Here is a 72,089-nt window from a genome sequence, read left to right as displayed (position 1 = left end):
CCCGGTACACTATAAATCACATATGGATAATAATCAAACAACACATAGCGGTCAAAACCAACACACATATCTTATTTATTTAATAATTTCCATAACTGCACAATTAAATAATTCAAAAAGAATACACGAGTCGTTATATCCTTCCCCCCTTAAAAAGATTCTGTCCTCAGAATCTGGTCTAGTTACACAAGTGAGGATATTTTGTCAAGCATATCTGAATCTAATTCCTATGTAGACCCTTCTACTCGAGGGTTCAAACGTACTCACAATAGGTATGCACTCATTTCCAAGGACTTGCCTTTGACGATCAAGAATTTGGATTGATCACTACATGCATAATAACTTGGACAAGAGCCCCATTGGCTCCTGACCAATCACTTAATTCAAACTCAATACTTATCACTTTAACATTGACAGGCAACACATTATATGTACACACGTTGGTGACGGTAATATCAACTCATGAACAACTTTTATTTATATCTATCAATACCTCGAATGGTTCACTAATTTTAGGACTTGATATGTCCCTTATATTTAGACTTATCCGGTCTCTTTCAAGATGACACTTTTACTAACACTACTGGTCCTATTTCTATACTTATATTTTCTTTCGATACAATTTCGCCTTCTTCCTGTGTCTACTCCGAGCTGTTTCAACTAATAGCACTACGCTCTTGGTGTGCCGATTTAACTTAGAATTTGATAAATTTCTTTCTCCCACTTTATTTTAATAAAAATGGGGACCTACACTTGCATTCACATGAAGCTTGGTAAAGTGGCATTCTAAAGATGACATCATTGATAAATGATCATTCCAGTGTTTCCTTAAGACTCATCCTCTCAACATATCTTATAGTTCCTAAACCACTTCCGTACTTTGACTCTTCGTTTAAGGATGATAGGCGGTGCTTGTTTTCAACTTGGTTTCCAAACATTTAAACATTTCTTACTCCTTTTCATTCTTGAAATTGAAAACTCAACGTATAGTTGCTTTCCTTCTGATCTTTGGAGAAAAACTCTTAGGTATCCCACGCAGGCTTTCTTATTCTTTGAGTAGCTGTGGACGTTATCAATAAATACAGTTTGCTCATCTAAATACTCCTTATACACCATGATCCTTAATTCCTGATTTTCACATAACATCATCAGAGCTTGCAGTTCTCATAACTCATTCTAACCATAATCTCTGATATATTCTCAGGTCGGATCTTAAGTTAATCCTCGTGATATAACACACTTCTTAGATTAAGCCTTATAGGTAATCAATCCTCATAGGGGTTACTTATTCTTATTCGTTGTTTTATTGAACTCCCGCTAATCAATACATAATCTCATAATTTCATTTATTTTCTTCAACAATATCACTGATACATTTTATGATTCGCTTGTTGTAAAACTACTTCTTGGTCTGCCTTGTTCATTAGGCTTCCGATACTTTGCCTTAATTCTTTGGCGTGTCTAACACTTCCCAATCTATTTTGAAATTCGCTTCTTATACCTGGTTATTACTATTTTTCTTTAGATTTCCATATATCTTGGCATCTCTTCAATAACTTAAATACTTAATGTTGTGAATTTTCCTGTGGGATCTCATTTCTTAATTCTTCTACTTGTAGCATCCAAGTGCTGGAAGAAAATCTGGAGATATCGTGATCATTTTCCTGGGTGCATAAATTTCCTCCTATTAACTGCTAACATCGTGATCCATTATCCTCTCTTGATATCTCGTCATACTATCCATCCTTGCTCCTTTTGGATTATAACCTTTAGTTTCCAATTCCAACTTCCAAAATTCCATAGTTAATTCTTCTGGTGCAGACTCTATGTTCGTTCTCTCCTTTTTGCCTATCGCTTGTCACTATTTTTGCTTTTCCTCGTGAATACATACTTCAACTCTTATGATCCGTATAGATCTTACACTCTTCTCCATATATATCATATTTCCCAATCTTTCAAAAGAAATATTATTACTGTTAGTCCTAATTATGAATAGGATACTTCTACTCATAAGGTTTCGGTTGTCTGGGTGAATATACAATAACTTTATTGTGTTGCATCAACACACATCCTACTTCCTTATAAGAAGCATCACTATAACTACCAAATCTCCTTGATATTTTCAAAATGATAAAGCAGGTGCTGTAACCATTCTTTCATTTAACTCCATAAAACTTTGTTCACCCTTCTCTACTTCATATAAACTTCTTGTTTTTCCTGGTTAGCTTCGTCCAAGATATGGCAACTTCCAAGAAATCTTGCACAAATTTTTGATAGTAACCGGCTTATAATAACACTTCTTACTTTTGTTGGTGTTTCTGGTTTCTTTTCATTCATAGTAACTTTAATTTCTACTGAATCCCTTTTGATCTTTTCCACATTGACTGTTTGTGCTAAAAACTATACTTCATACAACTTCTTTCTTCTCTAACTTTCCAATCATCATTGAATGCTTTGCCTAGTTCTCCATTGACTTTAAGTATCACAACTACAGCTTCTCCTGATATTCCTTAAAGATTCTGTCCATCAAGTTCAAATATCACTAATATATTGGCTAATCCAAATGACAATACGAGAACAATACTTGGTTCTGAAAATTATCTTTGGTATATCCATAGGTTAAATTTTCAATTGGTGAAATACCGAGTCTTAAATCAATCTTATAATAGTACTTTGCTTCTTGCAATTGATCGAACAAATCATTGGGTCGAGGTAATAGATACTTGCTCTTGATAGTAAACTTGTTAAGCTTTCGCTAGTCGACGCATAATCTCATACTTCCATTTTCTTATTAACAGTAAGTACTGGTGCACCTTATAGGATATGCTGGGTCTAATCACTTCTTCTTCAAATATCTCTTGCGTCTACTTTGCTAACTTCCTCATTTTAACTGGTGCCATTTTGGGTAAGGCCGTAGTCACTGGCTTCGTCTCAGGCGTTAAGTCAATCGCGGGCTTCCTTTCTCTATTGGGAAGAAATGTTGATGACACATCTAAAACATATCTTAAAATTCTTTAATTGCTATTAAATCTTCAAATTTTGTTTGCTTCTAACTTTATGTATCCCGTAATCACCATAATGCTCATATCTTGATCATCATAATCATTATTAAAAAATTCTTTACCTTCTTTCATCTTCTGAACCTCCTCATCTTCTCATTTGGCATCCTCAGAATTATCTTTTCCTCACGACGGTCTGTCTGGTCATCACGCTTTAGTAGTCAATCCATTTCTTAGAATAATATCAAATCCTCTTATCTTCCATGATATCAATTCTGCATCACTTATTGCCAGAAATCTCAATTTTCACCATTGGTACTCCCTTATTTAACAATTACATGTTCTTGACTTGCTAGTCCTTTAATCACAATCTTATCAATTCAACAGGGTAATTTATCTTATCAACAAAACTTTGAGAGATAAAAATTAAGTTTCTCTCACATCTTTTAATACTTTAACACATAAGGTATTCACCCTAATCATCTATGTCATCAAAGTTTCTCGTTCTTGGAGACGTATTTCTCATTGGAGTAGATTCCCTTGACTCTTAGTGGATCCTTTACTGGGGCTAGTGATTTGCAATCCTCGTCATGTGCCCGTGTTTCCTTTTCATGCATAAGAGGTAGATGGAACTTCGTCCGCTTGATTAAGGATACGTTGATTTCTGCTTGAAAACCTCTTGCGAAGAACGACAGTACAACGAAATGACTAGAAGGATTCAAAATTCAACAAAAATAGAGTTGGAAAGAAAGAAGAAACAAGGATTTGAATATGAATGAGACAACCACATTGGTACTTAAGATGGCCAGTCTTTCATACCATATGGCATACAGCACATGATTAGGTGGCGTCCCACCCGACTCTTCGTCATTTTGACAAAGTGTCTCACCATAACACTGTTTGTCCCAATCAGAAAGCAAAACTTGAGGGAAGCAAATAAATTTGAAAGGAATGGAATATCCTCCTTTTCGATATCATAGAAAAGAGTTTATTTGAGAAAAGAAGTTCATACATTTTTAGGAATTGAGAAGGAATATACGCTGTAATATTGAAAACTAGAACGATACCATTGGTCACCATCCACATTTCACTTATATTCATCTTCCGAGCTTGTTCGATCATATCCCAATTGCAACATATAACAACTCTAGAAGGTACACTGAAATGCCTTCGCAAATTAAACATCGCATCTACACGTATAATATTTTAACAATTCGATCCTAATAGCATTCTTATCAAATAGCTTCGGGTTTCCTCTTTTTAATTTAGAATAACCACGACCCATTCAACATAACGATCATTTTGTTAATAATGTTCTTCTTTTAGGAAAGTTTAGAAATCTTCCCAATCTTCTTCGATCACGCTCAGGCTCTTTTTAAATCAATGAATTCTTTAAACTCTAATGGTCTCTGCAACTGAATAAATAATTACTCCGTATAAGGATTCTGTTATTAACTTTGTCAAACAATATTTACACCTTACCATTAGGAATAATCAACTTCTTCATAATCGCGGATCACTTTATTCTCTGAATTAACAGTACTGGGTCTAAAATAAGTATCCTTCCAGGTAATCCGGGTCTTTTAACAAACAAGAAACTCAAGTAGTAGCTTGACAACCAAGGTTTAAAAATCATTTTATTCGAAAAGGGCTTTTAGAAATTTGTAAAGGAAAATCTTTTTCAAAAATTTGTTTAAAAGTTTGGAAAATCACAAACCTGGTTGTTCTTACTATATGAGTTAGTTGTTGTCCTTCCGACCTATAACAAGGTGCCATATTAAAGAAACAATCACATAAAAGTTCGTTCACTCCAATCTACCTTTTCTCCTTTATTGTGTCCATTTGCCTTCCTTAATCGACGAAAACTTCAATTGTCGTTGCATGTTATCTTATTCGTAGCTTCACATCAAAGCTCCCATACTGGTAATACTCCCAACATTACCATTGCAGTAGTAAAACAGGCTATCCAATAGTCAATAAGTCTATTTCACAGAACAAAGTTTGCTCGTATCAAATCACATTACTACTTTACATCTCGCATTTATCATATCATCATCATTTAATTTCACAAAAATTCCAGGTTTATACTTTTCTCTCTTACTCTTTCAAAATTCATCTAGTTCATCCCATAATTATTCACGGGTGGCTTAGTCACTAAGGCTTCTTTTAACCCGATAACAGCTATCCTCTGAAACACTTAAATCTCCTCTCTAAACTTCGACTCACCTTTATTTATAACTCAAGCGCTCACCATTTACTGTAGCTCTCGAATCCATCCTCGTAGGTACAATCGCTTCATAAGACAAGTTCTAAACTGGGGGTATAGAACAAGATGTAGGGTAAACTAAAGAGATACACTCACAGCCGAATGTCCAATGAAACAAGAATAAACAGATAGAAGTTCTTGAATAGGTAATCTCGCATCAAGAGGCAGAAAAATTAGCGTAGAATAGCTTGAAGAAGTACAACCGTTATAACAGAAGGTAGTACCATTAATGCTGGTGGAGGAACAAGGTACAAATCAAATTTGATAGAAGATGACGATCCTTGAACGGAAAACTCCAAACGATCTGATGATACAGAGAAGTCAGGATCTACCATTGCCGTTGTCCGGAAATCACGTCGCAAGCTAAAAATTCCGAGTCATAATACGAACCTTGCCGGAGACGTACTATACAATCGCACTCAACCTCACAACGTCTTATTTTTCTATTTCCTATTCCTAATCCTAACCCTCTACCCAATCCCGACAATCTAGGCTTGGTTCAGTGACTTATAACCTGTAGCTCTGATACCAACCTGTGGCGCCCTCCAAACCCGGGTCAGAAGTTTGGGGTCCATAACACAAACACAATATCTCATCCTGTATATGAAATATTAATTGAAATGACCCTGCTCTATATAACCATGGATCGCAACAGGTTTAAGTATGAAAACAAGCCACAACCTTAATTTTTATTACAACGTACCAAATCCCAACTAATTTAACTTACAACTGATAATAAAACTTTTCTTACAATCTTACTATCCCACTACCTCCATAAGCTTCTGCTAGCTCGATCCAACTCAATCTGGAATCCTAGCTCGCACATTGAACTGGGAAACCTTGCTATCAACCGTATCCCTTTTAACTGTAGAATACATAAAAAGATTCGCAAGAGTGAGCTAACTAGCTCAGCAAGTCATAATAACGATAACTGAGGTTAAACAATGATCAAGTGAGATGATTCAGATGAATCAAGTTTCTTTTTAACTAATCATTAGAATTGGATATTCATTTTAAGCTTTATAAACCAAGGTTAGGCTGCTGATCAGTCACGCACTAACCCTGAGCAAAGCACACAGCACTGCTCTAATTACTGGATCCAAGGCACACATTGGCCTAATTCGACCACGAATCTGGTCTGACCACGAATCTGGTCCACATAAGAAAACTATCCAATTCTAAAACAATTCAGTGTAATAAACGATGTAATTCAATAAGCAAGATCATAATCCACATTGATAAAGCATTTGTACAAAAGCGTAATGTGTTTCATGAGTGTCATAAGTGTATATCAAGGTATGTACGAGAAACGGTTTTCAACCTGTAAAAAGATTAGGTATTAGACAAATAATGGTTTTTCAAGGTATAGTTCTTTGAGGTTTTAAAGAATGGTTAAAGTATAAAAGTTTCTGTGTTTTCAAACAATTTTCTTCCAGTGTCTGGTGTTTGGTAGTTAAACATTTGGGGAGTAGTATCATATCGGTGTGATTTGGTATCTGAGGATCAACAATGGATGATTTTCAAAGAATAAGGCTTACGGCTCAAGATCAAGAAAATTCAAGGTTCAAGGTAAATAATTTAAAGCACATGCAATATAAAACAAGAGTTATTTTGAATACTAACCACATGTTATGAAACAGTTCGAAAATATTTGCGATGTATTTTGAAGAAAAGTTCAGAAATACTTGCCTTACAAGGCTTTACAACTATTACTGATCAACTCTGAGCTGACTTTGTTGCTCAGGCTCTAACGTCCAACCACTAGATCCCATTGGATTTGACTTCGACACTCAGGTCTTTCTGTTGAAACTCTACTGAGCTCGTCGACTGACCACTATGTTATCTTTAGTCCATCGTCCACTTTCAGGTTCCCGACTATAACCTACAGGGTTGAAATACCCTATGTTAGACGTCTAGGTATGCTTGACATATCCTCGATACTAATTCTTACCCAACGATATTTAAATCCGACTCGTAACATATACAGTATTGCAATACAGGCAACAGTTAGGGTTCACGTTCTCGAAAATCGATTCGGTGTTTGTTTTCAGAAAATACGTATACTTGTTATCGTATGAAATTAGGGTTATTGGTTTTGGCAAACGTTCCACTACAATGTACAATTCAGGTTTTGTATAAAACTTACGTTTATGTATATACTTATACTCGCTCGACGTCCCGATAATCCTCGGGTATATTCCCGTATTTTCGTAGTTCGATTTCCCGAAAATCGGGCAACGTTCCCTTTGTTTATTGGACTACCCGTCGAACACCAATCGACGTCAAATCTCAAACACAACAACATCAACGACAATTCCAATCACCATCCCAATCACCGATATTATTCAATTACTACTAAGATTTGCATTTTATATTTTTATTCGTATTAGGACTCAGAATTGGATCATCACCGTCCACCATCGACTCGCCGAGGCTCATCGTCGACGGCGGTAAAATTTACGGGTTCCCGTAATACCGGGCATCCTACATAAATTTCACCGATTATATAAGAATCATTTTCCACGCACATTAAATTTTATTATCACGAAATATCAACCAACATTTTCTGCATAAAAAAAGAAAACCAAGAATTAAAATTATAACATTCCAAAATAACAACTGCACACACAAACAGGCCGACCAGGCCCAACAGGAAGCCCAACCCAATAACCACAGCGACAGCGACACGCGCCTACGCGCAGCACAGAACCAAACGGAGCAGAGACACAAAACAGGCGGCATCGCCGCCTCCACCACCACGCACAACGCACACACTTAACACACATATACATAATATTTACACACACACAATATTTACACACCCATTTAACAATCACCACCGCACCAATGACACCTCGCCGGAAAAACAGGCGGCATCAAGGCGGCCGGAGGAAAAGAACAAGGCGGCACAGGAGAAATAGACACACAAACTTGCAACTACACAACAGGCGTGCACATATACATACATATATGTATACACGTATATCGGAACCACCAAGGACAATATCCGGTAATTACCGCAAACAGGGACTGCAACGAACCACGAGCAGCTCGAAACAGGGGAACCAGCAAGACACAGAATCAAAGAAATAAAAGGAAAAAGATGAGAGCACAGGAGAATTTAATTCCCCCATGACCCGATTCCAATGAAGCCGAGAAATTGATAAAAGAAAGAGGAGAGGTTTCGAGAGTTTGCTCGAGTGAAACTAGGGATAAGAATGATAGGACTTATCTGTTTGTCTGGCTTTTACTTATCGTAATTTAACACCGCATTCTGATTTTAGCGAACCATGTTGTACAAAAATAAACTCGGAATATTGTCAAAATAGTTTAAAAATTATATAAATATCCCCAAATTAATAAAACATGAGTTTCACAATTTTTAGCTAAATTTTGGAACGCGACTCATATCTGCATTTTATAATTAACAAACTAAGCTGTTCTTAAAACAAATTCTAAAAATCGTGAAAATAGTCTTAAAATATTCGAAATATCCTGAAGTAAATGAAAATGCAATCTTCGTAATTTTAAAATAATTTTTAAAGCGCACTTTATACCTGCTTTTAACAAATAATCGAAACAACGTGCGGGTGAAATTAATCCCGAAAATTTCCAAAATAATTTTAAAATTCTCAGAATATTCCAAACTTCAATAAATATGAGTTTCATAATTTTTGAAGAATTTAAGAATTAAATATGGATTTTACCATTAAACATACTCAGAAAATCATTTAAAGATTAATAACTAATGAAATATTGATTTCTCAATTTTACAAAATCCTAAAAATAATTATTGTAATTATAAAATCATAAAAACAATTTTAGAAACATTCCCAATATTTATGCAAATAAATTTGCACTAAATCCACTTTTGAAAGTGAAAACAATTCAATACGATCCCATAATTAATCGCGCGGACAACCCGGTACACTATAAATCACATATGGATAATAATCAAACAACACATAGCGGTCAAAACCAACACACATATCTTATTTATTTAATAATTTCCATAACTGCACAATTAAATAATTCAAAAAGAATACACGAGTCGTTATAGCCAGGGATATAATAGATCTAATCAGAGGACGGCTGGTAGTAACCCAAGATGGACACAAGAAGTATGTTGATTTGACACGAAAGGACAAAGAATAGGAAGTAGGGGACCTAGTGTTGTTAAAGGTATCCCCTTGGAAACCCTTGGAAAGGATTGATGAGAATCGGAAAGAAAGGAAAGCTAAGTTCACAATTTGTCGGACCCTTGGATATATTAAGAAGTATTGGGAAGTTAGCGTATGAGCTAGCCTTACCCCAGAACATGTAGCAAGTCATAACGTGTTTCACGTATCAATGTTAAGGAAGTGTAATTCGGATGCCAGATAAATAGGGGCATATGAGCGCATAGACATGCAACCAGACGTAACCTATATGGAGCAACCAGGAAGGGTTATAGAGTGAAAAGGAACAAGTGCTTAGGAGAAGGGTTATCAAACTAGTAAGAGTTTGATGGTAGAACCACAATGTGGGAAAATTGACTTGAGAGTTAGAAAGTGCAATACTAAGAAGGTATCCCTATTCATTTCTATCTGATTCCGGGACGGAATCCTTTTAAGGAGGGGAGACTGTAATAACCCCAATTTTTGGGAAATTTTGAAACCCTTATGAATAGTGTTTTTGCTGAATGAGAAAACTTTTCATGCCACACTATGTAGGGGTTCTGATATGGATATTCTGAGATTTTATTAGTACTTTATATGGGATATAAGTGTATGTAAAGATCGTCAGAATCCAAATTCGAACACTTTGATTTTCCCGGAAATACACTAGATGCGGAGAGAATTGAGTATAAGGTAACAGGATAAAAAGGATTTAAATTAAAGTATTATAATAGAGGATCATAAAAAGGAATTTAATGTATTGAGAAAGGTTAAGGGAACCTAAGTAATAAGATCCCGGGTATGATCCTTCAAACGATAAACGAGAACGAAAGTTAAGCGAACCGTATAACAGATCAGCGGTCATTAGGCAAACAATTAGGAAGTTAATCAAAGGGATTAGAGAGAGTGATGTCACCCAACCAATGAGAGGAGGACAAAGAGGGAAGGATGACATCACAACATGACATAGGCATGACATGGGAAAGAAGGAGATGTGGTGGCTTTTTAACCACACAAAATCAAGGGCAACTAGGTAATTAACTAAAACAAACACAAAAACCAAACCAACCAAGCCAAGCAAATCATTTTTCATCAAAATCAAAAAGAAACCAAGGCATTGTTCTTCATGCTCTCGGCTTTTTACTATTCCAAAGGCAAGGAATTTCAAAACTCAAGATCCAAGCCTCCTAAATTGGTAAGATAATTCCCTAATCATCCTTATGCTTAGTTAGGGCTATATCATGAGTTTAAGCCATCAATTCCTTCTCAATCTTCTTCATTTAATCAAAGAAGAAGACAATGAATAGTGTTTTCAAGTTTTTAACTTGAAATTTTTCTTGATTTCCTTGAAGATCCAAGCATTCCTAAGACTTCTCAAAGCTTCTTAAGGCTTCCTAGCTCCTCCCACCACTTCAAGGAAGGTATATCATCTCCAAACCCTAGATTCCTATGTATTATAAGATGATTTTGATTAGTATGGTGATATTGTAGCTTAATGTTTGTGGTTTAGAGTTTGGGTTGAAATGGTATGGAAATGGAATGGTAAATGTTGTTGTTTTGGTTAAAAGAATGTAGTATAGTTAAATTCAAGCTTAGGCATAAGTATGAATGTTAAAATTGAATTGGTTGGGGGCTGATATGATGTGATAAGGATGGATGTTGGTTGTATGTTGGATTTGAGGTTGAATTGGGTTGGTTTTGAATGGTTTAAAATTGGGAAATCGCGTAAACATAGCCGTCGTAACGTCCGATTTTCTATAGACTGTTTTTGTGCATAATATTAGGACCCGAGAACCTCCTGCTAGATTTTGACCATTTCCATGTTTAGATAGCTCATGTTACGAGCTTCGTTTTGATATGTAGTTCGTTTGATTCCGATGCACGGTTTAGGAGAAACGACCGTTTCAAGTAACGGCGTTTCGCGAACGAAACTTTTCCCCTCGCCTTACTTTGAAACATAGGTTAAAGACCAAAAAGGGTTAATTAATGTATGAAACATTTATGGTAAGTGTGTTAGGCAGTGGGTAAGACACTCGCGAAGGAATCTCCTTAAAACTCGTAAAGGTTAAATTATTAAAAATGGTGGAGCCGAGGGTACTCGAGTGACTTAAGAGAACCAGCGAGCGCAAAATGAGCGTTAGAGTCTGAGTTGGTTAGAGTATAGATTTACAAGTGACTTTGGTTTAATTCCAACTTACTTGTTGCTTATAGGTTACCAGACTCGTCCCGAGCCATTCGTAACCCCCAGTCGCTCAGGCAAGTTTTCTACCCGTTATAACTGTTGTTGTGATGTATATATGTATATGCATTATCTTGCGATAGATGCATGTTGGTTAATTAGCAAATGTTGTTATATATTGAAGCATGCTGCTATGGTATATATATATATATGCATGCCTGTTTCATATTCTTTCCATATATAATTGTTGATTCGGTTGATAATACCTATGCTAGAGAATAGCGGTAATTTCCATATACCCTTAGTATAGGGACCCAAAGGTGAAAACATATTTCTAAATCGGGAGTCGATGTTCCCGAGGATAATATATATATTCTTATATATATATGGTTATATAGTAATCGAATAAGGTTTATTCGATAACTTTAACTTTATTTTATTATTGAATATTATTTGAATATTCATTCGAGGGCTTATGACTCAGTTTATATTATTAATGATTATTAATTGGATATTCATTTGAGGGTGTATGACTCCTTTATTTCATGAATATTAATTATAATATTCATTCGAGGACTTATGACTCTGTTAATTCTATTTAATGAATATTACTTTGAATATTCATTCGAGGACTTATGACTCTGTTAATTCTATTTAATGAATATTACTTTGAATATTCATTCGAGGACTTATGACTCTGTTTATTCTATTTAATGAATATTATTTTGAATATTCATTCGAGGACTTATGACTCCGATTATATACTAAATAATATTCTTTATTTTATTAAAGAATAATTTTTCGATAATCAAACTTATTTTCGATTATTCAAATAAAGATAGTACTTTCGTAAAAGTATATCTTTGGTTATTTGCTATTCATTCAAGTATAAGTTTTCCAACTTCTACCTCAATTATTCTTATGGGAATATTATTTAAATAATAATATTCAGATATTCCTTTCATATCGGGACTGATTTATTTTAATAAATCAATATTACTCCAAACACTCTTTAAAGTGTTTTCGAGTCTTCAAAATGATTTTTAAAAGTTAGAGCGGATCCCAAAACTTATTTTTATATTTAAGATCTTCCTTTTTAAGGGGATTTAAATACTCGCTCAAAACCTGAGGGATCCGGCTCTGTGTTGTATTTTATATTCGCAACAAGGTTGCAGTTTTGGTAAATGAATTGATTACTTACCCAACGTTCGGGAAGTAAGTCCATCTATTGAGTCGGCATAAGCAACATGGGCTCAGTGGACGTCCATGATAGTGTAAGTGGCTCAGTGGGAGTCCATCAAATGCATAAGTGGCTGAGTGGCAGTCCAGCATAAGGTCCTATTACGACCAGGGTGATGACCAGTGGGGAATTCGTCCATCTACTAGTAGAAAAGGTTACTTATGGGTATCTTTGCCTGATCAGTAAGATATCTGGTTTATGCCAAAATTCTTTTCCTTTCCTAATTTATTGGATATTGCAATTCTGTTCATACTTTACATGGCAGAGGTTTTCAGGAAAGGTATAAAGGAAGATGTATATGAGGATAATATATATATATATATCAGAACTTAATGAAGTATGTCATAACTTCATTTCCTTTAATAATATTTTAAAGATTTAATCTATTCAAATATTGTCTTGTAGTCTCATCTATGTGATGAACTGTTGAAAGCTCATTATACTTTGAACAATGGTAGTTCAAGTAGCTTTATAAATGATATAAGTGTAGTGAAGTATTTGGTAACTTCATCTTTTAAACTTATATCTAGTTAATAATTGTCTTATGAATGACAAAGATTTTCAGAAAAACGTTGAGACAAGGTTAGATATATGAGATCACCTTGCAACGATATTTTTTATACAGTTATACACTGGAACTCTATGTGTATTATGCATGGAAGAGGACTTCCAATATTTTGAAAAGTATATATGTATATATACTGAATATTTTGCGACTTCATCGCATTAAGATATCAAACTTGGTTCATTTCTTTTGACCAAGACTTTCATGAGTACTATGAGAAGGCTCATATTGTTAATCATTATACATATTATTTTGGTGGGCTTGATGCTCACCCTTGCCTTCTTCTTTCATCACACAACAACAGATATAAAAGATGAACAGGACCAAGCTCCCGATTTGCAAGCGATTAGGAGACGTTCCGCAGTTTTCTAGAAGCATTGATGCCGCCGTAGTTGAGGTAGGAACTACCAATAGGCTAGGCTTTCAACTTTTGATGTACCAGATTTATGTATATTTATGAATTGTAATAATGGCAAAGAAATGTAAATTTATTCAGAAAACCTTTTAAGGTGTATGGGCAGATAATTGTGGAATAAAATGACTTGTGGTTATTTTTGGATGTTCATCCCTGAGACTATAACGTGTGGTGTGTGTGTTTATTGTGGGGTCACAGTACAGAGTAGTTGAGTAATTATTAAGATTGGGTGTTATTAAGGGAAATGGAACTCGTGACAACCCGGATCCCCGACCCCGGATTTGGGGGTGTTACAGAAGTGGTATCAGAGCCAAGCGTTATAAACCTCAGAGATGATGTGACGTTAAGATAATAAGTTCACTAAGATAATAAGAACTCTTGCCAAGTTCATAGTCAGGCTACCTAACATAGCACTGACAGTTAAAACCCTTACGGGAACTCTTATAAGTATCGTGATAGTAACATAGTTTGTTCTCGTATAGGGCAGCGGGGCACCAAACCTTGAGGTTCAGGAGCATCAGCATGAGGATGTTTTATTACAAGTTGGAGATCAAATTGTGAATCCGATGGAGTACCCTAATGAGGGACCGGATGAGGTTCAGATAGAGAATATTGCGGTTGAGGATGTTATTCCGGAAAGGATTGTGGCTGAGGAGGATCTCATGGAGGATCCTGATGAGAATGAAGAGAGGACCGCTGAGGAACAGATGACCGTAGTCAGGGCGACTACCAGAGCAAGAATGGCCGCGAGGGTGGCACTGGAGGATGAAGAGTTACCAAGGGCACAAAGGTTAATGAGGGCAGAAGGACTGGGGCCTTCCACGACCCCAATTATACCAGTATCAGACCCTCTTCCAGAGGCTCCTGTAGACATCCATGAGGTTCCACCAATTCATATTCCCTCCTCTGTACAGAGCCCAGCACATACTGAGGAAATGCCACCTTTATCCCCTGCACCATTGTTACCTGATACCGTGCTTGGTTATCCATTTGGATCTCCTGGGTCTGCACCACCTGCACCCCATGGACTGCTAGATGCTACCACTCAGGCTTCTCTTATCGCTGATTATCATATGACTTTGGGTGGCCTGTCAGAGGCCCGGAATGTTAGGAGTGATCTGTTGGATCGACTTACTGCACCAAGGATTGAGGGTGGGATACTTCCGACAGGATTAGCATATAGCATGGAAAGGATTGAGGCTACCACCCGTGTTACAGCTAGAGGCCATCTTGAGGGTCAGGTTGATCCAGCTCTACTTGTGACTATCTTAGACCTCATCACCTCTGTGATGGAGCAGGTTAGGGATGTCGTACGTGCTCGCATCTCTTAATCCATGGTAGTGTGCAGAGCTAGAGCAATCAAACAAGAGTTTCATGTAGCACCGCTTTTGGAGGATTAGCCTAAGTTATGAATGATTAGTTTTAATGACGAGATGATTATCTATGGTAGTACTTTTGGGATAGGAGCGATAAGTTCATATGATGTAATCCTCTTTAATATGTTCAGTTGTTGTACCCTCGAACAAATGGTCATGTATATATTCGTTAATTTCAGTTCAGATCAGTTTGTTTGTGATAAAATCACATTGTTAATTGCTCTATTAACACTTAAGAGAGTGTCATGAAGTTTATCGAACTTGAGAATTCATAATTTGCAATCGTGCAAGGACTAAACGAGGGGAAGACTTAAGCAAAGTAAGTAAGACAAATATCCGGAGATTCTCAAAATTTTCCAAGTAATATGCCCCCACAAGGAATAAGATTAGGGGCAAACCTTGAATGTGATAATCAAGGAGGTCGCAATTAAGATATAAAGAACCCGGAATATAATAAAGTGGAAAATGAAGATTTTAAATTAAAAGATGACCCCAATTATGGGGAGTAGGAAGAAATATTTAGACTAAAACAGCAGAAGTCGAGCGAGATAAGGAGACCCGAGACGGTACTCCTATACGGCAATTCATGGACCTGTCTAAAAAGAACTTAGACTATTATCCCCAACCACCACCTTGAGGAAACAATGCGGTAGGAAATTTTTTCATGACCTTTAATTCGCTAAGCTCTTAGAGTTCTAAGGAACAAGCTGACCCAGTCGAGGCAAGAGCCTGGCTAAAGGAAATATAGGAATCATTTTAGATTCTAAATGATTGACGAACCACAAAAGACTGTTTTTGTCACTTACCCTCCTAAGAGAGAGACCACCCGCTGGTGAAAGGCCAAGGAAGGCACGGAGCCAGAGGTTAGAATAAACTGATTAAAGTTCAATCAATTGTTTTCGAGAAAGTAATTCCCAAGGTTATGGAAATAGTGTAAAAGCTTTAGAGCCAGAACAAAGGCAGACGAGTAGGATGAATTATGAATCTAAGTTATAAAAGTGATCAAGATTCGTTCTAAGGACACGAATCCAGAATGACGGGATGTTTGAAATCAATGCTTATGTTGTGATTGGTTCGTGAAATAATGATAAGAGAAAGGAAAATAAAAAGAAACTGAAGTGGAAATGAATATAAAGGCAATAGAGTTTGAGAAATGATAAGGGAGTTGGGTATGAGGAAACCCTAAAGACTCATAGCAATAGAAATAGAAAAGCATGTAATCGTCAGGATGAGGGTGATTCACCATGAGTTAAAGTTGATGGTTGAAGGCATAAGAGATACATATAGTTTACCCCCTGTAAGTTGGGAGGATTTGAGGAAACCTTGAGATAGTTGGAAGGATAAATAATGAGACGCGGATAGACTGAGGACACAAGAAAGTAAGAAATTAAGAAAATTGGATGAAGGAAGTGACCTTCAAGAAGGTGAAGTGTAAGACCGGTGGCATGATACCCAGAAAGGGAGACGCCAGGTATGAAAGATATCCCAACATTGAGGTGACTGTTGAGATAAACAACAAAAGTAAATAAGGAATTATTAAGAAGAAGTTCACGTTGAACACGACCAATATCTTCCAGAACATCCTTGTTATCGTTACCAAATTAGGCAAGACAAGCGGATAACCGTTGTTATCTTTTGGAGGCCATATTGATTGACCCCATTTTGAATACAGATGTCATTGTGAAATTAGACATGTACTATCGAGGTGGGAATGATTGAATAAGACACCCTTATCAGGGATATATGACTTGATTTATCCATGGAAGGATGCAGGTGCCTTTTAAAGGTGGAATTAAGGATAGAACATCGGTAACTTAAAATGAATCCTAGGGGAATGCATAAAGGTTGGCATGTCACCCTTAATAGGGACAGTATGAGTTTTGACAGTATGATTTGGAAAAGATTAAGGTAACAACAACCTTTAAGAATCAGTGGAGAAATTTTTCTAGAAGAATATAGACAATGGTTCTAGTATTAGTAAATGGTATTGTGATATGCCCTGTATCTAGGGAATACAGGAGGAACGATTGAAGGATAACCTTAGAGGTTTTACAAGGAAAAAAGGTCATATTCAAAATTCTCAAGAATAGAAATGTGGATAAAGGAAATATGACGTAATTATAATGATGCCAAGTGGGGCACGTGTTAAACCACGAGAAAGTATGGATCGAACCAGTAAAGGTCGAAATTGTTCAGGGCAATTAGGACTTAAGATAAAAGATGTTCTAATTATGATTGAGAGTCAGTCATGACAGTGATTAACCTCTAAAGACTGAGGGGATAACTTATGGAAAAATGGTAATTTTTTTTTTACTCATCAGATTTTAAGAAAAGCATTTTCACATAAGCTGTGATTGAAATAAGGTAGGAAATTTATTTGGAGGTGGTTAAAATGACATTGACTGTAAGGAAATTTTACTATCAGGAAAGGCCAAAGAGGTGGCCGACACTTTAAAGGTAAGAGGATAATTATAGGCGCGTGTGCCAAAGGAATACAGTGATGATGGTTGAAGCCGGGAAGGTTGAATTACGGTTCGGAAGATTGACATTCCTTCTGATGACTGTGCAATACTCAACCGTAATAGTAGTTGGGTAAAGGTTTAATTCGTGTAATCGCCATTAGCGGGCTATCTATCTTAGAAGGTACTATCTTGAGAATGAGCCTGGACCATGTTTCAAAAGGACTAAACGAACCTTTGAGTTAAGTCTTCTATCGAAGGCATATGATTAAGAATGGTATTAACCTGTTATCGTTACTTTGATTGAAACTCTTCTGTAATTTTATCTACTTCATGTTATGAAAGTACGTCAGAGTTTGGAGTGTTCTTCATGAATTGTGATTGGTGGTTATACTAACTCCTTAGGAGAATTAGATACGAGATGTATGGACTCCGTATGGTTAGCTATTAAGACTTCATGGAAAATGAATGACTACAGTAGGTCAGTGGTGGACCATAGTAAGGCAGCAATGATTCTGCGAGTAATGAGCTGATTACAACCGTGAGAGTTGTATTGGAATGGGTGTTGAGATTGAGTACCACTAATCGGGTCGTGGTAGTGTATAAGTTATCATTGATAGACTAATTAAGTAGAGTATCTACCTATTGAATATTATTCTTTCTTATCAATAGAGAGTCGTATTACTATACGAGGAAGGTTGCGGTGCAAGCATAGAATTCTATTAACGATGATGTATAAAATGAGATTCCAGATTCGATTTTCGATGTCGAGGGAGTTTTATAGGTGATTGAGTATAAGCTCGAGGAAGAGCATGGGTCCATAGAATGATGGACGGAATAACAAAAATATTTAAGCATGTGAAATGCGATGCGATAATACTTGATGTTGATATATATACATATATGTTTTGTTCTCCTATGACAAACCTCTATAATTCAGAGGTAGGTTCCAAGCCAGATATTTTATGGCAATATTTTTTTTCATATATACAATTCTCTTCAGTTCGTTCTTTTCTCTCTTTTCATTTCATGTAAACTGAGAAGAACAACCCTTCTAGAAGGGGAGGTATTGCCGAATGACTATCTATCTGTGTGATAGAAGCCGAGTAGGATACCAGCTATTGTTTAATTGCTTGTCAAGTACTAAAGGCTGGCCACCTTCTGTACTAACTATGCGATATAACAAGTGTTCATGATCATAGTGATCTCTCAACAAATTCCTTTACTCAATTTGATTGATCAAATTTTGGAAAATAGAAACAACTGAAAAAGGAGTAATAAAGTGGTGGTAGTATGCGGAATGGAAACACATTCGTGATACTAAGGTTGACGTGGTTATTAAAAGGTTATAGAACGCTAGCGAGTAAAAATATAACCCGTATAATATTAGGAACGGAAGGTAGTAGCGATTACGAACTGGAAAAGAATGGGTATTGAGAAGCAAAAGTTCTAATGCTAAAAGCTATAATGAGAGTCTGTGCAATAGACTTGAAAGAATTTGGAATGATCACCTAACACGGATTGAGTTTTCTTACGACAATAGATCATATGTCAGTATTGTGATATCGCCTTATGAGATCCTTGAGGGAAGACAATGTCGATTTCCCTTATGTTAGGATGAAGTTGTAGAGCGCAAGATGCTCGGACCCGCAGTAGTCCAAAGGGACAGGGATATAATAGATCTAATCAGAGGACGGCTGGTAGTAACCCAAGATGGACATAAGAAGTATGTTGATTTGACACGAAAGGACAAAGAATAGGAAGTAGGGGACCTAGTGTTGTTAAAGGTATCCCCTTGGAAACCCTTGGAAAGGATTGATGAGAATCGGAAAGAAAGGAAAGCTAAGTCCACAATTTGTCGGACCCTTGGATATATTAAGAAGTATTGGGAAGTTAGCGTATGAGCTAGCCTTACCCCAAAACATGTAGCAAGTCATAACGTGTTTCACGTATCAATGTTAAGGAAGTGTAATTCGGATGCCAGATAAATAGGGGCATATGAGCGCATAGACATGCAACCAGACGTAACCTATATGGAGCAACCAGGAAGGGTTATAGAGTGAAAAGGAACAAGTGCTTAGGAGAAGGGTCATAAACTAGTAAGAGTTTAATGGTAGAACCACAATGTGGGAAAATTGACTTGAGAGTTAGAAAGTGCAATACTAAGAAGGTATCCCTATTCATTTCTATCTGATTCCGGGACGGAATCCTTTTAAGGAGGGGAGACTGTAATAACCCCAATTTTTGGGAAATTTTGAAACCCTTATGAATAGTGTTTTTGCTGAATGAGAAAACTTTTCATGCCACACTATGTAGGGGTTCTGATATGGATATTCTGAGATTTTATTAGTACTTTATATGGGATATAAGTGTATGTAAAGATCGTCAGAATCCAAATCCGAACACTTTGATTTTCCCGGAAATACACTAGATACGGAGAGAATTAAGTATAAGGTAACAGGATAAAAAGGATTTAAATTAAAGTATTATAATAGAGGATCATAAAAAGGAATATAATGTATTGAGAAAGGTTAAGGGAACCTAAGTAATAAGATCCCGGGTATGATCCTTCAAACGATAAACGAGAACGAAAGTTAAGCGAACCGTATAACAGATCAGCGGTCATTAGGCAAACAATTAGGAAGTTAATCAAAGGGATTAGAGAGAGTGATGTCACCCAACCAATGAGAGGAGGACAAAGAGGGAAGGATGACATCACAACATGACATAGGCATGACATGGGAAAGAAGGAGATGTGGTGGCTTTTTAACCACACAAAATCAAGGGCAACTAGGTAATTAACTAAAACAAACACAAAAATCAAACCAACCAAGCCAAGCAAATCATTTTTCATCAAAATCAAAAATAAACCAAGGCATTGTTCTTCATGCTCTCGGCTTTTTACTATTCCAAAGGCAAGGAATTTCAAAACTCAAGATCCAAGCCTCCTAAATTGGTAAGATAATTCCCTAATCATTCTTATGCTTAGTTAGGGCTATATCATGAGTTTAAGCCATCAATTCCTTCTCAATCTTCTTCATTTAATCAAAGAAGAAGACAATGAATAGTGTTTTCAAGTTTTTAACTTGAAATTTTTCTTGATTTCCTTGAAGATCCAAGCATTCCTAAGACTTCTCAAAGCTTCTTAAGGCTTCCTAGCTCCTCCCACCACTTCAAGGAAGGTATATCATCTCCAAACCCTAGATTCCTATGTATTATAAGATGATTTTGATTATTATGGTGATATTGTAGCTTAATGTTTGTGGTTTAGAGTTTGGGTTGAAATGGTATGGAAATGGAATGGTAAATGTTGTTATTTTGGTTAAAAGAATGTAGTATAGTTAAATTCAAGCTTAGGCATAAGTATGAATGTTAAAATTGAATTGGTTGGGGGCTGATATGATGTGATAAGGATGGATGTTGGTTGTATGTTGGATTTGAGGTTGAATTGGGTTGGTTTTGAATGGTTTAAAATTGGGAAATCGCGTAAACATAGCCGTCGTAACGTCCGATTTTCTGTAGACTGTTTTTGTGCATAACATTAGGACCCGAGAACCCCCTGCTAGATTTTGACCATTGCCATGTTTAGATAGCTCATGTTACGAGCTTCGTTTTGATATGTAGTGCGTTCGATTCCGATGCACGATTTAGGAGAAACGACCGTTTCAAGTAACGGCGTTTCGCGAACGAAACTTTTCCCCTCGCCTTACTTTGAAACATAGGTTAAAGACCAAAAAGGGTTAATTAATGTATGAAACATTTATGGTAAGTGTGTTAGGCAGTGGGTAAGACACTCGCGAAGGAATCGCCTTAAAACTCGTAAAGGTTAAATCAATAAAAATGGTGGAGCCGAGGGTACTCGAGTGACTTAAGAGAACCAGCGAGCGCAAAATGAGCGTTAGAGTCTGAGTTGGTTAGAGTATAGATTTACAAGTGACTTTGGTTTAATTCCAACTTACTTGTTGCTTATAGGTTACCAGACTCGTCCCGAGCCATTCGTAACCTCCAGTCGCTCAGGCAAGTTTTCTACCCGTTATAACTGTTGTTGTGATGTATATATGTATATGCATTATCTTGCGATAGATGCATGTTGGTTAATTAGCAAATGTTGTTATATATTGAAGCATGCTGCTATGGTATATATATATGCATGCCTGTTTCGTATTCTTTCCATATATAATTGTTGATTCAGTTGATAATACCTATGCTAGAGAATAGCGGTAATTTGCATATACCCTTAGTATAGGGACCCAAAGGTGAAAACATATTTCTAAACCGGGAGTCGATGTTCCCGAGGATAATATATATATTCTTATGTATATATGGTTATATAGTAATCGAATAAGGTTTATTCGATAACTTTAACTTTATTTTATTATTGAATATTATTTGAATATTCATTCGAGGGCTTATGACTCAGTTTATATTATTAATGATTATTAATTGGATATTCATTTGAGGGTGTATGACTCCTTTATTTCATGAATATTAATTATAGTATTCATTCGGAGACTTATGACTCTGTTAATTCTATTAAATGAATATTACTTTGAATATTCATTCGAGGACTTATGACTCTGTTAATTCTATTTAATGAATATTACTTTGAATATTCATTCGAGGACTTATGACTCTGTTTATTCTATTTAATGAATATTATTTTGAATATTCATTCGAGGACTTATGACTCCGATTATTTACTAAATAATATTCTTTATTTTATTAAAGAATAATTTTTCGATAATCAAACTTATTTTTGATTATTCAAATAAAGATAGTACTTTCGTATAAGTATATCTTTGGTTATTTGCTATTCATTCAAGTATAAGTTTTCCAACTTCTACCTCAATTATTCTTATGGGAATATTATTTAAATAATAATATTCAGATATTCCTTTCATATCGGGACTGATTTATTTTAATAAATCAGTATTACTCCAAACACTCTTTAAAGTGTTTTCGAGTCTTCAAAATGATTTTTAAAAGTTAGAGCGGATCCCAAAACTTATTTTTATATTTAAGATCTTCCTTTTTAAGGGGATTTAAATACTCGCTCAAAACCTGAGGGATCCGGCTCTGTGGTGTATTTTATATTCGCAACAAGGTTGCAGTTTTGGTAAATGAATTGATTATTTACCCAACGTTCGGGAAGTAAGTCCATCTATTGAGTCGGCATAAGCAACATGGGCTCAGTGGGCGTCCATGATAGTGTAAGTGGCTCAGTGGGAGTCCATCAAATGCATAAGTGGCTGAGTGGTAGTCCAGCATAAGGTCCTATTACGACCAGGGTGATGACCAGTGGGGAATTCGTCCATCTACTAGTAGAAAAGGTTACTTATGGGTATCTTTGCCTGATCAGCAAGATATCCGGTTTATGCCAAAATTCTTTTCCTTTCCAAATTTATTGGATATTGCAATTCTGTTCATACTTTACATGGCAGAGGTTTTCAGGAAAGGTATAAAGGAAGATGTATATGAGGATAATATATATATATATATCAGAACTTAATGAAGTATGTCATAACTTCATTTCCTTTAATAATATTTTAAAGATTTAATCTATTCAAATCTTGTCTTGTAGTCTCATCTATGTGATGAACTGTTGAAAGCTCATTATACTTTGAACAATGGTAGTTCAAGTAGCTTTATAAATGATATAAGTGTAGTGAAGTATTTGGTAACTTCATCTTTTAAACTTATATCTAGTTAATAATTGTCTTATGAATGACAAAGATTTTCAGAAAAACGTTGAGACAAGGTTAGATATATGAGATCACCTTGCAACGATATTTTTTATACAGTTATACACTGGAACTCTGTGTGTATTATGCATGGAAGAGGACTTCCAATATTTTGAAAAGTATATATGTATATATACTGAATATTTTGCGACTTCATCGCATTAAGATATCAAACTTGGTTCATTTCTTTTGACCAAGACTTTCATGAGTACTATGAGAAGGCTCATATTGTTAATCATTATACATATTATTTTGGTGGGCTTGCTGCTCACCCTTGCCTTCTTCTTTCATCACACAACAACAGATAGAAAAGATGAACAGGACCAAGCTCCCGATTCGCAAGCGATTAGGAGACGTTCCGCAGTTTTCTAGAAGTATTGATGTCGCCGTAGCTGATGTAGGAACTACCAATAGGCTAGGCTTTCAACTTTTGATGTACCAGATTTATGTATATTTATGAATTGTAATAATGGCAAAGAAATGTAAATTTATTCAGAAAACCTTTTAAGGTGTATGGGCAGATAATTGTGGAATAAAATGACTTGTGGTTATTTTTGGATGTTCATCCCTGAGACTATAACGTGTGGTGTGTGTTTTTATGGGGTCACAGTACAGAGTAGTTGAGTAATTATTAAGATTGGGTGTTATTAAGGGAAATGGAACTCGTGACAACCCGGATCCCCGACCCCGGATTTGGGGGTGTTACAACACTCATTTATGTTTTTTCAAACATCCTATAATGAGAACAAAATAAATAAGGAGAATATTTTAGAATAAAAGAAAAATTATATCTGATCAAACATATAATCTAACTAAAGAAAATCTTTAGTTAGACACAAAAAGCCAACAAATTGACACACGATTGCCTCTAAAAGGCCACCCATAAAAAGTACAATAACAACCCATTAATGGCACAAAAACAAAGTAACAAAACCATCATTTATGTTCCGGAAAGATACACAAATAATCGAGAATATAAGTTATAAAAAATGTATACATAATTTAAAAATTGAACTAAAGATATGAAAAGATTCAGTCACATAAAATAAAATCGTTTAAAATTTAAAATTTAAAAATATACAAACAAGATTAGCAATTATGACAATAAGGAAAAAGACAATTAAAGTCCTTGAAAACCTAAGTTAACATATTTAATGCACATAAATTAGAATCCTTTATTAGAAAACTAATTTCTAAAGAAATCATTTAAATCATAAAATTTTTAAAGACATGTCAATTAAGAAACAAAATTAGCAAATACAATTTCCTTATTAGAATTTACACAATATTTAAAACATTCAAATTAGAAACATAAATTATCAGATATTATTCATGAAAATTAATTGTAATAAATGACATTCAAATCAGTAACAAATTTCTAAAAAAAATGCTCTAACCAAATTGACTTAGAAAGGTTAATTAACATAAATACACATCATTCACTACACATATTATTATAGAATAAAAAGTAAAAACCACAAACTCATGGATTAATGCAATAGCCACCCGTTGGATAAGAAGAATTTCGAAATTAGTCTTTAACATAAACCCAAGCAACATTAAATTATGAAAATGAGACTGCAAACTACATAAAAAAGAAAAAAAAAACAAAAACACATAAATGCAATTATATATCAAATCTCATATATTGTAAAACCTAGGGAAATAAGAAAACAATGATTTAAAATCAAACTTTAACAATAAACAATAGAACAGATTCATGTAGGATAAAGCACATTTAGATATCCCAAAATTGGACAGCAGACATAGAGCTGTTCACGAACCGAGCCGAGTCGAGTTTTGATCGAACCGAGCCGAGCTTTAATTTTTTTTCTGACGAGCCGAGCCGAGCCGAGCTTTCTTAACGAACAAAAACATGTGTTCGAGCTCGAGCTCGTTAACGAACGAGCCAAACACGAGCTTTTATCGAACAAAATCGAGTCGAGTCGAACCGAGCCGAACACGAGCTTTCTCCATCAAAACGAGCCGAGTCGAGCCGAGTCGAGCCGAGCCGAGCCGAGCCGAGCCGAGCCGAGCCGAGCTTAATTAAAAAATTATGGTTAAAACACCGGTTGACTGTTAAAATAACAAACCAAATACTTTTATTTTTTTCTAAAAATTTTGTCATATCACTAAAAAATATTGATCTTAACATCCGTACGGTTGGATCATTCATAAATATTTTTTAAAAAATCGAAACATTAATACGATACTAAACCTTAATTACAAGTACAAGTCAAAACACCGGTTGACTGTTAAAATAACAAATCAAATATATTTATTTTTTTCTAAAACTTTTGTCATGTCACTAAAATATATAGATCTTAACATCCGTACGGTTGAATCATCTATAAATATTTTTAAAAAAATCAAAACATGAATACGAGACTAAACACTAGTTACAAGTATTGTTCAAACAAGTGGTTGATTGTCAAAATAACAAACAAAATAAATTTATTTTTTTCTAAAATTTTTATCATGTCACTAAAATATATATATTAACATCCGTACGGTTGGATCATCTATAAATATTATTTAAAAAATTAAAACATTAATAAGAAACTAAACACTAGTTACAAGTAAATGTCAAAACACCGGTTGACTGTTAAAATAACAAACCAAATACATTTATTTTTTTCTAAAATTTTTGTCATGTCACTAAAATATATAGATCTTAACATCCGTACGGTTGGATCATCTATAAATATTTTTAAAAAAATCAAAATATGAATACGAGACTAAACACTAGTTACAAGTATTGTTCAAACAAGTGGTTGATTGTCAAAATAACAAACAAAATAAATTTATTTTTTTCTAAAATTTTTATCATGTCACTAAAATATATAGATATTAACATCCATACGGTTGGATCATCTATAAATATTTTTAAAAAAATCAAAACATTAATACGAGACTAAACACTAGTTACAAGTAAAGGTCAAAACACCGGTTGACTGTTAAAATAACAAACCAAATGCATTTATTTTTTTCTAAAACTTTTGTCATGTCACTAAAATATATATATCTTAACATCCGTACGGTTGGATCATTCATAAATATTTTTAAAAAAATTGAAATATTAATATGAGACTAAACACTAGTTCTAACAACTATTCAAACAATTGGTCGATTGTCAAAATAATAAACAAAATAAATTTATTTTTTTCTAAATTTTTTATCATGTCACTAAAATATATAGATATTAACATCCGTACGGTTGGATCATTCATAAATATTTTTTAAAAATTGAAACATTAATATGAGACTAAACACTAGTTACAAGTAAAGGTCAAAACACCTGTTGACTGTGAAAATAACAAATCAAATACATTTATTTTTTCTAAAAATTTTGTCATATTACTAAATAATATAGATATTAACATCCGTACGGCTGGATCATTCATAAATATTTTTTAAAAAATCGAAACATTAATATGGGAGAAGTACTAGTCAAACTACTAATTTACCGCTAAAATAGCAAACCAAATATATTTATTTTTTCTAAATTTTTTATTATATCACTTAAATATATAAATATATAGATCTTGACATCCGTACGGTTGGATCATTTATAAATAATTTCAAAAAATCGAAACACCGATCAGGAAATAAATACTAGTTATAAGTAATAGTCAAATCACTTGTTAATTATTAAAATATCAAATTAAAAAATTAATTTTTAATATCTGAATTTTTTCAAATTACTAAAATATATATTTTGACATTCGTTTAGTTCAATAATTTAAAAATATTTATAAAAAATCTGAATAAAATTCATAATAATTAAATATATAAAAAATAATTTTTTTTTTAATTTTTTTCGAGTCGAACCGAGCCGAGCTCGAGCCGAACATGCCAAAAGCTTGGCTCGAGCTCGTTTTCTTAACGAACACATTTTTGTATTCGAACTCGAGCTCGAGCCCTTAACGAACCGAGCCGAACCGAGCCCTTAATGAGCCGAGCTCGAGCTTGTTCGCGAACGGCTCGGTTCGCGAACAGCTCTAAGCAGACAAATACTATTGGACAATATAACAAAGTAACTCGGACCAAATTTGAAAACAAGAAAATAAGAGCATCTGCTTGATCGATAGATAGATACATACCTGATATTGGTTTAATAAAAGATTTGATTGATCGGTAGATAAATGGAAATGGAAGCATAAGCATACCTCTAGATCTGAAATGATAAACTTACTCTCAGCTGAATCACTGTTCTAACTGAACCGCCGCCAATGCTGTTTGTTGAAATAACTAAAAGTCAAAAACCTTTACCTCAAGTTCTAAATGGTGGCTATCACATTCTGTTCTCTAGTGCAGTAAATAGCTGACTATCTAGATGTAATGCTCAATTGTTGAGTACCTGATATAGTAATATACTCCTGGTACTTGGCATCTCCCGATTCTTCTTCTTCTTCTTCTTCTCCGAGACGTCATGTTGATAACATACAGTAACTACGGTTTGTCTTCTACAATATGCCTACAATATTTCTAAGCAGTTAAGTTAAGCTTCTTCTGCAACTTTTAGTATTGTAACATTCACATATGCATAATTTCACTTTCTGTTTACATGTGTATGCAGGTGGTAAACAAATGACTAGGCGTCATCAATCAAAGCACTTTCTAGAACAATCACTAGTCATCACTTTCAAAAAATTTCAAGCGTTTAGATGGGTAGCTTCCTTCATCTTCGACAATGACGGCAGTGCTGTTGTATCCGTCTGTCATTGTAGTTTCTGTTTGGTACAGTAGATGAATCCCATAAATTTCTGCTTCTGCTGCTATTTCGATTTTATCATTTCCATCACTGACGAGTAAGATTGATCTTGGCACTATAATCATGCATGATTCATGGTAATCGGGAGTACAATGTGCGTCACCACTCCATATGAAATTACTTGTAGAAGTCTTAACAGAAAAATTTCTTCTATATGACTTTTTATTCCCCCAATGCTTGAAGCAAAGTATCATTGCTAAGTAATTTTGTGACACATTTGGTGGCAAATCCAAAGACAAAGGTGATCCTAAATTGCTTGATTGACTAATCCAATCAGGAAACTTGGCGTTCCCAATGTAAATTTCAATTTGATGGCCAAATTCAGAATATATCTGTTGAAAATATAACAAAAAGCAAAAACAAAAGTTAACCCACAAATGATCAATTAGTAAAGGGACAACCCTTTATAAACGTAGTTCCCTTGATTCTAGTTTAGGAACTCGTAATCGATGGGGTCATTTGCTTAAAGGATTTGAAGCTGACTGACTTGAAAAAATTTGCAAAACTAAAGAAACAGCCATGACTTGTCGTGTGAGATATCTTTCTTTGTAAAAAGATTTTAAAACATAGAATGATTAGTTTTAAGACTCTAATTATTAAACATAAACATATAGAACAATCCTCAATATATAGAAATAAGGTATGATGCACTAGTTTATAATCATAAAAGTTTGAGATCCAGACCTGGAAGAAACGTTCTGTTAAAGAGAGTGCTAGAAGAGATGAGTTGCAACCCCCCAAACAAAGTATTCGAATAGAAGTGAGCTCCTTCAAGCCTTGAATCGTTGTCAAACCACTACAATCTATAAGTTCTAATATCTCCAACTGTTTAAGATTGGATAAATTTGGTAATTGTTCCGTGCATCCAACTGCCTTTATCCATTTCAGACTAGAAGGAAGTTCTGCAATGAATAGACCACGACAATCTTTATGATCTCGATTTCCCGGGTTTAAGAACTGGATTGGAAGATTTTTAAATATAGCAGCACCACTTGCAGTTAGCTCCCTTAACCTTTTAACTTTCCCCACATTTTTACATCTAAAAATAGCTAGATGTTTCAGAGATATCAGGTTGCCTATGGTATTTGAGAGATACTCAAGGTCCTCCTTGAAACTTAATTTCAGCTCAACAAGTTTACTTAGACGTCCAATCGAGTCCGGTAATTTTGAAACAGTTAATCCCTTCACATCGAGATCTTTTAGGGATTCAATGCCTCCCAAGTCTTTAGGCAATGCTTCAAGACTATTGCAATCAGCAACACATAGAACTTCCATTGTCTTCAAATTGCAAATGGTGTCTGGAAGATTTTTTAGCTTCACACAACCACACAAATTTAAGGAAACAAGCCTCACCAAACTTCCGATTGATACGTGGACTTCCTCCAAGCTTTTACAGCCCTCGAGATTTAGAGTTACGAGAGATCTTAAGTTCGTGAAATCTGGAGTTGTAGTTAAATCTAGAGAATATGACATGTCTAGAGTTTTTAACTCGTTAAAAACATGTGAAACCTGTCAAAATAAGTGCAATTTGGAGATATTAAATCATACATTTCTACAAAAATTGACATGTATGCAATAAACATAGTAATAGCACCTACCATATTTAGCTCCCACATCGTTTTAATTTTACTATGAGGCAACTCAAGAATAACAAGTTCTTCAGGGTAAAATTCAGAAGGTAACCACTTCAATGGACAATACTTCCAACGGAGCAACCTTAAAACTTTAAATTTATGTTCAAAGCTTCCAGTGAGATCTACATTTTCAAGGTAAAGAAACCTCAATTTGCTCATCATTTTGAACGTTTCTGTAGTAATTGATACTCCCTCAAGTACATTCGGGCAGTCAAGGTTGTGAGGGATGATTCCTTCAATTGCTTCTGTTCCCTTGTATATATATATATATATATTAAGAACAAAAGTTGAAGAATGAATTCTTAGTAAACTATCAGATGAATCTGAAACCACTGATGGACAGAATATATATGTAAAAATATAGTAGTTACCTTGTTCTTTGTTAACACGTCACATATTTCTTCAGATACCCACAATCTACTATATTTTCCAGGGTTATTAGGAGATCTGTTACGCACAATTTTCCTTCCCATTTCCCGGAGCAGATGATGCATTCCCAACTCATCTCCATTATTGATGCTTAGTAAACTTCTTTTCTTTAGAATGTTAATATTGTAATTGACCAATGTATAACAAGTTTCCATTATGTTAACGATCTCTTCTTCCTCACGTCCGGCGAAAAAACAAGCAATATCCAGGAAGATATCCTTCAGATAATCCAATTCCAACGCTTCAAAGCTAATCAGTAGTATTTTCTCCACCTCATTGATAGGAACTCGTCTCGATTTATCAATGTACCACTCCCATCCTTCCTTAGATTGGTTAATCAAGTTCGAGCCAAAAACCTTAAGAGCCAATGGAAGCCCTCCAGAACGTTCTAAAATTTCATGGGACAATGCCATAAATGTCTCAGATATATTATTATCTCCGAATGCATGGTGGGTAAAAAGTTGGCGTGACTCAGCTTTACTCAGTTCATTTACTTTGTATCTGGCTTCTACTTTGATTGCATCCAGTAGATCTTCATTTCTTGTTGTAATTATGATCCTGCTCCCCGAAGCAAATGGTCCTTCTATATGTTCCAGTACTTTTTGGTCGTACAAGTCATCAATAACAATCAGAACTTTTGCCGAACAAATTCTAGCTCTTATTAACTCAATTCCTTGGTCAACATTGTCAATTCTAATGTTCTTACGTTTAAGAACGTCATAAATAAGTTGACGTTGTAAACGTAATATGCCTTTTTCTTTGCTTGAAGCATCCCTAACATTTGCTAGGAAGCAACTGCCCTCAAAAAGGTGATAATTTTGGTTATACACAGCTTTGGCAAGAGTCGTTTTGCCAACTCCACCCATACCGTATATACCTATTCTAATGAGACCACCGGTGTCTGAGCTCAATAATGATGTTATCTCTTTAACTCGAGAATCCAACCCAACTGGATATATCGCAACAGGTAAAGTTTTTGGATTGATTTTATATAGAATCCTTTCAACAATTTCCTTGATGATATTGGCTTCATACCTGCAGCAAAATCCTTTATAATTGTCAAACAAAATCTCATATCAAGATTATTAGAAACATATTCGGAGAAAATACTTCTGATTTGCGTAAACAATTTAATCTTTACGTTTTGTCTATGTCAATCTGCTTTTTTTCTACATTATACCAGTGTCTATGTCGATCTGCTTTTTTTTTCTACATTATACCAGTTTCGTATGCCGTGCTAGTGCATAATAATTGATATAGTCTTAACGATTAAACAACACTTATAATAAAATGGATTCCCATATGAACGAGGCCTACCAATGAGATCTAAATCAATGGGTACATACCTTGTCTTGTTTTTCACAAGGTCCAGGGTTCGATTTTCCACCCACACGTATACTTCCTCTGTTTTTTTTTATTTGTCGTTTTGACTTTTGCACGTATTTCAATGTGATTTAACCGTCTAGTTAGAAATATGATTTTAAAAAATTTCTTTTTGTGAATTAAAATATAAGTTGTCTACTTTTATTTACAAAAAGAAAATTCTATAAATGATAATTTTAACTAGCCGATCAAAAGACATTGAAATGTGTGCAAAAGTCAAAGCGACAAATAAAAAAAACAGAGGAAGTATTATTTGTTAGAATATTAATTTAAGATCATGGTATGGTCTTACTTTAAAACCTTAAGGTTGAGGTTGGCCGGGAGGACTCATTAGGGAGAGTATTAGAATATTAAAATAATACTCCCTTTATATCATATTATGTGTCACATTTCCTTTTATAGAAGTCAAATTTATCAACTTTTGACTAACGATTAAACATTACTCGTATATTATTTCAAAAAACTAAAAATTATAGTTTAAAGTAAATTAAATCTACTTTCCGGTGATATAATTTTTTTATTTTGTTCAATTAAAAATTATTAATAAATTTCGGTCAAATTTAAGTCAATTTGACCGGCACAAATACAAAGAAGACACATAACATGAGATGGAGGGATAATCCTTTTTAAAAAAAAAAATCTAGTAAGGAGAACTTTTGGGGTTTTAGATCGGCTTGACATCATTGGGAGTGAGATTTAGCATCAGTGGTTTTCTTGTTAGTTGTGAAGACATTGCTGATGTTCATGCCTAATATGTTATTTCACTCATTTACTAGGGTGTTGGTCGTGCTCAAGAGGATTAAGACACTTAGGGTACTGAATACTCAGTTGCATAACGTGCTGGTTCACTCGAGGGTTTTTTTTCACCAAAGAATTGCTCCATCAAGCCCTCAAAATTATTACAATTCCGAGAGATGCATATAAAGTATAATTATATACCATCTTTTTTTACATTTTTTTTAAAACATTCAATTTTTATTCAAAAAATAAAATTGTTAAAAAGAGTTATATATATAGAGTGATATTCCACTAGAAATATCCTTATAATGAAAATTAGAAATTAAAATAAAAAAATTTTAAATCATGTTGAAATATAGCATATATGGTATGCAAATCGATTATTAGAAGATGGAGAAGATGGAGAAAAATACAGTAAAGTCGGATTTTAAAAAACATTATCATTTGAAGGGAAAAATTAAAACGGAGGGGAAAAACTGAAATTCTAGATGGAAGGGTGTAGTTTAATTCTATATGCTGCCTATAAGGAAGACCATTAGATTAGATTGATCTGAGGGTATAGATTAATTTCTAGTTTTTATTTTAAACCTTCTTTTTCATTTGAAAAATTGTCTATATATATGTGTTTTATATTCACGTTGACAATCTGTCATAAACATAAACGGGGGACGGCGGTAGTAGTTTAATAACCAATATGTAAGAATGGTTTTCTGCTACAATTGTACTTATAGATACATATATATATATATAGATGCAGTATGTAAACAAAACTTGGATTGCTACTGTCTTGTATATGTTATGTTTGAATTACCTGTTTTTAGATGTATCGTATCCTGAGAAGTCAGCCACTTCCGTCAGCGTGAGCTTCCATTCGTTTATTTTCCGAGCCTCAAAATGAATGAGATGTTTCTGGAATGCTTCATTATAACTACCAATTTGGTGCCGCACAACTGATGGATCAATGTTGTAAAACACGGGAATAACTAATCTTCCCATTGTTTTTTGACAATTGAGGATCTCTACCAGTTCGTCAAGACACCAAGTTGAAGATGCGTAATTTTCCGAGAAGACAATAATGTAAGTCTTGGATTCATGAATAGCTCGTGGTAATGCGCGTGAAAGTACTTCTCCACTGCGTAGCTCCGGTGTATCCCTGAATGTTCGAATACTAGCGCAGTCCAACGCAGTGTATAGATGATCAGCAAATGTGTACCTTGTGTCTTTACCTCTGAAGCTTAAGAATGCGTCATATTGAGTTCTTGAGGTTGAAGCAGAATATTGAGTTGGATTTTGACTTGCAAAAGCCATTAATTCACACAACAAGTTCAATAGATTCAAACATGTAATTTTGAAAAAAGCTGAAAGATTAAGAAGGGAAGATATTTACATCTTTAATATAAAATCCTCTCAACGCTATATAAAAAATTGAGAAGGGTGTTGGCAGAAAACGAGTGAAATGCTTGGCCCCTTAGAATTCTGCATGAGACAAATTATTAGCATGTGTATTAGGAGTACTCTTTAAATAATACTCTCTCCGTCCCGTTAGATTCTATGCGTTTATTATTTACACATTTTTTGAGCCTCCTATAAAGTATAGTTTCACAATGTTTTTTAATTTTTTTTAATAAAAGTTTAAATATAAAACTTTTATTAAGAAAAAAAATTTAAAAATATTATGAGGTTATATTTAAAAGGAGCATTGAAAAGTATGCTAAAAAATACTGTATAGAATTTAATGAGACAGACAGAGGGAATAGTGCTGCATTATTATTATTAAACAGATAAGATGATCAAAATTTTAATGTGAGATGCGTATTATTTGGAATATGTTAGCAAAGACTTGGCAGTTGGCACGGAGTCAATGAGAAATGGAAAGTGCATGGAAGATACTTGCATCTGTTCTATAGTCAACGGTATTAGAATAAGAGCGGTATGGCAGACGAAATGCGTACGAAATAACTAGTAAAAAAGAAAGAGAATTGCTTACAAAAAGGATCCTACTCACATTTAGTTGTGATAATGAAAATGAAGGGAATTAATTCAAATTTGAACTACAATATAATATATATGATTGTTCACTATTACCTATAGGGTCATCCCAAGTCAAAGATCGAAGGCCCAACAAATAAAGTCCCATCTGGACGAGGCTTATTAACCATGAGCCCAAGGTAGATAAGCCGACCGTTGAAGAATCTGGCCAAAAAGGAAACGCCCCCCGCTCTTATAATGTTCGCCTGTATCATCAGCATAAGGGACAGACATTAAATGTCAAGGTTTGAGTATAAATATCCCAGGAATATAAGAAATTAACAATTCTCTCTAAACACTCAAACTCTCTCCCACTTTCTTATATTCTCAATCCTATTTTACACTCAGATTAATCATTCTCACATCGGAGATGAAGCGGGAGGACAATCACTCGCATTCTCTTCCTTTTCAGGTCCAAACCAAAGAGTGTTCTAAGACGATCGAATGGTGTTCTTGCATCCGCAGAAATCTGGGAGTAACATTTGGCGTCGTCTGTGGGAATACGAGAATTGTTACGAGTTACTAAGAGTATGATGAACACAAGCAATGATGAGACGCTGCATGGCTTCACTCCACACGACGGAGGGCAGACATCCAAACAACTGTGGGTCGACGCTGATTGGGTGCACAAGTTAACCCCCCGACGAGGAGACTTTGTTGTTTAAAATCAGGGCTGAAAAATTGGCCGCGGAGAAAGGCAAAGAAAAGTAGAGTGAACAAGCAGAGAAAGAGGCCAAGGCCAAGGTGAAACGAAGGGAAGCCGATACACTCCGGCTAAAAGCTCTACAACTCCAAAGGGAAGAGATTGAGCTACAGGAGAAGGCACTTCGTGAGGCACCGGAGGCTGATGACACGGTGGTGATCACCAAGCCCAGGAAAGACCGAAGGGGGTATAACGAAGAAGATGAGTTTGACTCTGATTCGAACCTCAAGAGGAAACACTCAGAGACTTAATATTCTTCGACCTCAGACGAAGAACCCGGTGGGTCCCGAATCAGGTTGAATAGGCTGGAAAAAGCTATGTTTGGCGATTGGAGAGTCGATCGGGAGCCGATTGTGATGGAGGAAATTGAGCGGTATCGGCCTCTACCAGGCGAAGAGAGGTAGTTTCTGAAGATAAGTGATTTCAATGGGAAGGGTGACCCTGAAGATCACTGTGATAAGTGCGAGTTGCTGATGATGGGGATGGGCCACAATGACATTATGCAGTGTAAGATGTTCGAAACATACCTGAAGGGATCAGCCTCAATGAGGTAAAAATCCCTCAAGCCAAGGTCCATCGGCTTGTACAAGCAGCTGAAGTTTTTAAAATACTACTCCCACATGTGCCGAAAGGCTAAAGTCACTGAAGCTCTGGTTCATTGCAGACAGAGGGCGAACGAAGAACTTGGGGACTATCTAGCTCGATTCAAGGAGGAATCTGGGATGGTTACCCACTTGGACAAGGTGAAAGCTATGGGCTTCCTCACGGCGGGGCTAGACCCCTACAAAGGTAAAAAGTTGTGCTTCTCTCTTTATAATTCCCCCCCAAGTCCCTTAATTAGATCTATGCGAGGGGAGAAAACATCTGAAGGAAGATGAAAAGTATAGGGGGTTATAAAGATTCCCGAAGGGATGATCGGGCGAAGCGACCAGGAAAGTATGACTACCCATCTAGGTTCGTCTGTGACTGAAGGGATAACAGAAAAGATAGTAAGAAGGAATCTGACCGAAGGGACGAGCGACATCGAGATAGAGATTCGGTCACGTTGACTCCTTTGAACGCGTCGATCTCCAAAATTCTCCATGAGATTAAAGGGATGTCAGGATTCATTCGGACGACTAAAATGAAAGTCCCAAATCATAAGAAAAACCCTTACAAGTACTGTGATTACCACAGAGATAAGGGACACAAAACTGATGATTGCTACCACCTCAAAAAACTGATAGAGTGAATGATCAAAGAGGGGGAGTTAAACCAGTTCATTCAAGACTTAAGGGATAGGCTGGGCCCAAAGGGCAATCGAGAGGAAGAGTGTAACGCCTGAGAAATTACGCTTGTATTATATCGTATTAATGATAAATTATGTGTTTTAATAAGTCATTTATGTGTAATTAGCTATAAAACCCAAACTGCTACGTGCCATATGAATTCCGTATTGTCCGGGTATTTTCAAGGTATTTTTCGGATGTTTTATTTCGTATTTACAGCCTTCGTACCAAAAGTTATACGACCCGAACTATGATTTTATAGCTGATATTTCAAATAAAATAATTGGCCTTATTTTTCATAAAACGGCTTGTACCATTGCGTTATTCTGAACATCTGCATATTTTAAAAAATTTCTTGTTTTGCGAAAATGACTTTTCCGGGCTACATTGGGTATCAAAAACCCCAAAAAAATCACATTTTTATTTTTATAAAATTATAGGACTTTCATCTATACCATTTCTTCTCATTTTTGAATTATTCACAATTTTTGGGAATTTTTGGCATATATATTGTATATATACTCGTTTTAATTTGGATGTTTTTTATTTATTGATATTTGGATTATGAAACTTATATGGTTAGTTTTGTCTTGTTAAGTAGTGAATTTTAAGTACTTTTACATGATTTTTACAGTTCAGGATAGTTAGTACGAGTTCGATAGGTTTGACCCGTTTTTTATTCGTGTTGAATGATTTTACGAACTATATGATGATTTTTGGTTCTGTCAGATGTTATGGATAGATTCCTCGTGTCCTAAGCTTCGTTTTGATGTATAGAACACCGAGTTTTAAGTTCAGGTTAGTTAAAACGTATTTTGGCTGGAGTTGTTGCCTTGTTGGTTGCTGATCACCGGAGATGAAGTTCTGGTGATGTTATGGTCACGTTTTGATCGGAGTTGAACCTAGGATGATACAGGGAAGGATTTGGAATCAAAAACGAAGTGGAATGGTACGTTTTTGGCCGTGAACGGACGTTGCCGGAGTCCGGCCAAAGGCTGCCGGAATCTGGAAAATTTCCAGAAACCGGTGGACCTTCGAGGTCGACCCGGTTGTGTTCTTCATGGCCCATTTGATCCGATTGGATTACCTGGTTTTGATCCAATTCTGTCAGAAATTGGTTTCTAAAAAATGATTATGGAATTTTATTTTTATTTTTATTTTTTATTAATTATAAAATCAGTTTTATTTATTTTATAAATTAATTAATTAATTATTTAATAAATTGATTTATATTATAAATAATTCTGATTTTTTTTCTAAAAATAAGATTTATTTATTTCCTTAATTATTAATTATTTATTTATATTTATTAATTATTTAAAAATGATTAATTATTTTGATAATTAATCAAATAATTTTCAATAAATCATAACAAATTTATTTTAATTCCAAAAAATTATGAAAAAATCATTTTTAATTCTGATTTTCCCAGATAATTATTTAAAAATATTTTTTTCGTTCAATAATTAGTAATAATTATCTATATTGAATAATAAATTGATTTATCTGTAATTATTGAATAATAATTGAACCGTTTATCCGATTCGAGCGAAACGAAAGCCCTTCAACTCAGAAAAATGACATGTTTTCATTAAAAATAGTTTTAAATTTTAATTTCTTTGAGAAACTAGTTGAATTTTGATATTTCATTACTTATAAGCCGTATCGCGTATGAAGATGAGTTCGATAAGTCCCAAAAAATAGGAAACGAGTCAGATAATGATCAATGAAGCAAATAGCGAGTCGATTTCGATTCTAAAAATTATTTTAAAACCTAAAATGACAATGTGGCTTATGTGCTTATGTGAATTATGTGGTTAATCGAGTCTTGTTTGTTAATAATTAATATACGGGTCAGTAATACGCGTATGGGTAGACGATAATAACTATATGAAGTCGGTTTGAGACGCGATTGAGATACGGGATGACTAAATAAGTCTATTTCTTTGATGAAGCCGAACCAACAAGGCGAGTTGAGCCGGAGATAGACGACAGTGAAATACTTAGAGTAGATTGCGTGAAAGGCAAGTTTTTTCCCTATTCTAATTTCAGAATAGTGAAATTACTTCAGATTCTTATCGCACTTGTACACTTTTGATTCCTGTTCACAAACACTGATGCACAATTGTTATTCCTTAGTTCACATTTCATTTCGATTCCTGATTTCTCCTTTTTTGTTGAATCCTCTATTCATATTCCAATAGTTATACTCTTATACACATATATTGATATATTCTGGTGTTGGAATATATCAAAGCATACTGATTGTTCCGGTTGCTTCTCTATGGACTGGATAGTGATGATTGGGATTAAGTATGCACTTGATCCTAAGGACCGGGACTTAACCGGATCCTTGAGTTGGGCCGTGGGGCCTGGGTACCCGAATGGATCTATATAGTGAGATATAGATCTGCACTGTATCCTAGCTGATCAGCTGGATATAGGTGCGAACTTGTGTTCAGTTTAGTTCATTTGTATTCGCCGATAATGGCCTTCGTTATTTTCTCGCGAGGTTATGTCTTTGCAGATGTAACCAGATTACCGGTACATTTAACTTACTATATCACTGTTGATATATTACGGACTTGTTGAGCAACTTATGGCTCACCCCTTTTCTTGTTGTTATTCACCTTATTATTTTCAGTTAAGAAGGAAAATAAAACCTATCAGGACTCGAGTGGTAAAGAAGTGAGTCAAGCCACGTGACCCTTGTTAGTGTATACTGAAAATATTTATTTGAAGTATGTACATTTATTTCTGGCCAGTTTATTTGAGAATCATTTGAATGTTTACATGTTGTCTAATATTATATATTGTGAACAATCTAGTATCAAATGGGATACAGAATATTAGATTGTTAAATACGGTTATATAATATAATAAGGTTCACAGCATAGGTGGTGTTGGACAATCCACTGGTATGACTGTAGTATTATTTAGATTAGTTTATATTGACTAATAAATAATACTAGTATACTTTGTGTATATTGAACAGGATCAAATTTAGAATTGTTCCCTTAATACTGATTAGGAAGGAGAACTAAGATTCCATGTTATTATTAATGCTTAGGTTCTTAATCCGGAAATAGTAATTGACACGTGTATATTATTTACATGCTTTGATTTATATATGAAATAATTCTTTTGAATTATATCATTATATTTTGGGTGATGGAATTATATACATGGTAGATATTATTTATTGAAGGAATCCATGTCCTGATAATATTCGGGTTAATGATGTCCCCTTGAAAGCTCAAAAAGATTTAATTATGTGAAACCCTGCAAGTGGAATTTATTCTGGCATAATTAAATAAAGGTTGAGTGGATGATCAAGGATAAAAGATATTAATTAAATAAATTATCAGTAATTTATTTAATTAATGGACATATGATATTTTAAACATGGGGAATTTAATAAGCAAATAATATTGGAACCGAATTAATTAAATTACGGTATTAGGAAAGGTAGTGCAAATATTAATTCTTTAGTGGATTGAATTAATATTTAATTACATTGGGCTAGGCTCAAGATGTAATTAGAAGGCCCAACCTAATTATCCATGGTCCTTATTGTAGCCTATATATATTCTTATTCTCTTCTTGTTTGGCAATTGTGTGAAAACATATTGTAGCCACCAAGGAGCAAGAAGAGAGGATAACTTGAGAAGACGGAGGCCACACTTCGCTCAAGGGAATTTGGGAATACAATAGAAGAGCGTGAAATCAACCATTAACAAGGTAATCCTCTTTTCGTAATCTTTATCATAAAACGTAGTAACACCCTAAGTCCGTGGTTCCCAACAATTGGTATCAAGAGCCTGGTAATGGGTTCTACGTTTTATGATATAATGTCCATGTCGTAATTATATATGCGTGTATATAGTGTTTTGCTTGTATTGGTTTTGATGCAGGTTGTTAATCCACTATTATGGCCATGTACATTTTAATTATGTGTTTGGATCCCACGTGGTTTAATCGTGATTAATTTTTGTTTTGGTTTCCACGTGGTTTAATCGTGATTGTAATTTACACGAGGGTTGATCGTGTTAGAATAGATTTTACAAAATTAGTTTTGTATTAGATCTATTTTTTTTGTAATTGTTCCGGGTATTTTGTAATAGTTATGTGCGATTGTAAATCAATTCCGGTAGTTTTTTGTTCCGCTGTGCGATTACAAGGGGCTGCTGTTGATGTTTGGATCGAACAAAATCAAAACAAAACTCACAGAAAAGCAACAGGCGCGCGCTGCGGCCGCTGCGGCAGCTGGGGCTGCTGGGGCCGCTGCGGCAGCTGGGACTGCTGGGGCTGCTGGGGGCGTCGGGGCCCGCTTGGGGCATATTTTTTTTTTGAGAGCTGGAATTTTTTTTCAAGGGCCATAATAGTGGAAAATTTATTTTAATTTTTTCCATTAAATTTTAATTATTGCTTTAATTTATTGATTATGTGTGTCGTTAATTATGTGTGTAATTCTTTTAAAATAGCATGTTTAACTTAATTAGGACGACATGGACATAAAATTTATTTATTGCTTTAATTAAATGTTATATGTTGCTAAAATTATGTGTGTATTTTGAATGCATGATTAGACATAATTATAACAACATAGGGCCCCATTTAATTTTAAAATTCCTCAATTTTAATAAAAAAATTCTAAGTGGGAGAGGGAATTAATATGAAATTAAATCCCATGGTCTCCATTATTGGTTGTAGGTAATTTAACATAAAGACGAATATAAATTATATATACGTCACCCATCGTGGCATGTAATTTGTGGTGTCTAGAATGTTATAGAAATTACTAGAACAAACTTCTTAAATTTCTTAAATTAATAAATTTTGAAAGGAATAAATACGGATTTTCTTTATTTCTGATTTGGGGCGATTTTGTCAAAAACGGGTTCATCGAACTTGTAAGGCTGTGGGTTTTAAGCGAGACCGATGTGACTCCTCCACTACCTGGAAATCAAACCATTGATGAATATTGAATTGAAGTATTCTATTCAAGGCAAAATTACGAATATTGGAAGGTATACACGCCACCCATCGTGGCGTACCAAGTTCCATAGATTTTGAATAATTTAAGATTTGATGATGGTATACACTTAGCTATGAAAAATAATATAGTCCACCCCAACGTGGCATATTGTTTAGTAATAGGACCGAAGTAACATTTAAACAAAATTAGGTGGTATACATGTCACACATCGTGGCGTACCAGAAGCTTATGGTGTTTAGATGTTAGTGCATTAAATTTTAATAATTTAGATCTTAATAATTAATGCACCCTTATTTATGTGATGTTTTTATGCATGATTCTCAGGATAAAATGGGCTTTAATCCACTATTCACCATACTTAAGGATAACAAACTTACCGGACCTAACTATATTGAATGGAAACGAAATTTGGACATTGTGTTGACTGCTGAGGAGTACAAGTTTTGCACTTATGAACCCAAGCCTGAACAGCCTGCTGCTGATGCTCCTGAAGATGAGAAAGAGTATTATAAACGGTGGATTAAGGCTGATGAGATGTCGCGATGTTACATTCTGGCAGCAATGTCGGGTGTTTTGCAGCATCAGCATCAGTCTATGGCCACTGCTTCTGATATGCTCTTTAATCTCAAGGAACTTTTTAGAGATCAGAATAGGGCTGCTAGGCAAGTAGCCATGAAGGCTTTAATGAACACTCAGATGGCTGAAGGCACACCTGTAAGGGATCATGTTCTCAAGATGATGTCGCATCTGAATGAGATAGAGATCCTTGGTGCTGAACTTGACGGGGAAACCCAGATTGACATTATCCTTATGAGCTTGTCCAAGAGTTTTGAGCAGTTCCGCTTGAATTACAACATGAACAAGAGGCAGTATAGTCTTGCGGAACTGCTGACAGAACTTCAGGTAGCTGAAGGATTATTTCGGCAGAGTGTTCAAGTGAATGTGGCTGAGAAAGGTTCTTCCTCTAAGCCGAAAGGTATTAAGAAGAAGAAAAAGGCTCAGACACAGAAAGCTGTGAAGGCAGTGGGAGTTCAGGGTGGTGTGAAAAAGCCTAAGGGAAAGTGCTTCAGATGCAAATAGTCAGGTCACTGGAAACAGGATTGTCCTCTTCCTAAAAAGACAAACAATACTGGTATGTTTCTTTCTCTAGTTACAGAAACATTTATAGCGGCTATATCTACGAGCACTTGGTGTGTAGATACAGGAGCCACTGATCATGTTTGTAATTCTATGCAGGGGTTCCAACTATCCAGAATGCTTAGAGATGGTGAGATATACGTGTTCATGGGAGATGCTACGAAAGTAGCAGTAGTTGCAGTAGGAGTTATTCATTTATCTTTTGGTTCTGATAGGATTTTAGTTTTGAACAATTGACTTTATGTACCTTCTTTTAGAAGGAATTTAATTTCGGTTTCTAAACTTGCTTTGGATGGTTATAATGTTTGTTTGGATCGTAATGTTTCTATTATGATGAATAAACGAATTATATGTTCTGGTACATTGCAAGACAATTTGTATATAATTAATCCTAGTCAACCTGCACTGCAACTGCAATTTAGGGAATTGAACAACACATCTTCTAACTCTACTAAAAGAAAGGAACCTTCTAGTTTGAACCAAACATATCTTTGGCACTTGAGATTAGGTCATATTAACTTGAGGAGGATTCAAAGACTGGTAGTAGACGGGCCTTTAATCTCATTGGCAGTGGAGCCATTTCCCGTTTGTGAATCATGCTTGGAAGGTAAAATGACTAATAGGCCTTTCAAGGCAAAAGGGAATAGAGCCAAACAACTGTTAGAATTGGTTCACTCTGATTTATGTGGACCCATGAATATCCAAGCAAGAGGTGGTTATGAATATTTCGTCACTTTCATTGATGATTATTCTAGATATGAGTACGTTTATTTGTTGCACCGTAAGTCTGAGTGCTTTGATAAGTTCAAAGAGTACAAAGCTAAAACGGAGAAGCGACTTAATAAAAGTATCAAGTCACTACGATCAGATCGTGGTGGCGAATACTTGCTTGGAGAATTTAGGGAATATTTATCAGAAAATGGGATAGAATCCCAGTTAACTGCACCAGGCACACCCCAGCAGGACGGTGTAGTAGAGAGAAGGAACCAGACTCTTTTAGAGAGTGTTAGATCGATGATGAGTTATTCGGATTTACCCAAGTCGTTTTGGGGACATGCCTTAAAGACAACAGCTTATCTTCTGAACTTAGTACCTTCTAAGTCGGTTCCTAAAACCCCCTTAGAATTGTGGACCGGGGATAAACCGAGTCTAAGACATATTCGAATATGGGGTTGTCCAGCACATGTGCTGAACAAGAACACGACTAAGTTAGAATGTCGTACAGAAGTAAGGTTGTTTGTAGGCTACCCCATGGGAACGAAAGGATATTTATTTTATAGTCCGAAGAATCAGGATGTCATTTTTAGCACCAATGCAAGATTCTTAGAGGAGGAATATATAATGAATCACAAACCCATGAGTAGTGTCGTTTTAGAGGAACTAGTGGGAGGGACAAATAATACCCATGAAGCTGTAGTACAAGTAGAACAACCACAACATAATGTACAACCTGTCACTAATACCGCACCAGTGCCTCGTCGTAGTGGGAGGGTTGTTCAACAGCCTGATAGATTCATGTTTTTGGGTGAGTCTTCAGACTTGGTCTCTGATGAACATGATGATGATCCCCGTACATACGAAGAGGCAGCACAAGACAAAGATGCAGATCTTTGGCAAAAGGCGATGGAATATGAGATAGAATCAATGTATTCTAATCAGGTCTGGGAGCTCGTGGAACCACCCAAAGGTATAAAACCTATTGGATGTAAGTGGATCTACAAGAAAAAGAGGGGATTAGATAAAAAGGTGAAAGCCTGGAAAGCAAGACTTGTTGCGAAAGGGTATACTCAGAAAGAAGGTATCGATTATGAGAAAATCTTTTCACCGGTAGTCATGCTTAAGTCAATCCGTATTCTTTTATCTATAGCAGCTCATCTCGATTATGAGATTTGGCAAATGGATGTCAAGACAGCTTTTCTTAATAGAAGTCTTGAAGAAACCATCTATATGCAGCAACCAAAAGGATTCATTAAGGAAGGCCAAGAGCATCTGGGATGTAAGCTTAAGAGGTCTATTTATGGACTTAAACAAGCTTCTAGAAACTGGAATATTCATTTTGATCAGGCAGTCCAGTCATATGAATTTGATCAAAGTCCAAGCGAATCGTGCGTGTATAAGAGAAGTGAAGGTAATGCAGTGGTTTTTCTAGTACTATATGTAGATGATATTTTACTCATTGAAAATAATGCTAAGATGTTGTCATCAGTAAAGGCATGGTTGTTCAAACAATTTGACATGAAGGACTTAGGTGAAGCGGCATACATCCTTGGGATCAAAGTTATAAGGGATCGCAAGAAAAGGATGTTGGCTTTATCTCAAGAGCCCTACATTGATGAAGTATTAGCTCATTTTAACATGCAGAACTCCAAGAAAGGTTTTCTACCTTTTAAGCATGGAGTTGCTCTATCTAAGAAGCAGTGTCCTTCGACACCTAAGGATATAGAGAGCATGAAAGCAGTTCCTTATGCTTCAGCATGTGGAAGCTTAATGTATGCTATGTTATGTACGAGGCCTGACATCTGCTTTGCTGTAGGCATGGTTAGTAAATATCAGTCGAACCCAGGTCAGGAACATTGGAGTGCAATAAAAACTATACTCAAGTACCTGAGAAGGACTAAGGAGTATATGTTAATTTACAAGGCCTCAGATCTATTTCCTTTGGGATATACTGATTCAGATTTCCAATCAGATAGGGATAAGAGGAAATCAACCTCGGGATATGTTTTTACTTTGGGAGGTGGAGCCGTTATATGGAGGAGTGTAAAGCAGAAATGCATTGCAGACTCCACCATGGAGGCCGAGTACGTGGCGGCCTCTGAGGCTGCCAAGGAGGCTATATGGTTCAGGAACTTCCTTTTGGACTTAGATGTGGTACCTAATTTGCCTAGGAGCTTGACGGTGTATTGTGATAACACTGGTGCTGTGGCAAATTCAAAGGAACCGCGAGACCACAAAGCAGCTAAACATATTGAACATAAGTATCATCTCATACGAGGAATCGTAAAGCGAGGGGATATAGTTGTGGCTCACATATTATCAGAAGACAACCGAGCAGATCCTTTCACAAAGAGCTTGCCAACCAAGGTTTTTGACAAGCATGTGGAAGCGATAGGAGTCAGATGGATGGACACATAGATTTTTATGTAATAGTGGATTAAATAAACACTGATGTACACATAGAATATTTTGAGTATAAGTGGGAGATTGTTAGTGTATACTGAAAATATTTATTTGAAGTATGTACATTTATTTCTGGCCAGTTTATTTGAGAATCATTTGAATGTTTACATGTTGTCTAATATTATATATTGTGAACAATCTAGTATCAAATGGGATACAGAATATTAGATTGTTAAATACAGTTATATAATATAATAAGGTTCACAGCACAGGTGGTGTTGGACAATCCACTGGTATGACTGTAGTATTATTTAGATTAGTTTATATTGACTAATAAATAATACTAGTATACTTTGTGTATATTGAACATGATCAAATTTAGAATTGTTCCCTTAATACTGATTAAGAAGGAGAACTAAGATTCTATGTTATTATTAATGCTTAGGTTCTTAATCCGGAAATAGTAATTGACACGTGTATATTATTTACATGCTTTGATTTATATATGAAATAATTCTTTTGAATTATATCATTATATTTTGGGTGATGGAATTATATATATGGTGGATATTATTTATTGAAGGAATCCATGTCCTGATAATATTCGGGTTAATGATGTCCCCTTGAAAGCTCAAAAAGATTTAATTATGTGAAACCCTGCAGGTGGAATTTATTCTGGCATAATTAAATAAAGGTTGAGTGGATGATCAAGGATAAAAGATATTAATTAAATAAATTATCAGTAATTTATTTAATTAATGGACATATGATATTTTAAATATGGGGAATTTAATAAGCAAATAATATTGGAACCGAATTAATTAAATTACGGTATTAGGAAAGGTAGTGCAAATATTAATTCTTTAGTGGATTGAATTAATATTTAATTACATTGGGCTAGGCTCAAGATGTAATTAGAAGGCCCAACCTAATTATCCATGGTCCCTATTGTAGCCTATATATATTCTTATTCTCTTCTTGCTTGGCAATTGTGTGAAAACATATTGTAGCCACCAAGGAGCAAGAAGAGAGAATAACTTGAGAAGACGGAGGCCACACTTCGCTCAAGAGAATTTGGGAATACAATAGAAGAGCGTGGAATCAACCATTAACAAGGTAATCCTCTTTTCGTAATCTTTATCGTAAAACGTAGTAACACCCTAAGTCCGTGGTTGCTAACAACCCTCTCATACCAAAGGTGTTGATCCCAATTCAGGAAGAAAGTTTTGAGTTACCTGAGCAGGTGTAGTGTAGATAGTTAATGATTGTGTTTGAATAAATGAGAAAAGTAGTTTAAAATTTGTTAGACAATGGCTTGTAATAAAGAGAGTTTATGAGACTTTAAATTTGGTTTGTAATAAAGTTAGATAGTGGTTCTTGTTTTCATACTTCAACCTAAAAAGATCCTGGTTAGTGTTAAAGGGGTTATATATATCTGCTTAATTATCATACAGGTTGTACATGTATGGAGATTAGCTAGTAGCCCCCAGACTTATACCCCGGATCTGAAGGGCGTTACAAGGAGCCTGGAGGTGAAGAGCCCGAAAGAAGGGAAAAAATCAGGGGCGAAGTGACGATAATTTCTGGGGGCAGCGTGTTAGACCGAGACAGAAAGACTGTGAAGAAAAGGTTGTACAATCTTTATCAATTCAGTCCAATAAAACAACACATGCCAATGATATTCAGTGTCGAAGACTACAAGGATGTAATATGTCCTCAAGAAGACCCCCTGATCATCAACTCTCTCATCTGACAGAATAAAATTTGGAAAAAGTGTTAGTCGACACTGATAGTTCAGCCAACATCTCTTCCATAAGATATACAACAAGATGAATTTAGCGGGCGAATAACTAGAGCCCTGCGATGAAGCACCTCTCTACGCCTTCAGAGGGAACCCTATTTAATTCGAAGGTACGATCACTTTGCCAGTCCGCCTTGGTAAAATGCCCTATACTGTTGAAAAGCAGGTGAAGTTCTATGTGATTTAGATTGAAAGTCCGTTCAACACAATCATAGGGAGACCATTTCTATCTAATTTTCAAGCGGTGGAATTTATTCCCCACCTCAAGCTGAAGTTCCCAACCGAGAAGGGAGTGGGAGAAATGAGGGGCGATCAAAAAATGGCCCGAATAATAATGCTAGAGGACCTTGAGAAAGACCAACTGTATGAAGAGTCGGGTGAATCCGGAAAGAGAAAATGCACCAAAGCCAAACCAAGTGGCAGCTGACAGACCCTCGACATTGAATTGGAAAATTTTGGGGCAGATCAATCATGTCATATAACCAAACCAGCTGCTGAGGTCGAAGAGGTCGAACTATACCCTGGTCACTCGGGTTAAATGGTTCACATTGGGAAAAATATGGAAGCGGATCTAAAAGAAAAGGTCATAGCAGTCCTTCAGAAATACCATAATGTATTTTCCTAGGGGCACGAAGAGATGCCCGGTCTAGATCCCAAGACGGGTAATCATTGCCTCAATGTTTAGCTCGAGGCCAAATCGGTCAAAGAAAAAAAGGACGTTTGCAGCCGAACTACAGAAAGTAATTGTGGCTGAAGTGGAAAAGTTGCTAGAAGCAAAGTTATTAGAAGAAATTGAGTATCCAAACTGGCTTGCTAACGTGGTTGTGGTCAAAAAGTCCAACAGGAAGTAGAGAATGTGCGTGGACTACACAGATCTCAACAAGGCTTGTCGGAAGGACCACTACCCTCTTCCCAGCATCGACTAGCTGATAGATGCCATGGCTGGATACCAGGTACTTAGTTTTCTTGACATATTTTCTGATTATCATCAAATTGCCATGAATAGTAAGAATGTGCCAAAGACAGTGTTATGACACCGAAGGGAACCTATGCATACATCAAAATATCATTCAGACTTAAGAATGCTAGAGGCACATTTCAGAGGACGGTGAACAAGGTATTCAAGGAGGTGGACAATATGATAGTGAAGTCATTATTCAGAGATCATACGGATGACCTAAGAAAGTGTTTTGAGACACTCCAAAGGAACAACATGAGGATTACTCTGAACAAATGTACATTCGTAGTAGCAAGTGGTAATTTTCTGGGTTATATGGTCAGTGCACGTGGGATCGAAGAAAATCCCAAAAAGATTCAGGCTGTTATTGACATGGAAGATCCGAGATCATTCAGAAGTTAACGGGATGACTATCCGCTATGCGGCGCTTCATATCGAGATCGGCGGAGAAAACATTGCCAACTTCAATGCTTGTTCTAAAGTTGCTAGTTCCAGCAACCTTATCATACTCCTTATCTTAGGTTGTAAGCCACCAATGAAGTTTTCCAAGAAATATTTTGGATTTAGGCTAGGGATCTTACTTAGCAATTGGTCTCTAATCTTTTCATATTCATCAAAGTAAGCTTCTACAGTGGAAGCTTGCTGAAGTTTCTTGAACTTATCAAATACTAATTGAGTTTCGAACTCCCCAAATCTGGCCAAGAAATCTTGTGAGAACTACTGCCAAGTCACCTTATCTTTCCCCACCATAAAGGACTTGTACCAATATCTAGGAGTTTCACTTATATGCATTGCAACTATAGCTGATCTCCTCGTGTCAGTCACCTCAAATATGGAGAAATACTCCTCACAATCTCTCAACCATTCAACTGCATCTCCTCCTTCTTTTAGTGAAGGAAATGTAAGTTTGAGATGTTTCAAACTGTTGAAATCAGTGCTCACTTCCTTAACTGTAGCTTCACTGCTCTTTTTTCCATCATTCTTCTTATCAGGAACTAAAAAGACTTTCTTTTGTCTCATCTTGGCGGCATGTTCAGGATCTCTAAACACACCTTTGGTTTGCATAGTAGTCAAATTCTCATCACTTGTTCCTTCACTTACATCTTCTACCACATTAACATCCTCACTTTCCTGAGATTTCATCAAACATGTCATTCCTTTTAACAGCAAGCCAATCTGCTCTTGTAACTGTCCAAATTTCTCATCAGATTCTTCCATAAAACCGCTAAAGTTTTGTTGCATCATCCTAAGGGATCCTTGCTGAAATGTCTTATTCTGTTTGGAAGCATTTCTAGTGCTATAGGTCATTGTCACTCTCTACCACTCCAATTCACAACACAACTTCATAAAATTCAATATACTCCAGTCTTAGAGACAATTCCTCAAACACCTTATATGTTTCCACCTTACACTGTATTCTTTACCACAGCTACTAGATCAAATAGTAACTAACTAATTCATTTGTGATTTTCTTATATTGAAACAGTAAACAACTAATACTACAATAAACGAACTGAATCAACTCAATCTTCACTTCAATTCCTCCAAAAGATCAACAAAATCACACATCTAAGAATAATAGCTAAGAACATTGAGTACCTGAATTGTTTTAGCCATAACCTTCAATCAAATGATGCGATTACTGATCTTCTTTAACCGCACAGCTCGCCTGTACTAGCACAACAACAATGAAGCTGTGTTTGATCGAAATAAGTGCTCTGATACCAATTTATCAGGTTTTGATGAGTTCTGACCTAGTTTGTTGCTGTTTTTGGTGTTTTCTGTTAACACAAGTAATAGAACATATAGATAGGAAAGAAATGTAGCAAATAGAGAGAGATTATGGAGAGATTAGAGAGATGAAAGATAGAAACTTAGGGAAGAAGATAGAGTTTTATAGAGGGAAGTTAGTTACAGGAGAGAGAAAGAGAAGATAGAGAGAGAGAGAGATTGGTGGCAAGTGTCTTTTCTCATATATTCAACATAACAGGATTACAGTAGGTTCTCTGGTATATATACCAGTACATCAAAGCACCACATAACAATTGACAAAAGTACCCTTACTACCATTACTGACTACACTCCTGCTATACTAATACACAGAACACACAACTGCTATTACTAGACTAATAGTTGCTTAACTTGACAAAAACCTATGCTATAATCTGTAATTATACTATACTATAATAACTGGAATGAGATATAATTTGGTTCAACGGTTATCCCCTAATTTTGGTTATTAAATAAATAAATAAATAGTATCATATATCCGCTAAACTACTAAAATGTTAAACTATTAAATATAGTCTACTTATCCTACTAAAATACGACCATAACTAAACCTATTATTAAAAAGATAAATAAATAGTGTTATATATCTGCTAAACTACTAAATTATTAAACTACTAGACTAAGTCTACTTATCCTCCTAAAATACGACCACATGTTATCTTATTATTTTATTATAAATTCATAATTATTATATATTTATATAAATATTTTAAAATTATAAAATGACGGGATAAATAAAAAATTTAAATATTAACGAGAACCCGAATTAAAATAGTATATGTAGGAAAGAAAAGAGAGAGAAGAAGCAGTTTGGGTTTTCACAAGTTATGTGTTCTCTGCATATGTTTTCCAAACGTTAAGTTTTTTATATAAACAAAACAAAACCGTAATTGAAAATAATCCATTAATTAAAATAAATATTTTGACTTAAATTGCATTTAAAATAATATTTATCATATCAGCATTTATTTAGTCATGTCAGAGTTTATAAACTCTGATCGGCAAATATTTTTTTTTGACAAATATGGCTTATAGCCTTACAAATGAGTATCTGTTCTCATAAATTCTCGGGGTGAGCGAGGATCGAACCCAGGATCTGGGACGACAGAGGATAAACTCTTAACCACTTGAGCTATCCAACCGTGCTCTCTGATCAACAAATATTTATATTACCAGGCACATCAGTAAATACTTTATTCAGTCATATCAGAGTTTATACACTCTACATATCAATAATTACAATAACTACAAATTCAATATTCATATTAAAATAATATGAAAAATCACGTGAGATGCCGAGACATAGGCACACAATAACACCATGCACACCCACATGACTTCATAGTTATATACTACTCTTGCACATTGTACTATATGAAGCACACAACCTCTCATTACCTTATCAATGTGGGATAAACTCACACAACCCATTTCAAGCTATCAATTTCATATCAAATTCTATATAAGTTAGACTAAGAAAATGACTTAGATCCAAATATGAAAATTTAAGTACTTTATAAGAAACAACCTCCAACAATTAGTTTTAGAAAATTACATCATAAACATACCTAAAACATGTCTTAAACTTTTCATTTTCTAGCACTGACTATTACTACATGAGATAGCTGATAGAAGTTGCTGCAACACTTTTGATTTTGGACTCTTCTGGACAAGATTGGATTTTTGACGGGATGCGATATTACAATTAAATAAGTTTAACACGTTAGTTAAATAATTGGATTTTGATGAGATGATAAACTTAAATAATTTTATTAATTTGATACCTTTTGGTGACTGTAATAGATTTAAGTAACTCCGTTATTTATATTCTAAGGTAAATTACAAGTGACTTAAACTATAACATTATTCGAACAGTTTCGATTCTTTCGAATCTAAAATTGAATGAAGCGACACTTAAGTTAATTTATTGAGTTGTACGGGAACAAAGGATGTTGATGTTTGAATCTAAAAGGTAGTAAAAATAAAGGGTTAATTGTATAATGCATTCTTTTGGTCTGAACTATTGTCACTTTGGTATCAATGATTTCAACAATTGCACGTTGCATCCCAGACAAGTTTGGGCGCTGCACTTTGCACCCCGTCCGTCAATTTTTGCCGTTACTGTTAAGTAGGTCAGGGGTAAAGAAGTAATTTGATAATGTTAAATTACATTTTGACCATTGAAGTTCAACAAAATTTTCATCTAAACCCCTGAACATTTTCTTTTAACATTTACAACCTTCAACTATAAAAAAATATACATTTAAATCCTTTTATTAGGGGAGATCATATAAAATAGTAACAACATGTATCTTTGTCAGGGGACTACAACGATTGAAAGTATATATTGCACTATAGGGAGTATAATTCACTACGGAAGCATTAAAAATGACAAGTAGATTAGGATTTCTTTATAGCAATATAAAACTCTCGCAGGGAATTTTGAACAAAAATTTAAAGATTTGAGGTGGCTCTGTTGGGGCTTCAAGTTTTGTCCTTTGGTGTGATGACCTTCTAAATTTCTCCCACAAAAACTTGTTATACTATTGTCTTCTTGTATCAAAACAAGAACAATGTGGGAGGTAGATACTCTGAGTTTCTTCTTTCCAATACATAATTTATATACATACATTTTATTTAGTTTCTCACTCATTTTACAGGTCTCACACAATTTCAAGGAGTTAAAGTATCTAATCATGTCTTACAGTCTAGGTTTGAGTTTGACTACATCCTCCAAAATTCACTAAATTACAGCATCTCGAAACTTCAAATCTTGAGGGATGTAAAAGCCTGGAGGAGGTCCCCATGTCAATTAGAAGTTCAAAGCACCCAAAGTCCTAAGAATTAGGAATTGCCAAAAGCTGGAAGCATTGCGCACAAAATTGGTGAAAATCAAATCCCATAACAAAGCTTAGTGCAGAGGGACTAAACATTTGTAGATTGCCCAATTCAATTTGACTTCTTAGTAAGCTGGTTGCTCAAAGATTAAGTAATAATGAGAAGTTTGAAACTCTTGCCCACAACATTTGCCAGCAGAGATCCTGCAAATTCTAGATATTTCTGGATGGCAAAAAGGTGAAAGTTACAAGATTAAGATAGCTAGATGCTAGTGGTGCTACTGTACTCTGTTAAGAAAACCAAGCAAGATTGCATTATTTCTGCTATTAGTCAGTGCTTATAGCCAGATCTCAAAGATGGCCTTCTTCAGATGTTGTCGATTACAGGACTTCCTCCAAGTTTGACACCGTAAGTGCAGAAAGTTGTACGTCTATGGAAAGATTACCAGATATATCTGATTTGACGCAGTTGGAGAGATTGAAACTTAGAGATTGTTATGGTTTGACAGAAATTCCCGGTTTAAAGAAACTCAACTCTCACAAACCATTTCTTTCAGGGATGATTACACTCGAAACTCCAGTGTTATCCAATTCGAATCTTAGACGAAACCTGAAATATTAAAAGAATGGGCGGCGAAGCCCAGCAAGCAACTACCGTATAATAGCTCAATTTTTTTTAAAACACAGTTTAGACAAGCGACGAGTAACAAATATCGCATAGGATTTCACAAATATTCGATAACAAAGATCACACGATATATTTTCGATGAAAAGGATAAAAAAGAATTACACAACATATTCTATAATCTACATCATCACAATTCTTAATAAATCAATAAATCTTAATAAAAAATTCTTATCTTTAATCCCACAGTCCTAAATCACAACTTATGCCACAATTTGCCAGTGACCGACATCTTATATTTTATGCCACACTTTCCAATTGACAGGGTCAAAGTGTATTTTTCCGGTCAAAAGTCGGTCGATTCGGTCAAAAATCGGTCAGTTCGGGTCAAAAATCGACCAGTTCGGTCAAAATGTGAAAATTAATAAAAAATATTTTTTTAAAGAAAAATTAAAATTTAAAATAATAGTTAATATTTAATAATAATATATTGACTTATATTAACTATCACATGCCCCCTAATTTCTAATCTCTTATAATTGAATAAGTTTTTTCAATTAAATTACTAATATATTAACTTATATTTAATTTATATACAGTGAGTACTAATTTTCTAACTACTAAGTAGCGAATATTTATTATTATGCATAAATCAACTATAAAAAAATATGTATGCACCAAAAAATATGTATGCACCACTTAAATATCAAATATGAACTAGTGATATGAGGTATTATTTTTGTAAATCTTATGAAAACTTAATGAAAATTAAATAGAAATTTATTTAGTATTAATTAATTAATTAAATTAATTCCAATTAATGCTCCGAATAATCACCAATTATCCGATTAATTGCTGAAAGATACCTGCACCGAACAATGCCGATTTTTGAATTTTTAAAAACAGGCTACAAGCAACATATCATTAATATTATAATTTATACTACCCTCGTCCCCTCATTTCTTTACGGTTTTTTTTCACATACTTGACACGCATTTTAAGACAACTATAAAGTATATTTCATTAATTTATTTTTAAAATTTTCTTTTTTTTTGTATAAAAGTTTGAACATTATATTTTAATTTAGAAAAAAAAATTAAAAAGATTTATGCAAATACATTTAATAAGAGTATTAAAGTGCGTGCCGAGCCCCTGTCCCCAGTATAAAGAATTGAGGTAGCGACTGCGGGTTCCCTACGATAACAAAAAAAAGAATTGAGGGGGACGAATGGAGTAATATATAACGATAAAAATGATCGTGCATCGCACGGGTTATATACTTGTATATATTAAAGTTATGTTTTACAAAATGAGCACGTTTTAGTTTTGCACTTATTTATTCGAGTATTTTTAATTTTTAATATTATTTTATACGAATTTGAATCTAAATATATAAAACGAGTAATTTGATATATAATCGAGTCGAACCCGATCATATATCAATATTTATATTCGAATTCGAGTAAGAGGGTAACTAGAAAATTTAATCAGAGGTTAGACGGTAACTAAAAAATTGTTACTGTATAAGATAGCAAGCTAATACTGTACTCGGTATAGAATCGACATCCATGAATAGAAGTTGCTGCAACACTTTTTATTCGGGACTTTTCCAGTTAATGTTCGGTAAGTTTGGATTTTGATGGGATGCAATATTACACTTACAAAAGTTTAACACATTACTTAAAGTTTTTTTTGTTAATTTATTGAGTTTAACTGAAACAAATGATGTTGATGTTTGAATCTACAAGGTAGTAAAAATAGATTAGGATTTCTTCATCTCAACAATGTAAAACTCGCCCGAAGTTTTGAACAGAAATTTGAAGATTTGAGGGGCTTTGTTGGGACTCGAAAGTCTTGTCCTTATAAGTGTTTACCTTCTTAATTTCACCCAGAAAAACTTGTTATACTACTGTTTCCTTGTAGCAAAGTAAGAACAATGTGGGAGGGAGATACTTAGAGTATTTTTCTTTCCGAGACTCAGTTTATAATAAATAAATTTTCTTTTGTTTTTTCACTCGTTTCACACGTCTCAGGATTTCAACGATTAAGTAATAATAAGAACCTTGAAACTCTTGCGCACACCATTTTCCAGCTGAGATCCTGCTACTTTAGATATTGTGAAAATTACAAGATTAAGAGAGCTAGATGCTAGCTGTGCTACTATGTTAAGAAAAGTTCCTTGTAGAAAACTGTCAAACATAGTATACATATCTTGTAAATATCTTTGTAAGTTGATAAGCGTAGAATTAGTCTTAGCGTAGAATTAGTTTCCATATTCTATACCTTAAATCTCTCTTTGTATATAGTTAGTTTCCTGTAAAATAGCCCAGGATGAGGCTACTATCCGATGTATATATTTGAAGATTTTGGAAATGAGAAAGGCAAGGAAGATATTCTTTTATGGTATCAGAGCGGGTTTCTCAATCTCTTTCCGCTGAACCCTAGTTGTGATCCCCGCCCCTCTTCCTTTCTTCTTTCTTTTTCTGTCTTTTCTCTTCTTCAACAATAATGTCTCAATCTGAAACTTTTCATCCTGCTCTTGCTGTCTCTAACATCAAGAATCATATTCCTATAATTCTTGAGATGGAAACCGTGCAATACTCAACTTGGGCGGAGTTGTTCAAAGTTCATACACGTTCAAACAAGGTTCTCCATCATATCCTCCCTTCTACTACCAAGGAGAAGACTCCCAGTGCCTCCCCTGTGACCAAGGAACAGCCTGCGACTCAGGAGGTCGAAGATGAAGACATGTGGGCTACTCTTGATGCCACAGTCTTATCGTGGATTTATTCCACAATTTCCAATGATCTTTTACACACCATCATTGAGCCGGATGCTACGGCCATGGAAGCTTGGAACCGTTTGCGTGACATTTTTCAGGACAATAAACATTCTCGTGCGGTGACACTTGAACATGATTTCTCTACCACCAGGATGGAAAATTTTTCCAATGCTTCAGCATACTGTCAACGGCTCAAATCTTTGGCTGATCAACTGAAGAATGTTGGGGCTCCTGTCTCTGAAAGTCGATTGGTACTGCAGCTTGTCTCGGGTCTTACTGCTCCTTACCGTGGTGTGGGTACTATGATCCGACAAAGTAATCCCCTACCTCCTTTCTATCAAGCAAGGTCCATGCTCACCCTGGAGGAATCAGGCTTGGCTAAGGAGGCAACTATGAATTCTGAATCTGTCATGGTTACAGCTGTGAACCACGATGAGAATCCCTCTTTTGTTACGTCTCATTCGGGATAAGGGAAGGGTCAGCAGCCTACCGGTCGCAAACAGTCTTCGCAAGGCCGGAGAAATTCAGGAGGTCGTAATGCTGGCAAGCAAAATAGAGGCGACAACAATGGACGTTCAAACAGGCCTGGCACGCAAGGACATCCAGAGCAACAGATGCCGTATTGGGGTTGGGGACCATCTGCAAATTGGGGTTGGCCTCAATGGGCAGCTCCACCGTGTCCTATGCCTACCCAGGGATGGGCTCGTCCTCCTACTGCCAACAATAGACCTGGTGTGCTTGGTTCACGTCCACAGCATCAGGCGTACCAAGCTGACACTGCGTTTATGTCTCCCTCCGTTCATGGCCAGACAAGTTCGTATGTACCTACAGACATTGAGTCAGCCATGCATACAATGTATCTAAATCAACTGGATTCTACTTGGTATATGGACACTGGCGCAACATCCCATATGACATCATCAAATGGTACTCTTTCACCTTATTTTAATTTGAGTAGTCATAATTCTGGTATTATTGTTGGAAATGGTCATTCAATTCCTATCAGTGGCTATGGTCATACTGTTTTACCTTCTCCGAATACCCATTTATCCTTACAGAATGTTTTACATGCTCCCAACATTATCAAAAATCTGATTTCTGTTAGGAAATTCACTACTGATAATTCTGTTTCGGTTGAATTTGATCCTTATGGTTTTTTTGTGAAGGATTTTCAAACGGGGATACCTCTAATGAGGTGTGATTTCATTCTATCAACAATCAAGCTATTCCATTAGCCTTTGCAGCTATCTCTTCCTCGCTTTGGCATGATCGTTTGGGTCATCCAGGTGCTCCGGTTCTTCAAGCTCTTAGGGTCAATAAAAGCATTGATTGTAATAATTTTTCTACATCTCCAGTTTGTCGTTCTTGTGTGTTTGGGAAACATGTTAAATTGCCATTTGTTTCATCTGTTTCAAGTACCTCTTTACCTTTTGATATTATTCATAGTGATCTTTGGACTTCACCTATTTTGAGTTCTGCAGGGCATAAGTATTATGTTTTATTATTGGATGATTTTTCTAACTTCTTGTGGACTTTTCCTTTGGGTCAAAAATCTGACGTCTATGAGAATTTTGAGATTTTTAAAAATCATGTTGTCACCCAATTTGAACGTAATATTAAAAACATGCACTGTGATAATGGGAGGGAATATGACAATAAATCTTTTTGGGATTTTTGTAAAAAGAGTGGAATGTCTTTTCGTCTGTCGTGTCCTCACACTTCTCCTCAAAATGGGAAGGCCGAACGAAAAATTCGATCTATTAATAATATCATACGTACTCTTCTCACTCATGCATCTATTCCACCTTCTTTTTGGCATCATGCATTACAGATGGCAACATATCTCCTAAATATTCTTCCAAGCAAACTTTTGGATAATAAGTCTCCATTAGAAGTTCTATATCATAGGGTCCCTTCCTACTCTCATCTACGGGTTTTTGGGTGTCTTTGTTATCCTCTTATTCCTTCCACTAAAATCCATAAATTACAAGCGCGATCTACTCCTTGTGTATTTTTGGGTTTTCCACCTAATCATCGGGGTTATAAATGCTATGATTTGTCTTCCCGTCAAATTATCATAAGTCGTCATGTCATATTTGATGAGACCGTATTTCCATTTGCCTCACTACATACTCTTTCATCACATGCATATGAATTTTTAGATGACGTTTTTTCTCCTTATGTGGTGGATCATCTCCACTAGTCTGCTACTCCACCGGCTCTTCATAACACAATTTATACACCACCTACTTCCCCATCACACATCACCCACACTCCTCATACTTCACCCACGGCCCAATCACCTCCAGAAACAGCCATGGCACCCTCACCTGATCCTCCACTTCCTAAACCCAGTATGGTTACTCGTAGTCAGCGTGGTATTTTTAAACCAAACCCAAAATATCATGCACTACACACTCAGATTTCCATGTCATCGTTACCTCGTAACCCAGTTGATGCGCTTCATGATTCAAACTGGAAATTGGCCATGGATGACGAATACCATGCACTTATGAAAAATAAAACGTGGGATTTAGTACCCAGACCTCCTGGTGTGAATGTAATTCGTTCAATGTGGATTTTTGCCCATAAATTTAACTCTAATGGTGGTTTTGAGAGGCATAAAGCCCGCCTTGTTGGTGATGGTAAAACACAACGGATAGGTATCGATTGTGGTGAAACTTTTAGCCCAGTTGTTAAACCGGCTACTATTCGGACAGTTCTCAGTATTTCTCTATCTAAGGCATGGCCTATCCATCAATTAGATGTCAAGAACGCCTTTCTTCATGGCGAGCTTCAAGAAACTGTGTACATGCATCAACCACTGGGGTATAGAGATCGTACCCATCCAGATTATGTTTGCCTCTTGCGTAAGTCAATATATGGGCTTAAACAAGCTTCCCGAACTTGGAATAAGCGTTTTGGTGATTATGTTTTATCTCTCGGTTTTACTCAGAGTCGTTGTGACAACTCTTTATTCATTTACAAACAGGGGGCAGATATGGCGTATATTTTAATATATGTTGACGACATTATTCTGACAGCTTCTTCACATGCTCTACGGCGTTCTATTATGGGTCTTCTTAATTCTGAATTTGCAATGAAAGATCTTGGACCATTGAATTATTTTTTGGGTATTGCAGTCACTAGATATAAGGGTGGAATGTTCCTATCTCAATGCAGCTATGCCCGTGAAATAATTGAACGTGCCGGAATGACATCTTGTAAACCCTCAGCCACTCCAGTTGATACCAAATTAAAGGTTAGTGCAACATCAGGTACTCCTGTTGATGATCCTACTCTATATCGCAGTCTTGCAGGGGCTCTCCAGTATCTTACTATCACAAGGCCGAATATTTCTTATGCTGTGCAACAAATTTGTCTTCATATGCATGATCCGAGGACGGACCATATGTCTGCTCTCAAACGGATTATTCGGTATGTCCAAGGTACTATAGACCAGGGCTTACATTTGTACTCATCGTCTATTTCTTCGTTGGTTTCGTACACTGATGCAGATTGGGGTGGGTGCCCTGATACACGGAGATCTACATCTGGTTATTGTGTGTTTTTAGGGGACAACTTAGTCTCTTGGTCCTCAAAACGACAGCCCACATTGTCTTTATCTAGTGCCGAGGCCGAGTATCGTGGGGTGGCCAAGGCAGTGTCAGAAACATGCTGGTTAAGAAACCTTCTACTCGAGTTGCATTGTCCATTACAAAAAGCTACGTTGGTCTATTGTGACAATGTAAGTGCCATTTATTTGGCGGGTAATCCAGTTCAACATCAACGTACGAAACACATAGAGATGGATATCCATTTTGTTAGAGAGAAGGTTGCAAGGGGACAGGTTCGCGTTTTACATGTTCCATCACGGTATCAAATAGCCGATATTTTCACAAAGGGGTTGCCTCGAGTACTATTTGAAGAATTTCGGGACAGCCTCAGCATTGGTAAACCTCCCGTTTCGACAGCGGGGGAGTGTTAAACATAGTATACATATCTTGTAAATATCTTTGTAAGTTGATAAGCGTAGAATTAGTCTTAGCGTAGAATTAGTTTCCATATTCTATGCCTTAAATCTCTCTTTGTATATAGTTAGTTTCCTGTAAAATAGCCCAGGATGAGGCTACTATCCGATGTATATATTTGAAGATTTTGGAAATGAGAAAGGCAAGGAAGATATTCTTTTAAAAACCAAGCAAGATTGCTTCATCTCCGCTAGTAACTAGTGCTTAAAGCCAGATCTCAAAGATGGCCTTCTTCAGATGTTGTCGATTGCAGGACTTCCTCCAAATTTGAAACCGTAAGTGCAGACAGTTATACGTCTATGGAAAGATTACCAGATATATCTGATTTGACGCAGTTGGAGATATTGAAACTTAGAGATTGTTATGGTTTGACAGAAATTTCGGCTTAAAGAAACTCAACTCTCACACACCATTTCTTTCAGGTATGATTACACTCAAACGCTTGTGATTATAATCTTCTAGCAAGTCAATGGCCATCAAAATCTTAATTAACCAGTAAAGAATTTAATGAGTTACAATTGTTCAATTATACAAAAATAAATTACATAAAATTCGTTCATAACTTAATGGCAAGCTTCAACTCTTCCCGTCAAAATTAGCATTCATTCCTCGACTGAGGGAATTGAGCTTTAGCATAAATTAGTACAATATGGAATATTGGAATGAACCTAAATTATGATTATTTACCCAGAAAATAAAACAGATTAACAAGGCACAAGAACTAGATTACCTTACTACATTCAACACATATCGGTCAGAAATCAGAATATTTACCAAATGAACAATGTTTTTTTCTATATGCAATACTATACAAGGCTTCCGAACGTCACCTTCATTCCCTACTCCATCTTTACCAGGAGCTAGTTAAACTTTCAAGTCGGTTATTCAACGACTACAAAGTGAAAAATTAGTTAGTTTGAGATGAGATCAGTTGCTCATCCTCAGTTCCTCACCCATGTTAAGTATGAGCACATAAAGTTGATGGCACTGTTAAAATATGTAGTTAAAAAATCGAAGTTAAGTGTAACTCTAAAATTTCACCCGTATTGTTGTAGTTGTGCATGCACCTAATTATTTACTTATATAAATCTGACATGTTAACTTACTAATACGATTATTTTAAATTAAACTGACGCATTTTAAATTAAACTGACGCTTGGATGTTCAGCAACAAATAAAAATTGAAGGAAAATAAAATTTACAGAGAGTATAAGTTAATTTTTGTCGGTTGAGATTTTATTACATAAAATTTTAAAAATAGTTGTGTAATTTTTCGGTGAGTAACAATATTTAGGACCTAAACATGGTTTACTTATTAGTATAGATAGTTGATAATCCGTGCGACACACGAGCCCAAGACTAAAAATATCGAATTAATATTTGTAGAGAATTATTCATCATCCATGCGAAACATGAATTAAAATTAATATATTAATATCAATATTAAATTGGTACCTGCAAAAAATAGTTATGTGGTTAAAAAAAATTGAACTAGTTATGAAATTTTCCACTATAATTCTAGTTTTGCATTGTTATACTTGATATAAAAATCTAACATATTAGTTTTATTTTTGTGAAATGAATTGTATCTTTATCTTATGAACCAAATATATGTTCTTTAGATAATTTAATATTAATTAATATAATTTGATAATTATCTTATAATTAGCATTTTCAATATAGTTTTTTTAATATTAATTAATTATCGATAAAAATTAATTTACAAATTAAAAGTAAATAGATGTTATTAAACTTAATTTAATATTACTTAATATAATCTAAATACATCAATAAATTTAATACTGTTAACATATATTTTTTTATTTAAAGTAAATAAACGTTGTGATGGACAATAACAAATACAATCGTTAAATCAATAATTTTCAGTTTAAAAGTTAATTAATGTTACCAAAGTCATTTGCTATTAATTAATTATTTTTAAATTAATAATATGGAAAATAAAGTTTACAGAAAATATTAGTCAATTCGTGTTAATAGTTTACTTTATAGTTAGTAGTTTTTCAAAATAAAAGAAAATATATGTTATTTTACTTAATTCAACGTAACTTAATAAATTTTTAATATAATTTATAAATAAATAAAATTTACAGAGAATATAAGTCAATTCGTGTTAATAATTTACTTAATTTACTTGTTAGGTCACACAACACTGTGAAAGAGGGTTGAATATAGTGTAGAATACAATCAAATCGATTTCGAACACAAGTAACAGAAAACAGATGTATTCGATATAATGAACTCTGTTACAATGGAACTGTTCTCTCTCAGTGATGAACAAATATCACGAGAGCTGCTAGGTTACAATGTATAATCTTCTCGATAATGATAACACATATAGTGTAAACCTATGTCTGTGTTTATATAGTACACAATTACAAGATAAATTCTAATTGATATGGAATATAATTCTGTCTCCTAAAATATATCAATCAGATATCTTATACAATTCCTTTAGTTCTCTAACTCTTTCCATGCATATCTTCCATTGTTTTAGTCTCGATCTTCTACTGCAAATCAGCTTCCTTCCTTAATTGTAAGTCACCCCGTACTTAAGTTCTGATATGACCTTAAATCCTGATATCCTTAAGTCCTGACTTCCAGTAAGTCCTGATTTCAGTAAGTCGTGATATTTCCTGTTTGTTAAGATCTGAAAACTAAACATGAAACATATTAGACATGACATCTCAAATATATCTAACAATCACCCCCAACTTGTAAATTATGCAAAAATATACAAGTTAATAGATTTGATGATGTCAAAAACATTTAAGCTCAAATGCATTGAGAGTTTAAAAAAACTATTAACTACAACTTACAGAACATCCAGCTTTACCAACATCACTGGATCAATCTGAATCCATAATGATTCTTAACAAAATCTTTTACCAGCTTTTCTCAGAACTTCAACTAACTGTGCTTTGACCTGCATCGGTTCTTTATCTTTACTGTCACCAATTTGATAAATGACTGTTCAGAGAGCTTGAATTGATGTTCTTTCGAGTCCATCACCAAGTCTGATAACTTTAGGATGTGAAGAGTTTTCATTATAACATAAGCATCTTCCTTTCAGAATAACTTTTACCTTAGCAGAATTCTTCAGCATAGGAATTTCTCTTTCATCATCTTCAGTAATCATTGGACTGTAATGAGATGTCTTTATACCAGAGATTCTGAATAGATCTCTTATGGCCTTCAAAATGTATTCTGACCATCATCTTGTAACATCAGATTTTACTTCCAAAAGATAGTGAATATGTTGAAGCTCTCTGACAGACTTCTTTAGTACATCAGTATCAGCTAGTCTGTAAGTCATTCCATTATTGAGAAATAAAATCAATTTCTCTTTCATATCATACTTATCATAAGCATCTATCACAATTTGAGCAGACAACACCTTGTCAAGGTGCTTTTGTTTGATTTGTTCATATGGTTTGTCTGTCAACATGAAAGGATCTCTTAGAGTAACCTCTACTCCTGTTTGTATCTTTTCTTCATCAGAACCTAATCCAGCTCTATCTCTAGGTTGCTTGGCTCTCAACCCAAATGTAGCAAGTTGATTAATCATAAGATTGGACTTTGGTTCAACTGGAGCAAATTTCTTCCATAACAGCTTCTTATCAGCAATTGTCAATTCATTCAAATCAACTTGAGCATTGTCAGCAGTTGATGTCTTGATAGCTTGATCAGAATTTGCTATTTTTTCTATAGCTTGCTGTCCTTTATTCTGAACAACTTGAGCAGTGTCAGAGGTTGTTTTAGAATCTTCATTTATCTTTCTTCTTTGCAGAATTTGAACAGTTTCATCTTCAACAAGATTATCATCAATAATTTGAACCATTTTGCACACTGGTTTCATCAGAATTTGAGAAGTTTTCAAGTCCAGTGGCTTGATTGGTTCATCAACTTTTTTTTCCCTTTGTCTTTGGGATCAATCTCAGTCTGTGATCTAGTCTTGGACTTTGAAGTCTCAGAATTTGACTTTTCCATGATCACAATGCCTTTTTCCTTAGGCCTTGGAGGTTTCTTTGCATCAGAAGCTTTAGACTTTAGATTTGTCTTCTCAGTTACAAATCTAGCTTCTTCCTCCTTGAGATTTTCCAAATCCATTCCTGGATTGTGCTTCATGAATAATCTTCTAGCAATTTCTTCATCAAAAGTTTGAATCTTAGGATCTTTGTAATAGACAGTAGTCTGCTTCCCCTTGTACTTCAGAGTTTGCATGAACTTCTATGAGTCTTGACTTCCACCTTGAATCAGAATATCAGGCTTTGTCATCAAACTTTGCTTATCAGAACTTGACTTCACACTCTTAGTATTCACAACATCAGAACTTGACTTGTTCTGTGTAGAAGATTTTCCTTGAACTTTTCTTTGACCTCTGCTCTTTTCAGAGTTTCCCTGGTCATCACCTTTATCATCCTTTTTCTTCAGTTCTTGAGTAGGTGAACATTTGGACTTAACTACCTTCTCCCCCTTTTTGGCATCATCGGGAAGTAAGAGAGAAAGAAGAAGTTCAACTGAAGATTGAATTTCATCCAATTGAGCTTTCTGAGAAGCTTAATTAACTAGAACCTCAACAATATGGGCCTGTTGCTTCTCTTGAGTTTTCTCAATGGCTTCAATTTTTTCAGGAATAGGTCTGATATACCTCTATTTGTCAAGCTTGAGCACCTGATCGAGCTTATCAGCTTGTTCTCTGAGTGTATCAACCTTTTCATGAGTAGCAGTATGTAGACCGTGAAGATGTTTTGTAGACAGAGTTGTGATCTTGAGTTGTGTCCTGAAATCAGCATTTGTGAGCAACTCATCAGCTTTTGCAATATGCTCTGTCAGAACTTTAGAACATGGAATAAAATATGATTCATTCCACTTCTTGGTCCACTCAACACTTCTGTGAGTATCCTCCCAAGGAATAGGTGCTTCTTTTTCAACAAATTTCTTCACCAATTCTTCCTTGCCCAGAGTAGGTACTGGAGTTTCAACAGAAACACTGTCATCAGAACTTGAAGAAGACTCATTCTGTTCTGATAGCTCAACAGTGTGTGAAGCAACTGGAGATTCAGGAATTACATCATCTAAATTCTGATCAACATAATTTATCTCCAGAGCTGGTGTCTTTGATGTAGATGGAGCTTCCAGATAAAGGACTTGAGGTATATTTAAATGGTGAATATCTATCTGAGAGTTGTCAGTTTGTTCTTTAGCATCATCTGTAGCTTTTATTGGAGAGTCAGGAGGTGTAATCACTGTATCAGTAGCAGTGTCTGTGGCTTGAGCAAGAGAAATCAGAGCTTCAATAATGATTGGTTCTTGTGAGATCAGAGATTCCTGATCCCCTTCCTCTGCTTGTTCATTATCTTCTGATGAAGATGTAGCCAAATACCTCCTAGCCTTCATTTTCTTCAATCTCCTTGCCAAAGAAGGAGTTGCTATTGGAGCATCAGAATTTACAAATTTCCTTGTCAAAGTATCAGAACTTTGAGCTGCTGTTTCTTTCTGAGAAGTAACATTCTCAGCTTCATTTGTCACAGGTTCTGATGCATGAACCGGTGCTTCACCTTCACTATCAGATTCATCCCTGAGAATCATCCTTCTTTTCTTTTGTGGAGGTTGAGGGACAGACTTTTCCCTCTTAGGCCTGGAGGATGAAGGTCTGATAGTATGTGCTGATGATTCAGGTTGAGATGATAGAGTTGATGATTTGACAGATGTCCTGATGGTAGATTTAGGTTGTGGTGCAGAAGTTTGAGGTGTTTGGGTAGTGGTGGTAGGTGCTGATGGTTGAGGTTCAGATGGTTGGACATCAGGATATAGTTCAGTGTATTTGACTGGATCATAGTTTATCAAGGCTTGTTTGACAGATAAAGGAATTTGGAGGGGTCTTAACACAGCCTTCTTATTATCAGTAGATAATAAGTCATTAAAAGCTCTTTTTGTTAGTCTAAAAGATGGAATTAATTCACTAGCAGATTAGGGTTTATCATTACAACAAAAACTATAAACAAGCTGACAGAATCTAGAAAAATAAACAGTATTTCTATCTTCTGTCATCCTATCCCCAATAAAGCCTAAAACATCACTTGCATAATCAAAATCAGTTTGATTAATGAGAGCATACCCGATTTGTTGACTGAGTATGGGAATTGCATCAAAATTGGAACATTTGTTGGCGAAAGCCTTTGTGATACAGTCAAAGAAGAAACTCCATTCCCTCCTTATGTAAGGTCTCTTCAATTGACCCAGCTTTGCCAATGTCTTTTCATATGCCAGACTGGCCATCATATTTTGAAGAACCGGCTCTTCAACAGTTGAATAAACGCAGTTCTCAGGCAGCTGCAGTGCTTGACGTACTGTAGCCAAAGTTACGACATGCTCATCCTCCCCTGCTGTAAAGATTATACTGGGGATCCTTGAGCACCTCCAGCATCATAGATTCTACTTCTCCAAAACTCCAGTACTTGGATTCCAGAGACTGCGTCAGGTTGGGTCAAAGCATACCCAATATCAGAACTAGCAAGAAAGTCCTGAATAAAGTGAAGTTCTGATGGAGCTTCAGCTTTGCTAAGAATAGACGTATAGTTGTTGGGTACAAACTTAGCTTCATTGAAAATCAAGTCCTTTGGTGCCCATCTCTGTAAGAAATTAAGTTGATAAAGAAAGTGTTTGCAAGGTGTTTGATAAAAGTCCTGTAAGAAAACGCTTCAGAGAATATTAGAGAGAGAAATAATAAGAGAGGTTAAGAATAGAAAAGTAAATAAAAGATTAGAAAATCTTTTAACTCCCATATATATACTTTCTCCACTCAACAGTTATATTTTTGAAGCATGGGATACACTTTACACCTGGCAACATGTGAACAATCAGTAAACGGTTAAAGCAGGAGTTAATGGGCACGTAAAATAAGCAATAATTATCGTGCACATGTAGTTTTTCAGGACCAACACGTTAACCACTAACCTATAATGATTATGACTATTTTTATTTTACCCAAATATATTCTGATTTAAATATGACTGTTTCAAATTTAACTACAAATAAGTCAAGTAAAGAAAAATGCCACGTAAGCATCAAGGATTCCATCAGGATTTAATATCAGAACTTAACTTATATCAGATTTTAACAGTCATCAGAACATGGCTTCTGTACTCAAAAAGTAAATGTTTGTATCTGTGATTCTTCATACAAATTCTGGCTTGTTTTCTTCAGAATTTAATCATCAGAACTTCCATCAGAACTTGTCCTCAGAATTATGCAAATGACACTTAACTGTTTATCTAAAACAACTTGATCACCACAGTAATTTTCATCATTCATATGGAGTGAAAGTGTGTGCATTTAGCAGAATATCAGATGCAGATTAAAGTCTGATCAACTTCAGTACATCTTAGAAATAAGGCATAACTGAGAAAAGTGCTTAAAATCTGTCATTAATAATGAAGTCTACTATAGAACAAATTTATGCAAGAGTCCACCTCAACTGTTTGTGCTCATTTTATGCATCTTTTGAAATTCCTTTTTATAGTGGCTTCTCAATGTGAGTCACGACTGCTTATCAGAATTTATGCTGTTGTCAAAGTATTTATCCAGTAATCAGAGAATATGAAAAGTCACCAAGAAATTTTTTTGCTTTTCTAATGCATATTACTTAATACCAGCAATGCACTTGGGTCTTACCTTTCACATATATTACTCTAGATCTCAAAGGAGTACCTGACATTTCTTTTCTTTTCTTTTCTTTTCTTTTCTTCAGATAAGTGAGGCTTATCAGGCATGTGGTTCATCCTTAAGATTTACTGACATCAGAATTTGACAGATGAGAAGCAAGAATCTAGTTTGTGACTTAGTAATAAGATACACAAAGTAAACTTGACTAAGCTCTAAATCAGAATTTGCTTGTGTTAATGAGTTTCCACATGAACAACTAATTCAAACATGGGATTTCTAGCATGTTAAAGACTACTAGGTCAGTATCTAGCACATGTATCCTCATTGGATTGAATAGTCACAAAACATCCAAATCACTATCAGAGTTTAAAAAGTCACATCAGATAACAATCAATATTTAATATATTAACAATTTAAGCACAGATCACATAAAGATAATACAATCTGTAAACACTGATCATAAAGTCTGATGCATGAGAACAAAAACTAAGCAGATTCTGAGAAAGAACCTGAAACCATTCCAAGTTCATTTACCAATCTTATAAAAGTAGCTTCACATAGTGGTTTTGTGAAGATATCTGCTAGCTGTTGATCTGTTGGAACAAAATGCAATTCCACTGTACCTTCATCCACATGTTCCCTTATGAAATGGTACCTAATGCTGATGTGCTTTGTCATTGAGTGTTGAACTGAATTACCTGTCATAGCAATAGCACTTTAATTATCACAGTAAATAGGGATTTTAGAAAATTCTAACCCATAATCCAGTAACTGATTCTTCATCCAAAGAATATGTGCACAATAACTTCCTGTAGCAATATATTCTGCTTCTGCAGTTGATGTGGAAATTGGTAGCATACATGATATCCGGTCTACTTGCAGTTAAATAGAGTAAAGAGCCAATCATACCTCTGTAGTTAGTAATATCTACTGATTTACCAGTATCCTGATCTAACTTGGTTGCAGTGGCCATGAGAGTTGAAGTAGTAGAACTGTCTTACATTCCAAATTTCTTGAGTAGATTTCTGATGTACTTAGATTGACTGATGAAAGTACCATCTTCAGTTTGTTTGACTTGAAGTCCCAGAAAATAACTCAACTCTCCCATTATACTTATTTGATATCTTGACTGCATTAGCTTGGAAAATCTTTAACAAAGCTTTGTATTTGTAGAGCCAAAAATGATATCATCCACATATATCTGTACCAGAAGTAAGTCTTTTCCATGGTTGAGGTAGAATAAAGTCTTGTCAATTGTGCCTTTGTTAAATCCACTTTCCAGAAGAAATTGAGCTAAAGTCTCATACCATGCTCTTGGAGCTTGCTTAAGGCCATAAAGTGCTTTGTCAAGCCTGTAGACATGATTGGGAAATTTAGGATCTAGAAGGCCTGGAGGTTGTTCAACATATACCTCTTCCTCCAATTCTCCATTGAGAAAAGCACTTTTCACATCCATTTGAAAGACTTTGAACTTTTTGTGCGCAGCATAAGCCAAAAAGATCCTTATGGTTTCCAATCTAGCAACTGGAGCAAATGTTTCATCATGTGACATTCTTAATATTATATGTAGATGACATATAACAGATATGGAATTACATACCTTCTTAAGAGGCTGTTAAGACTTGGTTGAGAAATAGTTTCTCGGTGAAAGAATTAGGCGATGCTACCTATATATTAGGGATCAAGATCTATAGAGATATATTGAAAAGATTGAAAAGATTAATCGACCTAATCGGAGTACATACATTGATAAAGTATTACATCATTTTATGATGAAAGAGACAAAAAAGGATATGTTTCGATGTCTCATGGGATAGTGATCTCAAAAGATAATTGCCCCTAAATCATTAGATGATAAGGGCCGTTTGAGAAAGTTCTAGATGCGTCAGCAGTTGGATCTATAATGTGTACAATGATATGTATTTATCCTGATTTTTCATATGCTTTGAGCATGACAATCAAATACCAGTCTAATCCAGGTGAGGGTCACTTGATAGTTTTCAAGAATATTCTTAAGTACTTAAAGATGACTAAAGATTTATTTTTGGTGTATGGATAAGATAGGGAACTGATTGTAAAGGGTTACACTGATACTAGTTTCTGAACCTAATTTTTGGACAGACAAGGATGATTACGAATTTATGTCTGTTTTGTGTTTTGTCTAAATATAATTGATGTTAGCTTGAATAGTTCACAGCAAGAACATTGATGATTCTATAAAGGATGCCGAATATATTGATATTTTTTGAAACAGCCAAGGAGACTGTTTAGGCATGTCCTTAGGCGATATCACCTTATTAATGAGATTAATGATCAAGGAGATATAAATGTAAAGTGTATAGTAATGATAGTGTTGCAGACCCACTGACTAAGGCTTTGTCGCAGCAGAAGTACGATGGTCATACTAGTTCCATGAGTATTAGATACATGGGTGATTGGCTCTAGTGCAAGTGGGAGATTGTTAGTGTTTGTGCCCTAGATACAACACTATGATATTTTAGTTTAAGACATTAAAATTTTTAATGTTTATGTTCTATCGATTATTCTATTTATAATTTATTAATTCTTAATTTACTGCGATATAAATGTTAGATTAATAAATGTCCTTAGAATATGATATGCAACTCTATATCTCTAAGTACGTGACTTAGAAATGAGATTATGAGAATAGTATCAATATTCCTAAAGGTCCCTAGTAGAGTATTATTATTAAGGGACAATAATAATGCATTAAGATTGGTGTGTTTGTTGACTGATGATCACATCTCATTGATCATAGGTATAGTGATACTAAAGCAAAAACACAGGCAAATGTATATGTACATGGTGCTGGACAGACCCAATGTGAGATTCTAAATGTCTGTTGTGTCATAAGTAATTCTCACAGTGATAATGATGTAATGGTCCTTAGACCTGAAGTCATTATATTTCTATACGAGAATTAATATACATTGATTCCATTAAAAGTTATCCTTGACCGGGTAATGATAAAAGTGGACATTGGGTATATTATGAATCGTATGAGAAATATGAATGATCTAGATGGGATTTAACCCTCCTATTTTAGAAGTGATATTATTGGCCTCTTGTGTGAGCTAGACTATGAAATGCGTGGCCACGCTCAAATGTTGATTTGATATGATAGTCTACTCATTGATCAAGGAAACTTGGATTAAACTATGATGAGGATGACACATTACATGCCTCTAGTTTAATCTATAATATTTGGTTAAAGGGATTATATTACATTGTACATTATTCACAAAAGGTTTAATCGATCACCGATTCAATTATTATTACTTGGGTATCAATGATGTATTACTAGATGCCGCTCATTGTTTATGATTTTAAATTAGATTTAAAACTCGTTGCCAACGTAATAATAACCTATAGGGTCACACACAAAGAATGCTTGAAGGATTATTTAATTTAAATTGGATTTAAATTAAATTAATGTAATTCGAATTATTTATAATATTAATTAAGTATGACTTAATTAATTATATAAATATTGATATTCTAATTTACTAATACTAATTATGAAATTTATTTGTTAAATAATTAAGTGAGACTTAATTATAATACAAATAGGACTTTCGAATTAATAATAACTCCTAATTAGTTAAGAGTTATAATTCGTTTTTCTACTCTCTATATAATATCTCTTGTGTGGCTGATTTTAAGGGTGTAAGACTTTTACTAAAACCCTAGCCACCAAGAGAGAAGATGGAGAGAGCAAGAAGAAACGAGTTTGTGCTAGTACACATCCAATCCTTGAGTTCAAGCATTCGTGTGGATACCGATAGAGCATAGATCGCGAGAGCGGGATGCGTGGTGATTGAACAAGCTTTGGATCTCCATTAGTCAACCAATTGGTAAAGCTTCTTAGGGTAAACAATCTGATTTACGAATTAAATATATGTTTTTCGCATGGATCCTGCGTCGGGTTTCGAAAATTATGATTTTTT

At 35.1% G+C, this 72,089-nt stretch overlaps 2 protein-coding genes across 2 annotated transcripts; one reads left to right on the top strand and one right to left on the bottom strand.

Annotated features, from left to right (window-relative positions):
* Window positions 1-27,556: 27,556 nt before the first annotated feature.
* LOC141697009 (TMV resistance protein N-like) lies at window positions 27,557-33,846 on the bottom strand. The gene is made up of 5 exons (XM_074501187.1): window positions 33,167-33,846; window positions 30,177-31,269; window positions 29,770-30,057; window positions 28,856-29,680; window positions 27,557-28,503 (listed from the first exon to the last, which is right to left on the bottom strand). The coding sequence occupies exons 1-5, from the start codon at window positions 33,661-33,663 to the stop codon at window positions 28,030-28,032; spliced, it is 3,177 nt and encodes a 1,058-aa protein (XP_074357288.1). The 5' UTR covers window positions 33,664-33,846; the 3' UTR covers window positions 27,557-28,029.
* Window positions 33,847-56,130: 22,284 nt separating this feature from the next.
* LOC141696402 (uncharacterized) lies at window positions 56,131-56,874 on the top strand. Its single transcript, XM_074500547.1, has one exon. The coding sequence runs from the start codon at window positions 56,131-56,133 to the stop codon at window positions 56,872-56,874; it is 744 nt and encodes a 247-aa protein (XP_074356648.1).
* The last annotated feature ends 15,215 nt before the right edge of the window (window positions 56,875-72,089 follow it).

This window comes from Apium graveolens, chromosome 11 (genome assembly GCF_009905375.1).
Source record: "Apium graveolens cultivar Ventura chromosome 11, ASM990537v1, whole genome shotgun sequence".
Taxonomy (NCBI): Eukaryota; Viridiplantae; Streptophyta; class Magnoliopsida; order Apiales; family Apiaceae; genus Apium; species Apium graveolens.
Note: the sequence above shows the minus strand (reverse complement) of the source record. Positions and strands in the feature narration are given on the sequence as shown.

Bases quoted from the DNA above. Each gene is read 5' to 3' on its own strand.
- LOC141697009 (XM_074501187.1), bottom strand. From the start codon at position 33,663: ATGGCTTTTGCAAGTCAAAATCCAACTCAATATTCTGCTTCAACCTCA. The intron at 31,270-33,166 runs GTAATTCAAACA...ATTTTGCTGCAG, and splicing joins TACGATACATCTAAAAACAG to GTATGAAGCCAATATCATCA. The intron at 30,058-30,176 runs GTAACTACTATA...TATATATACAAG, and splicing joins ACGTGTTAACAAAGAACAAG to GGAACAGAAGCAATTGAAGG.
- LOC141696402 (XM_074500547.1), top strand. From the start codon at position 56,131: ATGTCTCAATCTGAAACTTTTCATCCTGCTCTTGCTGTCTCTAACATC.